The sequence below is a fragment of the Watersipora subatra genome, chromosome 3 (assembly GCF_963576615.1).
Source record: "Watersipora subatra chromosome 3, tzWatSuba1.1, whole genome shotgun sequence".
Lineage (NCBI taxonomy): Eukaryota > Metazoa > Bryozoa > Gymnolaemata > Cheilostomatida > Watersiporidae > Watersipora > Watersipora subatra.
In genome coordinates, this window is record NC_088710.1 from 11,126,057 (window position 1) to 11,198,145 (window position 72,089).

At 36.2% G+C, this 72,089-nt stretch overlaps 3 protein-coding genes and 1 non-coding gene across 6 annotated transcripts; 1 reads left to right on the forward strand and 3 right to left on the reverse strand.

Annotated features, from left to right (window-relative positions):
* Positions 1-306: 306 nt before the first annotated feature.
* Positions 307-36,954, reverse strand: LOC137390018 (synaptophysin-like). Of its 3 annotated transcripts, none has more exons than XM_068076242.1 (7): positions 36,936-36,954; positions 19,628-19,689; positions 12,430-12,492; positions 10,457-10,575; positions 8,417-8,630; positions 2,829-3,032; positions 307-839 (listed from the first exon to the last, which is right to left on the reverse strand). In XM_068076242.1, the coding sequence occupies exons 2-7, from the start codon at positions 19,643-19,645 to the stop codon at positions 666-668; spliced, it is 792 nt and encodes a 263-aa protein (XP_067932343.1). In that variant the 5' UTR covers positions 19,646-19,689; positions 36,936-36,954; the 3' UTR covers positions 307-665. The 3 variants fall into 3 exon arrangements, with proteins under 3 accessions (XP_067932343.1, XP_067932344.1, XP_067932342.1); XM_068076243.1 differs by lacking the exon at positions 36,936-36,954 and adding an exon at positions 19,736-19,754; XM_068076241.1 differs by lacking the exon at positions 36,936-36,954 and having other exon boundaries at positions 19,628-19,769.
* On the forward strand, positions 20,125-20,208 carry Trnal-cag (transfer RNA leucine (anticodon CAG)). The gene has a single exon. It is a non-coding gene; the product is annotated as a tRNA-Leu (tRNA).
* Positions 30,607-33,717, reverse strand: LOC137390335 (uncharacterized). Its single transcript, XM_068076668.1, has one exon. The coding sequence runs from the start codon at positions 33,715-33,717 to the stop codon at positions 30,607-30,609; it is 3,111 nt and encodes a 1,036-aa protein (XP_067932769.1).
* LOC137390336 (uncharacterized) lies at positions 33,727-35,553 on the reverse strand. Its single transcript, XM_068076669.1, has one exon. It carries the CDS (start codon positions 35,551-35,553, stop codon positions 33,727-33,729), a length of 1,827 nt encoding a protein of 608 aa, XP_067932770.1.
* Positions 36,955-72,089: the final 35,135 nt, after the last annotated feature.

The window sequence follows — 72,089 nt, forward strand, 5'->3', positions numbered from 1 at the left end:
GTCGTTTTCTGCTATAAGTAGCAACATATTAACCAATTTTTTCAAATGTTTGTGAAATTATTAAGATTATTTAAATTGTTGGATATCATTTGTGAAATCATAACAAATGAAATCTATAACTTGTACACTTAACAAAAAGTCAGATTTAACTGCAGAATTTGTGAAAGCGTCTTTACCTTGTACTTGTTTGCTAGCTAATTATTGTAACCTAAACAATATGGTCCTTGCCGAGCCCACAAATGCCTCATCTATAGCAAGTTCACTTCATGATGAAAGATAATAGCGATGAGACAATAAAAGTCCAAATTATGCCAAATGCTCACCCAAGGCAAGGATGTTCTATTAATGTCAAAGCGGATGAACACAATGTGAGAGTACCATATGAGCAAAAATTGACAATTACAAAAATCTATTGGCTAATGACATACTAATTTCGCAGAACCTAGAATTACAGCGTATATACTTGAATACAAAAGCTGAAAATAGTGCCAAACAGAAGTTAACTAGCTGATCCAGGAATAGGCACATACATCACGAATTTCCCATTTAGTCTATATGATTCCAATATCAATGAGAAAGAGATTAACTAGATGGCTTAGTCCGAGGTTATCAAGAGGACACTAGGTTTGTTGCCATGGTAACCACGCGATGATCATTTTGCGAGGCTAGTATATGTTACTGTCAGTATTGTCAGGCGCTTGATAGGATCCATCGCCTCCCGTTGCGGCTGGCTGGTCAAATGTTTGAGTATCTTGCTGAGGTTCTTTGTGCCAGTGAGTCTCTTTATAAAGAAACCAGAGACCTGCTCCCCAGACCAGCATGTTTAAGTAACCGAATAGCTGAAACGATTATGAACAGGCAAATAGTTAGTGACAAGCTTCGAGGTAGCTGGGTAGGAGGACAAACTACTTTTATGTAATAGACATGTTTGGAAAAAGTCATGATCTTTTGTGAACAAATATTGACAAAAGTCAGGTTTTTTGATCTGAATCGATTTTTTTGATTTTTATTATTTTGATAAACTTGATATTTTTTGCTCAATGTTGCTCATGTAAATAGTATGTGTATCGCATTGCACATCAGAATGCTAGCGAACAAAATTTTCAGTATTAAAAATTAGTGACTTATATGCTTTAGTATGACAAATTCTTCTATTTCTTGCATTCAACAGCCATATAACAACATAATTTACACAATATATATAGGTTAGGGAAGTACAGCTACTAGCAGTTTTAATATCTCTAACACACTTGCTAGTTCATGACAGAGGAGTGTTTACATACTGTATTTGTTACGCACACATCAAAACAAGATTGCGTGTCAAGAAACATTGATCTTTGCAACATTATGAAAAATGGAAAAGATCATAAATATGATTTTTCTTAGAAAAAAAATTATGATTTTCTGAAAAAATAATCATGATTTAAATAATGGTTTTTTCATATCAACTATGGTAAGAGGAGATTAACGAAAGATTAAGAAAGATTTACAGCTTAGGCCTATAAATATCTTACTGATGAGTAACCATAGCAACAAAACAATTCTAGATGTTACAAAACCCCCTTCTAGTGAAGAAATCTAACGAAGTTAGTTGGTCAAGTGACATGGAATGAGTTGTAGAAGTGAACACCAACAGGAAGTTTTGAAAGTTCTACAAGAACAACGCATATAATAGCCGGTGATCTTAATCATCAGGAAACAAGTAGCTAATCACGTGATATAGCTAATAATATGATCATACAAGTAAGGAATAACAGCGAGCTATCCAAAACAAGATCTTTAATATCTGTTAACTGATAATATATAGTGCAGCTCCGCAACAAAACATTCCTCCAACACAAAGAAAGTCTACGTTATATGAACAGTAAAGTACACATAAGTTGCCTAATCCATTTCAAGATCACTCAACTCTATGGCCATTCAAATAGAAAACTAGACCTAACTTTTTTAATTCAAAGACTGTACAGTAACTGTGGTATTATTGGTTTGCATCAACAACTTTTCTCCTTTCTCATATCATGTTTAATTGTTGAAGGGTCTATGATTACGATAATCTAATGTTATGTTAAGGTCACCACACACCTTTAATGTCAATCGATTTTTTTCCAAACAACAAGGTCTATGGTAGGAAGAAAAAACTAGAAACCTTGTATAAGTCGAAAATAAAGCACAACAAAAAACATATTTATCATTGTAAGTCTGTACAGCGGTCAGTTTTTCCAAAGCCAGGGTTAGAGGTTAGGATAAAATATTGCTTTCAATGAAACTCGTGAGTCATGTTATTCAGATAGGTAGACCAACACTAACACTAGAACCAATTGACCACCTTTAAGAATGCTTGAATAAGTATGCAGCTACTTATTCTCCTTGCTTTATCATCACTCCTGATGATCTCTCATAACACACTAGACTGGTACTAGTATATATAACAGAGATTCCTCTACACACAAATTTCTTTCCAAAGCAAAGAAAAGGCAAAAAAGAAAGCGATATTTTTAAAGCTAACTATGGTACTCTAGCTAATCAAATTGAACTTGACAACTTGCTGCTTTTCATTATATAGAATTTCTCACGAAATTCGAAGCAAGAACTATACATAAATTCTTTACACTAGAAGCGGAATTCACGCTATAGGAGGTTTATGTTATAGAGACGTCAAAGTATACTATTATACTTATTATTAATATTTTAACTGTATTCTACTGTATTTGACAGTTGGAAGAAATAATTCAGTCGAGTTACCTCAACAAGAGAAGGCAACTACTAACTAGATACCTTAACATAAACCAGTGCTAAGTACTAAACACAAGGAGAAACATCAAACTTACCACAGACACAATCAGAGTGGCGTTATTGCCAGAGCTACCAGGACTGCATGACAGGCCTTTAGCACCGCAGTATTTATCCCCAACAAACTCTGTCTTGATAATGTTTGATGGCGACAGGTAGGCCGACATTACAGACAAATTTGAAGCCCATGCGGTGCTGGCAATGAACCAGAAAAGTGTCCAAATCGCAGAGAATATAAAGTCCTGCAATAGACATTCATATTGCGCTGTAACATCAAGAAGAGAGCTGGCTCACATAGCTGCTACAGAATATAAGCATGCTCGGACAACTTCTAATCAATTTTTTTGAATATTTCTACAGGTGATGTCAACTAAAAGAAGTACAATAAGCTTTTCTTAGATTTATTTAGTCTTTAAATACAATTTAACAAATTTATTTCATAACTTGACATTAATAGCTTTATTTGTAAATAAATGTTTTGCATACTGCCCAATACTGTACTGCAATGAATATATATGGCTGTATATTATAATAAATGAAATAAAAATTTAGACTGACTTTTAAAACATTGTTTGTATATCGAACAATGCATTTAAGAAAATAAATAGTTGGTAATTGATTTTATACACACATTACAGCCTTGTTATTTTTCATATTTGAGTGTTTTCTATATGGGGGAATTTTGTTGGTGGCATATAACAAAGCAAACTGCAAGCTATAGTATGCCATGATTGATGCACGCCATTCCACTTTTTATGAATCAATTCTTTGTTTCGGGTACAATCACATTCAAGAATAAACAGAAGCAAAAATATTTTGATATAGAGTTGTCTTTTCTTTTTTGACAACTCCAAATTCACATCCGTACAGTTTAATGTATTGTACCGATTGTTAGTAGGTGCCTCCATATTAATATTTCCTTTTACACAGTTTCCTTCACGATTCTGGTTATTGTCACACTTAAACTTCTTAGGGAATGCTTAAATCTTTAGCATTTTTCTACTAAAGCGCAAGCGAGTGATTTCTCAGTATGATCCATAGAGGTGAATCTTATAAGCAGATGCAATGCAATAAATACTAGGATTATTATGGCCATCAAGCCCCTCCCTTCTCAATAATAATTATGATATTCACGATTCTAACCTCTATTCTTTAAAACAAATTTGCAAACTGGTTTTGCTGATAGTATATTCCTAAACTTGCAGATGATGTTTTTAAATATCTATCAGAGAAATATAAAAGTCTCTTACACAGAGGTAGAATTGTAACAGAAGCACTCAATTTTAAAGATGTAGTTGCGTCAAAAATGAAATTAGGACCCATAAAAGGCTAAAACATCAGCTACAATTTGATGCCATTTTTGTCTTTGTAGACCAACCCTGTCCAGAGATATATGCGTTTGAATGAGGCCCTCTTTTAAAAAGCTCACGTTCCAGCGGGTGGCTATTTCGTGACGTCACAAGCTTGTTATCTGAAACGAAACCACAAGCGATAAATATGAGGTCGATTCGTTAGCCAATCATGCGTGCGAAATTTTTATATAGGCCGTAATAAATGTTATCACTCGTAAAACGCGTTGTCTGTGATCTCGAAGATTCTCCTAATTAGATCTCATTACTCGTTACTGATTCAACGCGTTTCAACAATTACTAAGTTATACATAGTTTTAAAATGGCTTCAAGTTCGAGCGACCGCTACTCAGAGTTATCTGAGCAACTTTTAGTAAAAGATTAGAGTAGACAGCCTATGGCCAAAGCTGACAGGCGTCAGCAGCGTTTTGCTGCAGAAGAAGACAGAATGGAGGTAAATTAACTTAAAGTCTTCTATACTTTAGTAAATGTAATATTTTTTATAGTCATAAATACATATACTAATTAATAAAATGATAATTCTTTGCTATCTCCAATCATCGTTTCATAGCTTATCTGCCGTTTTACCTAGCTGTAATATTTTTTTCGAATTTTCTTTGGTAAATTAGAGTCATGATTACAAATTATTTTCACTCGTAGGAAGTGGGTAAAATCGATTGATCATTGCAAATCTTTAATTTCCAGAACCAAAGCTTCGAATCGTTGGCTTGGCGTACTTGTGCCTTTATTAAATGTTTATTCGTTTTTAAAATTACACTCGCAATCTATTTAACTCCCAATTTGGAAGCTGTCAATAGATACGCTTTAGAATGACATATATTTATTGCATTTTTTTTACTGATTACAGAATGTTTATGTCGTCCCACCAGCCGAAGAAGCTTTGTCAGTGTGGAAACTGCCATAAAGTGGAAAGAGAGACTTGAATGCGTGCTGCATAAGCCATGATGTTTTGTTTGAGTTTGTTGCAGTAGATGAATTAGTCTTATTGTATCAGCTAATACTATCTGAGTGGCCACGACTTGATGAATATTTTTAATAAAAGTTTTATGCCGAGATGAAAATATTTTTGCTTGTAAAAATTATATAATAAAATAATATTGTTGAAGATAATGCAAAATATGATTTGCAGAATATTGTAGTGTATCGGATATGGTATATGGGTGTCCGCAGAACTGGAGAATGTGAGTTCAAATCCAGTTTGCAGCAGACTTCTCATTCTTAAAACTCTATCCCTGTCTATATTCTTTTCAAAGAGGTGGCTTGCTTATTTCACTTATCTAGTATTCGGTAAGAATACTACTAGCAAGAAACGAGTACGTAGGCAATAGGTAATAGGCGACATAATGTGGGCGGGGCTTATGGGAGGCTGTATATCGTTTGTATGGGTAGATGCAGAACTGTGCTGATACAAAGACCGCGTTCTACAAAAGTGACTTGACAGAATTACCGTAGACCGGTAGAATTGGTAGTCGGTACCCAAATGTTTACACAACATTTGGAGAAAGTGAGTAGAACAAATTTTCAATTTTCGTTATTTGAGGCCTTTTAAACATTCATAATAATGCATCTGTAGCAGGATTTAAAATTTTATTCTAGCCAACATGAGCAAATACAAAATAAGATATATGCCAATAGAGCCGCGTAAGACTAGACTTTTATCGCAAATAGCCGATGTGAATACGAGAGATAGAGACAGGTTGCCAAACGCGTGACATCATTTTTGGCGAGGCTGGGCACGTTTTTGTGGCCTGAGCGTTTTTACGGCGATCAGATTTTTTCGGTTTTAATCTTCAAATATCTTGGCAATGCGATCGCGTAACACAACAAACAACATATCAACTGATAGAGAAAAAAATGCTTTCTTTTAAGATCAACTTAAATTTTGACGCAACTACATCTTTAATACGACGTTTATTGTTTTAAATCCTAAAATCTATGTAACTTGGCTCAAACAAAAAAAACAGGTTGATGTAACTACTTTAGGCAGAAAATGACATTCGATCAATATTAAGTACTGTAGTGCGCAACTAAAAACGATGGAAAGTTTCATTGCATCCAATCAATATATGAAAACGGTCTGATGCTTAATTCTTTTATGATTTTATCTTGTCTCATCGGTTCCAAAGTGCAAAGTTCAAAACCCTTAAACATTTCATTGAGCAAACTTGTTCCTATAATAAATCCAAAGATATATTCTAAAAATGCACAAGCCTTCAACCACATTCACTTCTGTTTTTAAAAATCTCGATATGTTTGCCTGCACTAGATGATTTTAAGCATATATTGGCTTTTTCTAAATCACCAGCAACAAAAACTGCATACACACGCAACCAGTAGCAGTAACATCGCATCAAAATGAATCTTTTGCAGCCATCTAGCTACGTTGAAACCATTTGTCTAAACAAACCAATCAACAACAGATATTAGCTGTTTTCATAGATTACCCTCAAATGAACATTTAATAGCGTTCTCTACTTGCAAGTATTCCATAAGGATAAATAGATGCAGAGTAGTAGTTTGTACTTGTGGCCGATCTGTGAGCAGATGAGTTTCATATTTAAGCAAGCTGGTACAAGGCGATGAACAGCTGTACTCTAGTACAATATAAGCACTACATAGTCTAATCGTTGATGGGAACCTCGAATCACCACCCTTCTTTATAAAAAGCCCAAGGTCTAAGGAGAGTTCGTGCACATTAACACTAGCTTATCAGTACTGAAGACAATAATAATGTCTAATACTAACAATATATGAAGTGGCTGATAGTGATCAAACGAGTGAAGAGAACTACAAAGCCACAATGTAGTAGTGGCAACTAGAACAAAGATCATGTATATACAGTCATTACAAGAACAAAGATTAGAGATATACAGTGCCATAGTAGAGAAATTATGAGACCCTTTTTAAGAGACATTTGCTTGTAGTGATGATTTACTACTTTAATTTTTTTGGCTCGAAACCACCACAAACTATCAGATGCAGAATTTTTTAAAGGTCCAAACACACTAGGCGATTTTATCGCGAGTGTAATGAGGGCAGAGATATCGCTGGCGTGCGCATAGACACACTTGAGCGATTCACTAGCAAACGATATAATGGGCGCGCTCACAAACTGCCAATACGATTTCTTTCTTTCTTACTGTCAATACGATTAGTTTCTTCGGAGTCGTTAATAAATTTAGGTAAGTCAGTATGGCGCCGTCTAGGCAACAACAGAAACAACTTCCGCATTTGTTATCAAACCTATCTCACTTTCACGGATTGTACACTGCCTACACTACAATAAGACATAAGAAAAAATGATTATTGTATTTTTAACTGTAATATTTTTACGATTTTTATACATATTTTATTTTGTAGTGGTTTTGTATATTTAATATTTACCGTTCTCAAAATAACCAACCTAGGCAACAATTGACTCCAAATGTTGGTTTTCAACTCGGATTTTTTGTAATTATTCTTTGTTATGGTGTACAGGACTGAGAGTGCTATTATTAAATTTATGAGCAATTCAGTGTTCGTTCTGAAGATGTTTCAATCGTAACAAAATAGCAAATTGTCGCTGCTGTACGTTGTGGAACATCGATAAGAAATAATTACCCACCATAAAATTGCCTTTTGGTAAAAACCAACCAATCGAAATGCATCTTGCTAGCGATAAAGTTGTGTAGAGAAAGTCTAGCGTTATCACTCTGCATGAACGCGCTGAGTGAATTCTAGCGCAAATTAGCGCCACACAGCACAATATCACTCTAAATATCGCCTCGTGTGTTTTCACCTTTACGGTGGATATGGAGTGGATTTCCAATAAACAGCCATTGGCAATTAATTTTCGTTCAATGAAAATGTGTATGCAACTGAACTAGACAAAAATCAAAAGAAGGCCTAGTTATCCGCCTATTTCATTCTCAACTAATGAATTTTGTGAAACTTTTGCAACATAATTGGAACAACTCCTGTAACAATTGGTGGCCCTGGAAAGGTCATTGGAGGTAAGTGGTTGGATTAGCATTAATGAAGATATAAGATGATGACACTAATTCCACCACCTCTGCTATAAATCAGACGGAAAGGCATTGCTTTATACTTTACTAAAACATGGAGAATTTTCTGCATGTAGTGAAGGGCAATATGCGGTAAGTAAATGCATTAACATAGCTCCTAGTAGAACTCTCCTGTCAAGAAGAACCAAGGCATGGATTATTAGATGGTCTCATAATTCATGACAGCACTGCGTGACAAATTGATTTACTCACGGCCATGGCTCCTTTGGATCCATTCATAAAAACTTGCCGGAAGAAGACATAGCCAATGCAGTAGGCTATGCAGAGCAGGAAGCTCATCACACCAATAAAACAGAAGAACTGGGCTGACGATGCATAGCTGACGAGATCTTTGAATGGATACATTGTTGTTGTTGATTGGTTCTTGAAAGGGCAAAATGGCGCATCCACCGGGTAATTTTTCATGCTGTTAAGAACAAAACATACACAATAATAACACTGCGATAGTTCAACAAACAGGAATCAGACGTTCAGACAAATAAAATGAAAACAACAGCGAAAAACAACAGTGAAGACAGCTAACAAGCAACAAATATTCTGTGCTGTGAACAAGTGTGTTGAACAATTATAAACAGTTAAATTGTACTAATCATAAAGTAGAACTGCCAGCCTAATTACTATTTTGTATGACGTGTAGACTTTGCCGTTGTCAAACCTCTTAGAAAACCCATGAAATGCATTTTTATTTTATTTTTTAAATTAAATTATTTTAAATGAAATTATTTTAAATTAAAACAATATAAATTTCTAAATTAATTTTAATTAAAAAATAAAAGTATTTAATCTTACTATTTAAATTTTTATTAGAATCAGTAATCGTCAACAAAATGATATTTTTCATTATTTTTCGAAATAAAAATGAGAAAACATAAACCAGGAATTAGTAGGTGAGATGAACAGATGCGTTTTAACAGTTGCGGATTTAATAGTAATTTAGAGTCAGGATAGTGAATTGATAGTGATTCAACTACCATAACTTCTGTGTATTGCGGATTAGCAATGACAAGTTTCGTTTGGATACCTATAGCAATACGGCCAGTCTTGTGGCTAAAGCATGATTGCAGAGCGAGAAGTCTATTGATACGGTAGTCGCTAGCAACAAGCTGGTTGATATCAGCAATAAAAATACACTCCTCTAAGAATAGCTTAAGAGTGTTTTTTAATTATTGAATAAAATTTGACCATCTCTCCTTCATCTACAGAGAATCACCAATCAGGGTTTACTGTATTAAATTTTGCTGCCTATTAAACAATTCAAATAGCAATAGATTAATTTTAGTATAAACAACGGCATGTACAATACTCAATTTCTTTAGCCATGTGCCAACAAAACATTTGAGGTAATAATAACACAATCATAACTATTGTTGTAGTATGACTCATACCAAGTTGTACAATCCCTTGAATCAAAAGAAATGAGGTGGTAATCATGCACTGCTCATAGCATTAGGCTACATAAATATAAGAACAATAATCTGTGCATGGCAATGACCTGCGCTGTTGCTTGCTTACAAGAATCACTATGCTTTCATGACGCGCATGACTCGCATCATGCGGGTTTGGAGTTGCGTTACCGTGCAGATTAAGTGTTTCTATGGCCATTCGCATGATGTGGACTGACTCCGGCGTCTTGTTGAAAAAAGGTAAGGAATTGTATGCTATAAGTTAATAATTAGCGATGCTTGTGTTAGCGACGCCAACACATGAAACTCAATGGAGAGGGGACGTCAGAAGTATTGAAAATGTTTAAAATTGAATAGCTGGTGTGGTATTTTAATGCGCACCATTCGCAAGTGCCGTTTCCATTATTCACAAGTATGATGGATTCGATAAAGTTTTGCGAATCGCAAAACTTGCTTAGCTTGCAGATTTATGCCGTTTCCATGATGCGGTTAACTTGCAGATTGGCTCAAATTTGCGCATCATGCGCATCATTGAAACATAGTGTATGATGAACAATTACAAATTTCGAAGAAATCACTGTTGATGAAGTTGTCTACCCCGCATTAACCATTAATCATTTATAAGATGATAAGAATTAATCTATAGCATGAATCAGCTTATAAACACTACTTAAAATTATGCTTCACAACATTATTGAATATTGATTATTGGCTAACATAGCTTTTGAAATTTAGAGATTCAAGTTTTAAATTATGGTTAGACTGATGATGAGCCAAGGTTCACCTACAAATAACCTTGAAATGGTAATTTTCATCATGAGGTACTTACTTGAAGGGATAACTGTAGGTTACAGGGACCGTTTTCGTACTTTTCGTATCCAGACACGTGACATTAACGATGACGGTGACAGACGAGCAAACGGTGGCAAAGGCCAAAATCGACAGCAACTGTATAAATATAACAGATCAAGGTTTGTAAACAAAATCAGACAGTTGAAGTGCAGAATTGTTGCTAAGGATTATTTCTGGCATCATTTGTCTTATCATTGAATAATTGTCACAATTTTCTAGGCTTAGCCATACATGTCTGGTATATGTAAATATAGAGGGATAGACCCATAAAAGACAGATTTTTGGAAAGTTCAAAACAAGAATTTTATTTAAAAAATGCTTCAAATATTTGATTTGAAAACAAAAAATTTGTAATTTCAAACCCTATCTAGAACATTTTTGTTGTATACAATTATTTTGCCAACATGTTAACAAACAGTTACGCAAAAAATTTAAAAGACCTGTACTAGGTGCATTGCTAGTATTATATGCTATGTGCATTGCTAAAACTATGTGAAGCTACGATCACTACAAAGCTATAACGGTCCTCTACGAGGTTCCTTGTATAAAACTATTACTTTCACCACCATCAGAGTCAGCGCTGCCACTTTCATTATCTGAATATTTAATTCTGAATATGAATCGGCTATAATGTCAACAACAAAAGCTATTCTGTCTCTAATGGAAGGTGCTTGCGGAAGTTATATTAAAACTAAAAAGTTTGATCGTCAAAATAAATGTTGGTTTTTGACTTTTGTTGGTTATGTTGTCATTAATATTCAGTTACTAAGCGACCACAGTAAATATTGCAAAAATGCGTCTACAGCAGTTGATCATAGAATTTGCATAAACCCGCATAGTGCAGTGAGAGGGTTACGCACCCTTGCTTCTGTTTCTGATAACCTTATTGTGTGTGGCTAGCACTTTGTGTAGTTTGTGGACATATACATGTAGCATGGTATACTGTGACTACTGTATAGTTTATGTAAACATGCCTTGTACACGACCAGTGCATGACTGATGACGAGTCATACAGAATAAATACCCTCTCTAAATACCCTCTCACACACTTATGTGGATGGTATTTCTAGATAGATATATGGATATAAAAACATCATCCACATAAATGTGTTCATGCTTCATAGACCAACAAAGAACAATTTGGTAGCTTAACCTGCAGAATGCCTGTCTGTGTGCTTACTGTTAGTTTAGTAACAACTTGCTAACCTAACATTAAAACCAATAGCCAATAATTTGTAGTGAGCTGCGACCGCAGTAGCAATGCTCTCAGCCACTTATCAAGGCGATAAAAAGAAATATTTTCAAACTAGTTATACCTCTGCTGTCAAATACCTATGCTTTGGTTGACCATAAGCTATCGTTATCAAAAAAGTCTTAAAGGTTGACTTGCAACAAAATTCACATTACAGTTATTTGGTATCAAAAGATTCACCATGTCTTACTCTGTTGTATTGTAGGTGCCAAATACGTGGAAATGTGATTACAAGCTCTTAAAAGCTCAAAAACGAGCTCCTTCCAGAGCTCAATAATGAGAATCAATACTTCCAAGTAATCAGAGTGAAAAAGAAGCTCTGCCTGTTACCCTCCCTATCAGATGCACGAATAGAATAAACCCAGTGATAGAAATATGTCACATAAATATCAGCCTAAACTGAATAGTTGTTGAACCAACTCCATTAAAATATATTTTTTTAATTAATTTAAATTTTTCTTTTTATATCCTTTTTACATTTACATACAAAACTGAGTGTTTCTAGAGACTATGGAGTTGTATGTTGGAGATTACTTTGTATATGTGAAACAAATATATACACTAAAGTTATAAATATTTTGCTGGAAAATTTCAATATAGAGGTGACCTCAGTCGAGATTTGATTGTAGCTCATATAAGAAACAGCCAAACAAAATAACGTCGTATGAAATTATAGTGAATAAAGTAGATGAGCTTACGAATTGTATAACTCTGAGGAACCCACGCGGCTCTTTCATCAATGTACTGTCAAAGCTGGCATTCTACAAGCAAAGTAGCAATTCATAGCATACACACTAACATAACAAGTTCAACACAATAATTATATGGTTACTATGGATACGATTACAAGCTAGAATAATTATTAAAGCTAAAATAATAATTAAAGCTAGAAGCATTATAATAAAAATACGCCTATCAAGATGTTTCTATATTAGCTGCATGTTTATTCATTTTACAACACAAATTCATCTTGCTAGCAATATCCTTCAAAATGTGCCAGTATGTATAATGAGAAGAAACTACCTACAGCATTGCGCTTGCCTTTCTAATTGATCTAAGCAGGCCAAACTATTTACTCTACATAACACAAAGCACTATCTTCAGTAACTATCTGATAAGCAATGTTTGATAGTCACCAACAAATAAAAGTATCTAACATGATTATATTGTACAAAGAACTAACAAAGAGATAATTTTAGTGACGCTAACCATCCATAATACCATGTTCATAAACAGGTTTTATGAGATATAAAAAGGGGATTATAAAACTGTTTAATCGTTTGTGAATTCCAATACCGGTGAGCTGAACATTTGTATGATACAGACAACACTGTTGGATTGATTCAACTCAGACACTCTTTGTAATACATCAACTATAGGCTATCCAGTAGTGTGATTTTACGCGACACAGTAAGACTTACATATCAGACGGCATTCTTGCCATTCATCCCTTTGTCCGAAATACTATGTCCAAAATAACAAACACTAAGCAGTCATCCAATATTATTAACTTCTATGGTTACCTAGATAGCCTAGATAGACTTATGCTAAAAACATAGATGTAAGAAGAATGAAATAAAAACAAGAAACGATACATTGGTTTATCAGGCTATTATAGTCATGCAAAATAGCCAGATGAAATTACCTATGAACTGGATTTGTTTTACAATTGCCACGCTGAATTGAACATTGAAACCTTGAAGCCTAACCTTGTATACACAAGAAATGCCACTCATTCTAGACCAGGGATGTCAAACTCAATTGTACAAGGGGCCAAAATTCAAAACACACTTTAGGTCGTGGGCCAAACAGAATATTTATTGAACACACAAAAACTAAATGTTAAATTACTTCTATTAAAGTTTTTTTACTTCATAAAAATATGATATTGAAAATAAAATTCAATTTCCTTTGCTCCTATGTCAATGTATATAAAAAATAAACTTAAATATCCCAAAAGATTTTGCTCTCCTTAAAAATATCTCCTGTCGAAATTATACAAGTTAGAAAAATGAGCATGCTACAAAACCGGGAAATATACATAAAATATGTGCTTTTCAGCAATAAAAGATTAAATCATTCCGTTTTCTTTGCTCTCATGATTCTGATCTGATTATATGCTCTGACCGAAGCAGGATATTTTTGTGGCAACAAGTTCGTTCATTTTTAGTGTAAACTAAAGTTCTGTGTCGTGGAGATTCTCAGGATGGACAACAGTTGCTCATCAGGCTAACGGCTATCTTTGTAATATCTTATAATAGCTAGACTTAATTGACGGGAGAAGTATGCGACAAGGCAGCTGAAGCATTGCATTATGGGATCTGCAGTTTTGTGCAGTATTATGTTATCACCGCTTTATATCGATGGGCCAGGAAAAATGATACTGAAAAATGATTTTGCGGGCCATGTGTGGCTCGTGGGCGTCAGTTTGACACATATGTGACCTAGGCAGTATTAACAATTTTCAATTGACTGTGAAAGGACTTAGACAGCACAATTCCTTTGAATTGAATATCATATTGACGCTCCAAGCTTTTAGACTCAGTGAATAAATAAAAATCTACTAAGGTAAATTGTTTTTTTACATTCCCCCAAAGATGTAATATTTCATAGATAACTGAAGAAACATAATGGTTGATGTACTGAAAGCCTGATAAAATGTGTATATTTTATGAATAGAAAAACAAGTTTTAGTATAAAGCTCTTGTTGCTGAGGAAAATAAACTTTTTAAATTTGTTTTATTTTTGATCCTTCATTACTAAGAATTCCAATTAGTGTGTCAATAGAAACTAGTGTTCTGCCATTGTTCATTTCTAAGTCGGTTACAAATGCCCCGGTATTTCGACAATATCTTAAGAACTAGTAACCCAATCAACTCGAAACCTTGAAATTATACTGAAAACTTATACCGCGCAAAGCGATCAACATTTTGTAAGCAGTGTTCGAAATGGGGGGGGGGGGTACGGCGTACCCCTAAGAAGAATCAGTGGGGGTACTCCCTGGGAGGCGTACCCCCTCATATCTTATTAAATGCGGTAAAATTGGAATGAAGTGAAATATTCAAACAACGATTTTTTCCTTTTCTTCCCGAACTTATATTAGCTCGAGTTTATTACACCGAAAACAGTGCGCGTTTTCGGGACGAGAGAACTACGCTAGTGATCTTTGATTTTTCACTTAGTTTTCCGCTATTATAGCGGATCAACTAGATTATGTTGTTCAAAGTCTGAGAATCGATCAGTTTTTTGTCAACCGACGGGCCCTTGTGTCGGCCGCCATGTGGAATCCTGGAATAGCTTAAGATTAATCATTGCTGGGATTATTCTCTTGTGTTTTGGAAGGTAGTTATGAATAAATTCTTGCTTATTATACTAGTTTCTTCATTGTTTTTTTCATTTCATGATGAAACGGCATGGGCCAATAGATAACTTCTTCAAAGGTGAGTAAGGATTAGTGACTGTCATGAATTTAGAGTCTGTATTTAGGAAAATAGTGAATGGCTGAGCTTATCATATAATAAAATTTATGGTGGCTCGGGGATGGGATTGTATTGTGTCTGGGGTCTGTGTGAACTGTCCATAGGGTTTCTTGACTCACTCACATCACAACCTGGAGTCTCCGTAGTCATAGAACACCCAGGCTGTGCAGCTAAGCCCACTTTTAATTTCTTACTGGACACAACATAGGGTTTTAAGTTATGGAAAACAGCATAATTTTGGGACATTCATGCTAAAAACCATATTAGCCATTGATACCCCTAAACTTGGGTTCATATATTTTCATGAGATGAGCTATGTGATCAATAATAGTCACAACATTGAAAAGTCTATTTCCTACCATTATCGTCACACTGGTAAATCGGGGTTCACTCCCAAGGGATTCACCAGATTATTGGTGCTGATTTGCATTAAACATACATCCCAAGAGTGCTAGAAAAAGCTAATACAGACCTTCAAGCTTTCTTACAAGCCATATATCAAGCCACATAAACCAAGAATAGACTGCTTTCATTACTGTACCATGCCCTTTGCATCTAGGATGACTGCATGAAAAAGGCTAGATGGCCGCAATACAATGGTATTGCTAGATCTTCAGCCAGTTATTGTATTCCAAAGTGAATGTTCATTCCAAAAGTTTTCAAGTACTTATCCTCATTTGGAAATAAGAGCATCAAGATACTGAATAAAATATGGTTCCTCGGAAAACTGTTAAAGATGTGGTTGCATCAAAAAGGTCGATTTAACGAAAATTAGGACCAATAAAAGACTAAAACATCAGCTACGATTTGATGTCATTTTTGTCTTTGTAGACTAACCCTGTCCAGAGATATATGAGTTTGAATGAGGCCATCTTTTTAAAAGCTCAGATTCCAGCGGGTGCTTCATTCGTGACGTAACTAGTGATACATTTGAAAAGAGTCAACGAGTGATAAATATAAGATCGCTTCATTAGCCAATCATCAGCACGAAATTTTTATATAGGTCGTAATAAATGTTATCACTCGTAAAACGCGTTGTCTGTTATCTCAAATTTAGGGATTTTACTCTATTATTAAATCGCATGGACATCGATATTTACTAAATTAATTAACATCGGTACTTTAATGAATTACTCGATCGACACGTTTTATTGAACAACAGATTTGTAAAAATTACTGTAAAGCTACTGCGAAGGTGAGTCCGAGTTTTCTGAGCATCAGGCGGTTAAAGTGCTACAGAGGAAGATAGGAGAATGGAGGTAAATTTATCTTTTACTTAGTGTCTCCAATAGATATACTGTTGTGTTTACATTCAGATTATATTTCCCTGTTTGAGGTTAAAATGTAATATTCTGTGCGCGCGTGCGAGATAGGACGCGGAGTGAGTTCTTGACGGCTTCTTTTTAATCCATAGCATCTAGCAATACAATGGCTTAGATTGATGATTATACTAAAGGTGATAATTTTAGTACTCACAAATACATTTACTAATTAATAGAACTTTTTGCTATCACCAATCATCGTTTTATAATTTTTTATCGTTTCACCTAGCTATATTTGCTTCAATCTTTCTTTGGCAGTTTTAGCTAGTAAATTAGATTCATGATTTGACTTTAGATGTTCACTTCTCACTTGTAGAAAGTGAAGAAAATCGATTGATCAACGCACATCTTTAACTTCCAGAACCAAAGCTTTGAATCGTTGGCTTGGCGTACCTATGCTTTGGTTAAACATTCATAAATTCATTTTTCAAATTACACTCGCAATCTAATCCCAATTTGAAAGCTTTCAGCAAATACACGTTAGAATGATATATCTATGAATGACATATATTGCATTTGTTTTATTGATTACAAGATGTTTATGTGGTCCCACCAGCCGAAGAAGCTTTGTCAGTGTGGAAACTGCCATAAATGGGAAAGAGAGAGAGACTTGAATGTGTGCTGCATAAACCATGATGTTTTGTTTGAGTTTGCTGCAGTAGATGAATTTGCCTTATTGTAAGAGCTGAAACTATGTGAGTGGCCACAACTTGGATGGATACTTTTAATAAAAGCTTTATGATGAGATGAAATTTTTTTGCTTGCAAAATTATATAATAAAATAATATTGTTGAAGATAGTGCAAAACATGATTTGCAGAACATTGAATACATCATAGCCCCGTTGACACCTGTGCTGAAATCTTGTCTGATAGATGGATTTATGAAGTGTATTCAGAGCTGCATAGACAGGCGTTTTTGCATAGCTCGACCATTGGTTTAGTACTTGAATCAACTAATCAAATATGACCAGTGAATTTTTTTCTACAAATTGATACCAATAATGACTCGATAACGTTGACAGCCGACTATACAATTTACATGACTTTTAGAGATGTAGTTTGTTTCCCCACATATTCTTTTCAAAGACGCAGCTTGCTTATTTTACTTAGCAAGAAACTAGCTTTCGGTGTGGGCACTGATATACAGCCCCCTCCTCCAGGATAGGTGACGGGCATCGATAGGAATAGGATAGGGTGTGGGCAGGGCTGTATATCATTAGTTCGGGTAGCAACGAAACTGGGCCGATACAAAGACCTTATTCTACATAGTTTGCTTGACATAATTACCGTAGACCGGGAGAATTGGTAGTCGGTACTAAGATGTTTACACAGCATTTATAAGAAGCTAATATGACAAGTTTTTAATTTCACTTGTTTGAGGCGTTTGAAACATTGGTAATAATGTATCTGTAGCTGAATTAAAATTTTATTCTAGCCAACATGAGCAGATACAAAATAAAATATGCCAATAGAGCCGCGTAGGACTCAACTTTTACCGCAATAGCCGATGTGAATATGAGAGATAGAGACAGGTTGTATCACGTGTTGCATCATTTTGGGCAAGTCTGGGCATGTCTTTGGCCTGAGCATTTTTACAGTGATCAAATTTTTTTGATTTTAATCTTCAAATATCTTGACAATGAGATCGCCTAACACAACAAGCAACATATAAACTGATAGACAAAGAAAAACATTTTCTTTTAAAATCAAATTTGACGCAACCACATCTTTAAGGCGTAAATGTATTAGGTGCAAAATACAATCGGTTCTCAACTCACGAGAAGATGACATTCTGATCATCTACACACTCCCTCGACTTATTTATATGAAAGATGCACCGGTAGCTATCAGCCATCAAAAGACCATTGCGTTTTATCTAAAAACTGCCAAACCTCAACCTTTTTTGCATGAAGTGTTGAGTCACAAACTAACAAACATTACACCCTCCGTATCATATCGATTTTACAAGACATACACATCACTTACATTTGTTAATCGTAATTACAACGTCATAGCCTACACGACTGTGAACACACTTACCCTGAATATTAAATTTGATTTCGGAAAACCTTGCTCATGGGCAGCGACAAACATAAAAGAACACTTCCATATAGCAATCAGTTGGCTAGTAGACAAACTGTTATTAACACTTATACAATGCAACTAGCATGTGTGCACACATTCACATTCTACATGACTGAAATGAGAGTGAGTTGCATACTAAAGATATAATGAGAGATCCTTGACCAAATGAACCACTACTAAATGACCAATTTCATAGAAGTCAAGTCTAAGCAAAAAGACTAGTATAAAATATTTTTTACAGCTGTTTTTACACTTCTTCATTTGAAAGTGATTCTTATGCGTTGATGTGAAGAGCAAATTAACTAAAATCATAAGCTCTCAAAAGCCAAATTAAAAATTAACTATTACGTTAAATAAGTTGAATAGATCTCAAACAATTAACATCTATAACGCTTTGGTCTCAATTTCCAATTTATACAATATATATATATATATATATATATATATATATTGATACATATATATATATATATATATATATATATCTATATATATATATATATACAAACACGTATTACAGATTACATTACATTGTATTATTGCGTCAGCTTTGACCTTGGATTTCTCAAACTTTTTAAAACAATATATTTATACGCTACCTGATCACCTCTATGTTATTGCATTGTCCATAAACGACTGTTCAAATGCAAGTACACTTCACTACTGTATTACAAAGCGTCCCTGAATGCGATAAAAAATCGTCAAATAATGTAAGCTAATACTTTGACCGGAAATCAAATTTGTGACTTGACTTTTTTTAAAGAATTCTACAACTGAAATGTAGGTTTGCTAATACATGAAGTAGTATGCCAAAACTCACGATACAACCGCAAAACTCTGATCAAGTTAAAACAGGACTTATAATTTCACTTACACAAACGAAATGAAGGATTTGCCAGATATAAATGCCTGGAAACGAAAAAAACAGATAGAAAGTCTAAAAATTTCCTTTTCGGCAAACTGAATACCATCTATGATAAATGCCTGCAAATGACGCAGCATTACTCACCCTAATAACATCCATCATGAACCTTTCCTTAATAGTGGTAACACTATAAGTTCTGAATCAATCTACAAAATAATACTATCGACACTGAGGCAAACCAACAAAACCGACCAGTCCCGAGATCTTCCTAGTGCGTGCCGATACAAAACAGCGTTTGGGTAAATCTTGGGTAGGCGTAGTGCGCGGAAAATTATAATGTGACATTTGGTAGCTGCAAGCTGCAATCGAGCCCAAAAAAATTATTCATTTTTATGATTTGATTGCGAGTGATTTTGATGCACAAACATAGCAAATTGGCATTGAGACTATCTTTCATATTGGACACGTAACATAATCATGGCACTCGCTAAGAAAAGTGGGCGGATGAAGTTTCAATGACTACCGTTTAACATACAGTCGTCCACAGACACCCAACAAGCCCGCAGCGAATATGAAAAAGGCGTATGCTTGGTAAGATTGTACAGCGAATATATAATGTTTTTGTATCAGTTTAATCAGTCGTCAGGATGGCCGAGCGGTCTAAGGCGCTGCGTTCAGGTCGCAGTCTACTCTTGTAGGCGTGGGTTCGAATCCCACTTCTGACACATATTTTTACAATGGGAATTTATTTAATTTCAATTCAATTTAAGCCCAAATCAAATAATCTAATTGCATGACGTCACGTCCCATTCAATCAAAAGCGTGGCATGATTTACAATTTAACATCAATGCTATAATGATACCTAAAATGACCACTGATAAGCAGAGTTAAACGTTAGAACTGAATTAAAGCATCGATTCTTTGAAATATTTTAGCTGTATAAAACTCATTAAATGTACTTACATTTATAATTATTGTTACAATGTTGTTTGTTTTTCCTCCTGTAACCATAATTTTTTATCCCCTCTTATTTAGATTCTATATTTACACACTAGCTAAATACAAATTGTTGCCAGCATAAGTGATACAATTAAGCATAACATATAGGGTATAGATACATTCATCATATAGACAGATTATATATAGTACTTTATTGGTAATAATTTCATTTCAAAAATAGAAATGTTTTTCAAATTAAGCCATACCACAATAGTGAAACAACAAAAAACAAAAAAAGCAACAGTTAGCCATTGAATTCGAATAAATAGTCTGTCAAATAGTGTTTACAATGTCTTTCTCTGCTAAGAGAACGGATATTAAGTGAAAGATCGGTGAAGCAGCTAGCAATGATATTTTCAGCTGTTTGGTATCGAATTGATCATTAAATTTATATAAAGAGATTAAGATGAAGAAATTAGTTAAGTTCAAAACTTACATGAACAGTAATGAGTGCTTTACCTAGTTATTTGCAGACGTGTTGTAGAATTATTTGTTTTTAGCGGTATATAGCCTGTGATCAGCCTCTAAAGAAAACTGCTGGTCTTCTTTACAGGCTGATCACAGTGCTCTACCATAGGATATAGCAAAATTAATTTTGCAAAACTTATGTTAACGATTTTTAAATGCCTTTGCAATTTTTGTTAGAGCTCTTCTGATTCGCATTGACAGACTACTATTAAAGTATATGCTAGCTACAGTCAGTATTGATATCACAAACAAATAGCGACATGTATCTCATATGAACTCCTGGGAGCAATTCGTAGTCCAGATTTTTGAATATTTTTTTATATATTGAAACCCAACAAAATACATAAAACACTTTAAACTATCAGGAAAAGCTAATGCACAGGTTTACAGGTCTCTACCTCATTTTAACTTACATGATATGAGCAGATGAATACAACCTTTAATAATGATTTTGAAAACATTATAGCTAGCTGCTATATAGCTACATCGTAGCTCTTTTAGCATTGCTCTATCTAATATTTGTTCCGTTGAAGAGAAAAACATTTTAAACTCATTTATTTGATATCAAAATTTGCATTTTGAATCTTTTATTTGTATATCAAACCATTTATTTGATTCCATTGACTTACTGCTGGTCTGTTTAACGGTTTTCTAAGGCACAAATTGAAAAAAACATTTCTGTTAGAAATTATTGCTAATAAAGTAAAAACTATGTTGCCATGACATACTGTATGCTATATTCTTATGTAAAGTCTGAGACTTGTAGTCTGCTCTATGACTAGTAATGTGTATGAGCTAAAAGTCTGTAAGGACCAACATTATGTTATATAAAATTATATAAAAGGACGTAAGCGAGTACTTTTCTCTCGCTGAACTGTTCTTCAGGTTATTACAAATCTCAGTGATATATTGCTAATCTATCATTTTGTTCCTAAATAAGACTTGCAAGCTCGGCGAACAAAAACCGGGCGTTTAAAAAGAGTTTGACAAAAAATTTAAATTAGGTGCAGTAGGTAAAATAACGTTATTTGGTTTTTATAATTATGTTATATTATATAATTTATATACTTTATAATTTTAGTTTATATAATTATATTCGGCTAATATAACTTGCAAAACTAGTTGAAAGTTGATTGAGAGATGCTCGCCAGTGTTTATGTAAGTTGGGTTATATGTAGTAGGAGTTACAAAAATTGGCTTTGTATGAAATGACAGGGTTTGGTAGTAGTTATCTTATCTTACTAAACTATTTTCAAATTGTGACAACTCTTGATGCAAAACTTCTAATCTGTGTTTTGAATGTAGGAGAGGCTTGCAAGTGAAAATAAATCTTTTGAAATTTTTTAGAAAACATTGGCTTATTAAAAACAAAGCAATGGTATTTATTTATCGGTTGAGCAGACTTGCTGTCTATTATATGTATGATATGATTATATATATTACTAGCTGTGTTTCCCGGTGTTGCCCGGGTATTAAAAATCAGCTTATAAATAATGAGAAGTAATGAGAGTTGCCTTATTCTTGCTATTAGCCTGTCACAATGCCAATGAAAATTTTTAGTAAGCTAACTAATGACAATCACTTGCGCAATCACCCTGCTTAGTGCACAAAGCCGTTGGATATTTGCTCTCATATAATGACTTATATCTAGCTACAACTCAATATCTTTGACCTAATGGTGCGGCGTCAGACTGGTGAACCGTAGGATCCGAGATCAAGTAAGAGTTTCCTCGGTACGGATTCTTTATTCCAAGATTTTACTAGCTATAGCTGGCGGGACACACACACACACACATATCCACATACTTTGAAAATTATATAGATACGAGCTGTGCCTCTTGGCGATGCCCGGGTATTAAAGATCAGCTTATAAACAAAGAGAAGGGATGAGAGTCGCCTTCCATTTGTTATTAGCCTGGAACATTGCCAATGGAAAATGGTATTAAAAATCAGCTTATAAACAATGAGAAGTGGTGAGAGTTGTCTACCACTTGCTCACTTGCTGATTACCACTAATAGCCTGGCTCATTACCAAAGTAAAATTCCAGTAAGCTAGTTAAACGCTAGGCTTCTAATGCCGGTAAGCCATGATGTTGCGTTAGCATTGTCCAGCTAAGCTATTCTAATAATAGCTATAGCTGGCCGGACACACATGCATACACACATACTTTGAGAAAGATATATAGGTATAGTAGCTGTGCTACCCGGCGTTGCTCGGGTAATAAAAAAGTTTTTGGACAGAAAATTGATTTGTATTTAACATATAACAACATTTGCAATTATAACTTTCAAACTACAGATCCTGAAAAAAGTGTTTTGTCTTATAAACAATGAGAAGTAGTGAGAGTTGCTCGCTATTAGCCAGTTTAATAATGTGACCGAACAGCTTGTCGTGACGTTACACTATGACCCGCAGTTAGGTATTTGCTCTCATATAATGACTTACATTGGCAAGCAAGCAATTTGATTTCTGTAGTCTAGGGGTTAAGGCGTCAGACTGGTGAACAGCGAGGTCTGAGATTGAATCTTCTTTGATACAGAATATTTATTCCAAGATTTTGAGATCTATAGTCACCAATCAATCCTACAAACCTACATACAACAAACTTTGAAAAATAGATATATAGATTATTATGAAATGTAATTATAAAATTGTATTACCACACAATGAAATATTCTTATTAATTAATTGTTACTATTATTATTACTAATTGATTATTAATTATTATTAATAAGTTGTTGCCTTATTATATTATATGTAGGCCTATTATCTCATAATCAACTAATCTTATTTTAGAAGTTATTCTATCAGATTATTTGATATTTTGCTGAGATACTGTATGTAAATAAACTTATTTATATTCCATTGACAGATCAAATCTGTTCATCTTATCCAACTGGTAGCAATTATGATTAGTGCATAAATTCATAATAATGCACAATGTGTTATGGAACGCAGCTCAACTTTTCAACTGAAAAAACCCGGTAAATCGCTCAGATATGCTCTGCAACATTTGGCAGCTGCTGCCTTAAAAGCTGGGTTCACCCATTGGCTGTTTTAAAAAGATTGAAGAACAACATTCGATGGTAACCCAAACTGTGGGTTTTATCATTTCTGATTTATCTGAAATGAAAACTTTGCATCAAGAAAACTATAAATAAAAAGCAATAAATATATGAAATCTTTTGCATAGCTGTCATTATGTGTTCATATTTAGAATTATTGTGTAAATCACTGCGCGTATTCATGTATTTGTATTTCTACAAGTTTATTTTGTGCACTATATATGCAGCTATATATGCTACCTTCAATTGCACGTGAGTGAACACTTATACTATATTTTTTACTTTATAATATAATTATAATAGTTACAAGGTTTTATTAGCTGCAGTAAAAACCTTCCTCATCATAGCACTAAAAATGTATACAATAAAAGTGTAACACAGCTACTTGTACACGGATATCTGTTTTTGAAAGCGCATTAAATACCTATGGGAGAAGATTCCTAAAACTAATGTTAATAGAAACTGGATTGTGATGGTATTGCTACATACTCTGCAATGGTAGATAAGGTAATTGATAATTGATGATTAATCTTCATTTTGAACCTATCACACTATCAGCCACGGTTGTCCGTTAAGCAGGCTAGGTAATTCTTAGCTGGCGAGAAACTCATTGAAAGACAAGGTATAAAGTTGGGAAAAATGTATTAAATGTCAAAAATAGCATCCTTGCCAATAAGGAATTTTTTAAATAGTGTGAATAACTGATTTTACACAGTTTCTTATCAAGAGAATTATTTTGAAGAGGTTGGGAGAAAATAACTTCTAACTACCGGTACAACCATTGTTTATTGTTAGGCAACCCTTTATTTTTAATGCTTTCAATTGGACGGTTTATCCTCCAAGTGCAACCTCTGACATGACAACTCATTCTATTTTCATATCTACAACTTCTCAGATCCCAAATTAATTTCTCACAATAAGACTGATTGAAGACTAAAGGATTTTTTTCATTCTTCTGAAATGCTTGTACGAATGAGTCGGATTGCTGGTTACTAAACTGGCACCACTAGCTCTAAGTTGAAGATGAATCTGGGCTTTCTGTGGAAAAAAGTAAATTATCCAGCAAGAGTCTGAGTAGACTTCTCAGAAGGTGGGCTGTTGTCACGCACGAAGGAAGGATAGATAAACTTATCCTCCGGCTAGCCCCTGCAGCAGACCAAAGACATCAGTATGTCTGCACCTGTACCTGCCTACTGGATTCCATTTTTGTACCACCAAGAAAGAGCCTCTACTAACCCAAAAGCTAGTATTCCTTACTACATTTTGCAAGCAGTTTTATGGAAATGGCTCAAATCAATCGTAATCATACTGGCTTGAACGTTGCCTAGCCTAAAAAGTTCAAACTGTTGTGCTGCTGCAGCGGTTTCGAGTGAAGAACCCGTTAGGAAGCTAACACAGCTTCCTAACTGTGTTAGCTATGTTAGCTAACACAGTTAGGAAGCTGTGTTAGCTAACATAGCTAACACAGCTTCCTAACTGATGAAGAACCAGTTAGGAAGCTGTGTTAGCTATGTTAGCTAACACAGTTAGGAAGCTGTGTTAGCTAACATAGCTAACACAGCTTCCTAACTGGTTCTTCATCAGTTAGGAAGCTGTGTTAGAAAAGAGTGACAGCCCACCTTGAAATTGGCACAATGAAATGTAAAAACACTTCAAGATGTGAGAGTCACTGACAAGATGATAAACTTGCTACGAGGAATGCATGGCGAAATCCAGGCTCAAATATTCCAGGTAAACCATGCTTAGCTTTCTGTCTGAAAGCCTCTTAGAAGCATGATTTTTGTTTTTGTCTGTTCTTCCAAGAAGTGTCTTGGAATCAACCACATTTTTTAATATAATTTGGTGCTATGCTTGGTGGCTGGTAGCAAAAGAACTTCGGAGATACTATATTTATATCAGAGCATACTGCAGGACCTGACTAGTGCTCTTCGGGAGTTTGTTAGACAGTGGTTATGCATTCTAAGCAAGTGGCAGAGAAAAGCATGAACATAGAAAGGCTGCTGCTGAGGCCATTAGAAATTATATAGTCAATGAAATGGAACCAGCCTCAATGGCAGTGAGTGACAGGAACATGACTCTGCGCCTGTCACTAAAAAGGGTGCATGTGCCCCAACTATGACAAGTTCTCATGAAACCAAGGAAGAATATCAATTGAAATTTGAGATGAAAACCATACCTAACACAGATAAATTGCTCACTGCAGGTGACCTTAGTTTACTTGTTAGATGTGATCACCAAAATTGGCAAAGAGTAGTAGGTTATCATAGTTTAAGAAAATGTAACTCGAACTGTGAACTTCTATTTGCTTTTTACTCGGAGCATTATCTCATTATTGCCAAAATGTCTTTTAACACAAAGATCATAATAAGATGACATGAATGCATCTAAGGTCAAAGTATTAGCACTTACTAGACTATGTGATTACGAAATGAGTGAAGCTTCGAAATGTTTTGCACACCTTTGTTTACAGAGGTGCAGGCTTCTGTACAGACCGCAACATTATCTGTTCTATGATAATACTCAAAACACAAAAGAAACATGGAAAGACTCATCCAAAACCACTAAAGAAATTAAATGCTAAAAAGCTAAAAACTGCACAAAGCTACCAAACACGTCAAGTGTTGAAAAGCTAGAAGAGCTAGCAAGACAAGAAAACAAATGAAAAGTTAGACGAGGAAAAAGCAATAGGAGAGATTACTGAATGATTGGTGACTACAAAAAGTCTGGCATTCAACACAATATATAAGGCACTGGAGAGAGTATCAAGAAGACACCAAGGTTGGTTCAGAGAAGTATATGTAAAGCTAAACCAGCTGTCTGAAGAGCGAAATCTTTCACAATGTCGGTATCTGTCATGTTGCACCAGGGAAAAAGGGAGAAATTTCAAAAGTTGTGAACAAACTCAAGCAGCACAACTGAGAACTGAAGTCACAAAATCAAGAAAGACCTACGCTCTGCTGCTGATCACAATGATATGAAAAAATTCTACTATGGTCTCAGAGAAGTATATTCATGGTCTACAGAAAAGGGGAACAATCAAGCTAAAAACACTTGATGGAAGAGCATTTCTGCAGGATATGAATCAAACTCTAGATTGGTTTGCTGAGTTTTTTAACCAGCTATTAAGTGTTCCAGAAATGACAGAACATAGTGTTTTAGATTTTCGCATGCAAAAACCAGTCTAGATGAGCAGTCTCGATGTACCAACTGACAAAGTAAGTCAGTCGTAAGTCAGTGGTAAGTCAAAGTAAGCCAGACTCAATGGCTCAGGCCAATTCTATTCAAATCACTGCAGTCATCCTTTCTTTCCTTCAATGATATGAAGGAATTCTACCATGGTCTCAGAAGTATATTCATGGTCTACAGAAAAAGGGAACAATCCAGCTAAAAACACTTGATGGAAGAGCATTTCTGCAAGATATGAATCAAACTCTAGACCGGTTTGCTGAACTTTTTAACCAGCTATTAAATGTTCCAGAAATGACAAAACAGATTGTTTTAGATTGTCTCATGCAAAGACCAGTCTACATGTAGACGAGCAGTCTCGATATCTTTTTGTCACCAAAAAAGGTTCCCTTAAAGTTCTCAGTGTGCCTATTCATAGACAAATAGGTTTTGTCCTCGTGGCTGAAAGCGTTTAGAGTTCCTCCTGTTAATAAAGCTGAATGTAAAATTGAAGACACTACGGTAAGCATACGTTATTTTGTCTTCATTAGTGACGAATAAATCTCCTGTCTTTAATTTTTCTATGTGGTTATACTAAAATATCTCACAGTGCTCTTGCTTTGGTAGAACCTAACACATATCTAAATGCTGATGTAATCGATCCAGTGGGTGCTGCTGTTAGGTGTCACATATAGGGTTGGCTTTGGAGGCATATCTGTAGAGTTGGTAGGTTGGCAAATTTGACTCTTCCTTTTGGCATCAGCTTTTTTGAGTTATTTGAGGTCCATTTTGCGTAACTTGTTTTACTTAAGTGTAGTCAACAAATTTTAGGGTTTGGAAGTGTTCTCAAAGTATGAAAGAGGATTGGTGGTTGTTGTTGCACATCTTGCAACCAAAACCATTTACATTGTAATAACCTTGCTCCTTGCGCTGTACTATTGTAATTTGGCTTGTAGTACAGTTTAAACTCACCACGCTAATAAAATCTGAAATTTTCCAATGGTTCTTATGGTTCTCAAATCTGTTAATAATAAGTTGACATCTTGATAATAAATTTATGAAGAATAAATAAGTAAAAACATCATAAACTGCTTCTTATTTCAGCATGGTGTTATTCTGATTTCTAGAACTAATCACGCTGCTCTAGTCTACTTTAGTATAGTGAATAGTAAATAAATGGATGAAATGTAAGTAGAGTTGTGCTGACGTGCTGCCAAGTTCCAGAGTTGCAGGAGAAAAGCTTTTGCCCAATTGCGCTTACTAAACAACTAATAGGGTTGTATCTATTGAGTAATCAGATAGAGCTGACTGCAACAAAAAAAGCTCGAAATCATGTCTAGAAACAAACTTGAGTAAATGAGTTGCCATCAAAATGAAGATAGATATTAAATTTGTCTATAAATTGCTAATCATTGAGTCAAAGTCTAGGAGCTCTGACTAAAATATTCAAGTTCCCAAAATAAGTGTACATGAAAAAGGGTCGGTCAAAGATTCACACTATTAGCAAACTTGCTTGACCTGTACACCGGGTTGGTGATGGCCTCAGAAACAAAGGTGCTAGAAAAGGAAAAGGTTATTGAAAGATTATTACACAACCAAAGAAAATTTTATACCGATCAAAGTTTGTTTTGAAAAGAATTTGATTATAGATAATAGGCCAATGTCCAAGCTACCTGTCCGCCAACTACCTGTCCGCCAACTACCAGTCAGCCAAGTTTTTCTGCCTACTGAAAATAAGGTTAAGTTTAAATGTAAAAAATTCAGGTAGAGAAGTCGTGTGGACCATGTTTTAAAACCTTCAGCGCCAACTACGGTAAGAAACACATTCCAAAATCATTTGCACATTTCCTCAGAAAAACTGACGCTACCATTGAGTATACACTGACAAAGACACCAAATGATTAGAGCTGCAGAATGGTCTAATCAGAGTCATGTTTAAAAAGTTTACTAAATGCTCTTGGGTTCAGGTTTGCTCTACATTTTACAGTCGGAAACAACATTTACAGTACCATAAAATGTATAGCTAGCCAAAACCTTTTGACTACTGTTACACTGTTTGAAGCATTGACGTTTTAAAACAAACTTGTGGTCAATTTTAAAAATAGTCGAGTCTATATTCGCATGTCAAAAGATGTGAAGTAATTGTTGGAACTAAAATTTATAAGTTTATTTAGCTTGGCAATTGCAGTTAGTTCAAATTATATCAACAAAATTATTCAAAAAAGAAAAAATGGTTTTGTGGTGCAATAGTAAGTTATATAAAAATCGAACTAGTTATTTCTGTGAAGTGAACAAAAGTAGTGAAACTTGATGTGAGAAATCGTTGTTTCAGTTAAGCTCTATTATTAAAGCCAAACAAATTTTCGATCGAAGAAATTTTTTTCTGATAAAAATAAAGTTATTTCTATAATGAACAAATCATTCAGGCTATCAGCTATTGTAGCTATGTTCCGGATAGATATGAGAGGGGTTTGTGACTGATGCAAATTTTATTGGCCAAAGTTTACAACGTAAAAACTACAATAGAATTATGCATATTATAAAAAGCATCAATAGACAAGATTTTGCATTCAGTCAAAATTTACAACAGTTTTATGATATATAAAAGTTTTACATCACTCTTTAAGCAGTTGTTAAAAGATAGCATTGGTAAAAGTAGCATATAATGATGTATAAATTCAGTATTGGCACAGCAACAAACAGATGTAAATCATTGAAATGTTAAACTACAGCCATTCTGCTTAAACTATAAAATTGCAGTTGAGAAATATATAGTGGCTATATAAAATGAGAATTTGCATACCTTGTACTCTGTGTCACGAAACTAGCTAATACTACAATCTGCTTGAGAGATACAGTCGAAAGTGTCACTCGTACCTTTGAGCGCACCTCTTCACTGTTCGTGCTGTACTGCGGTCTTGAAACGATATCTCGCCTTTATACAGTCTCAATCTTGTAAACACGTAAACAACTACTGCTAAGTATAAAATTAGAGCTTATAAATCACTAAAATAACTTTTGCAATTGGTAAGCAATAAGGTTTCGCCGATTCATTTGTTGCTTTTACTATAGGTGACAGCGTTGTCACTACATTTTCATCATTGAAAGTTAGTGCATTGTGCAATGATGACCAGTTCAGGCAGCCTACCAATTAATTATCCACCAGGTCAAATAAACAGCAAACAGGAAAATAGACAGCCAACCCAAATACATGAATCATGGCAGCACCATGTAACCCTTCAAAACACAAGTGTGTTGATCACGCTAGGGCTGCCGTTACACTCCCCATTTAATTCGGCCATATTTTATTGGGACGAATTCAACAACTTGCAGCTTAATAAGATAGCATGTGATTAATATATATAAAGGCGGGGCGAGCGAGTATCAGCTAATACTAAACTATTACTAAGTTAAATTGGTGCATTTACGAATTGACAGGCTTGCAAAGAAAAACTAATTTGTGTATAGGTCTCTCTATGATAGAATGTGGTGAAACACGTTTTCCTTTGCTGTTCATGTTACTATCTGCCATTAGTAGTTTGACTTTTCTAATTAACCTATCTTTGCTTCGTATTGTTGCTATAACCCTGGCTAGCGACCAGTGGTTTCTGTGTTTAGTTTCATCTTTTAAGATGACTATGTCATCAATTTCAATGTTTGGGCTAGCTTCTGTCCATTTCTGTCTGGCTTGAAGTGTTTGCAAGTATTCTTTGCGCCAGCGTGACCAAAATGTGTTGGCCAAGCTTTGGACTACCCTCCAACGCTTTCTGGAGTAAGCATCAGTTTGGTCAAACTTGCCGGGTGGTGGCAGGACAACTTTTGATTTCATTGTGAGTAACTGAATAGGAGATAGCGCAGTTGTGAATTTATCTTCGCTATTCTGCGCAGTCAAAGGTCTGCAGTTGACAATAGCCATAGTTTCATAAAGGAATGTTCGAAGTGTGCTAGTGTCTAGTCTATTGGAGCTATTCATGAGGATAGAATTTAGAATACTTCTAATTGTGCGAATGTGGTGTTCCCAAACTCCTCCCATGTGGCTTGAATGAGGTGTATTCGTAACAAAGTCAAAATTGTTCTCTTGGGCGTACATTGATAGTTTGGAATTGCTGCTCTCTGCTAGAGCCTTACGCAGTTCGTTTGCAGCACCTATGAAGTTGGTTCCCCTGTCAGTGTGAATTTGACGAATTGGACCTCTGATTGTGATAAAACATCTAAGAGCGTTAATAAATGCATCTGCACTCATGTCATCTATGACTTCGATATGAATAGCTCTAGATGCCATACAGGTAAAGATAACCCCATAACGCTTGAATTCCTTTCGATTTTCTTTGACTACAAATGGGCCAAAACAGTCACACCCTACGCAAGTAAAAGGCGGGTTGCATGTTACTCGTTCACTTGGCAAGTCTGCCATCTTTTGCGTCTCAGTTGGACGTCTTTGTTTTCTGCATGACACACACTTGTGAATATAAGAGGCTACCATAGAGTTCAATCCTATTACCCAGAATCCTGCTGACCTGATCTCACACATTGTCATGCCTGTTCCTTGGTGTTTCACCTTCTCATGACATTCCGCTATTACTAGTTTTGTGACATGTGAACTTTTGGGCAGTATGACTGGGTGTGTTTTTGCGAAAGGCAATCTGGCTGATTTCAGTCGACCACCGACTCTCATAACTCCTGAGGCATCAATAAAAGGGTCAAGTTTGGCCAGAGTGCTAGACTTGTTCAGAGTTCCTTGCTTTACTTGCTCATACTCTGTGAGTCTATCTTGTTGGGCCCACATCATAATAGTCATTTTTGCCTTTTCATATGATTGTACGCCAAAGTCAGGATTCGCTGGTGCCTTTTTCAATCTTGCCCAGTTTTGTAGCTTGCACACTGCTCTCACTGCCAATGAGAGTTTTGAGTATACTTTGAGTCTTTCAGCCATTGTCAGGCCCTTTGACTTAAGTATGCTATGGCATTTAGCTTTGAATTCTGGGTCAACGAGTTTAAGAAGAACATCTTCTTTGGCCGGAGGTGTAGGCTCAAAGCAGCTGTTCCAGAGTATTTCTGGCCTGGTAAACCAGCATGAGTCTACCAGCTTTGCGACGGTAGCTCCTCGTGAGGCTATATCCACAGGATTACTGTTTGTACTGATATGGTGCCATTGGTCAACTGTTGTTATGTTGCATATCTGTTGAACTCTGTTAGCAACATACACATGGAACCTACGTGCCCCATTGTGAATATACCCTAGTACTACCTTAGAGTCAGTCCAGAAGACCTCTTTAGTAACGTTTGCAAGTTTTAGTTCTGCCTTCAGATTGTGTGCTATTTTTGCAGAGAGTACAGCAGCTTGTAGCTCGGCTCTTGGAACTGTTACTTGCTTCAATAGGGCAACTCTATATTTGCCGCAGAGTAGAGCACAGTGTACTCGTTTGTCTGAGTTGACATTACGTATATAAGAGCATTGACCATAGCCTGATGCACTTGCATCTGAGAAATGATGCAGTTCTGTGGCTATAACTTGGTCGAAGTCTGGTGGTTTCAAACACCTGTCAACTTTCACCCTGTTTAGCGCTAACAGATCATGTGTCCATGACTGCCATTTTGCTTGTAGGTGTTCTGGTAATGGGTCATCCCAATCCAAATTGTCTCTGCACATCTGCTGCAGGACTTGTTTTCCCATCAAAATGAATGGTGAAATGAAACCTAGTGGATCAAACACTGAGGCTATGGTGGATAGAATTCCACGCCGAGTAGTTGCTTGGCTTTTGAGCATGACTCTAAATTGAAACTGATCGTTTTCCACACACCACTCTATGCCTAAAGCGCGCTCTATTGGAAGTGTGCTATTTGCAGCTTGCAAATCAAGATCTTGAATTTTCTCAGCTTTTTCTGAACTTGGTATGGTTCTAAGAACCTCCTTGTCATTGCTCAGAAACTTGTGCAGTCTGATATTGCCCTTAGAGCATATGTCAATAGCTCTATTCATTACAGCTACTGCTTGTTCTTGTGAGTCTAAGCTAATGAGTCCATCATCCACATAAAAATCATGCAGCTTAAAATCTTTGGCTTGTACACTGTATGGATCATTTGGATTGTGTTTGTCAGTAGCTAATTGTCGCAGGCCAAATGTTGCACATCCTGGAGAGGAAGTGGCTCCAAAAAGGTGAACAGCCAACCTATACACCGCTACCTCTGACATGCTATCATCTTTGAACCAGAGGAATCTGAGATAGTCTCGATCAGATTCATGGACTTTGAACATGTGAAACATCCATTGTATGTCGCACATGACAGCTATTCGGCCTTTTCTAAACCTATGCAGTACACCTATGAGGCTGTTCAAAACGTCTGGGCCTTGTAACAAGTGGTCATTAAGAGACTCATTGTGGAACTTCGCACTACAGTCAAACACGACCCTAATCTTGTCAGGTTTTTTGGGATGGTACACTCCAAAATGAGGAATGTACCAAACCATGCCTGGTTTTGCCTTGCTGTCTGTGAGCACCAATTCGGCGTCTCTAGACTCTGTGATAGAATTCATGAATGAAATTTAGTCATTTTGATATTGTGGGTTGTTTGCTAGCTTTTTTTGTAGAAGCTCAAAAAGCTTTTTAGCCATGCATAGGTTGTTTGGCATCTCTGGCCGAACTTTGAATGGCACAGGCATTGAGTAAAAGCCCTCTTTAGTTTGCTCTGTGTTTTCAGTAAGTGTGCTGACAAACTGCTGATCTTCCTTTGACATGGAAGTTTGTTTAGCAATAGAGTTCTCAGAGAAATCTTGTTGCAGCAAATCTATGATTTCCTTGCATGAAGGATCTTTATTTACTTTGTATGCAAAGCTAACAGACATGGGTTCATGTTCAACATGGCCTGGATTTTGAAATGTTGTTACGAGATGACTAACACGACTTGATCTATCCAAACCTTTTCTAGTTTTGCCTACTATGCTCCATCCTAATGGTGTTTGCACAGCATATGGATCAGAAACATTGTCACCTGTTATAGATTTCAGAGGTATAAGTGCTCTAGATGTGTCATAGCCTATGAGCATGCGTACCTCTACATTGTCTAACTTGGGAAGTTCGCACGCTATCATTTTCAAATGGGCCCAAAATTTTGCTACCTCTGCTGTGGGTATGTGATCTCTATCTAGGGGTATAGAGTCTCTTGTGTATGCACATGGAACTTTTATTTTGTCAGTAGTTTTGTAACCACGAATGGTTAGGTCATTGTGCATCATACAGGGCGTGTCTTTGTTCTTAGATGTCATTGTTGTTAGTTTCAATGTGGTTTGTTGATCTAGTGTATCTAACTGGGCTACTGCTTGATTGGTTACAAATGTGGTATCCGACATTGTGTCTAGCAGGGCATATATCAGTACTTCATGATCAGGCTGATTGCTACTAGATAACCACACTGGGACTGTCATTGAGTTGAGTCCTGTTGCGGCTTTTAACCTATTGCATTTTGCTTTTGATCTTGTTTGACTACTTTCCTTGTTTTCTGTTGGTGCATTGTTACCTTCTTTAATTGTGTCAGCAGTTTTGGAAGTAGGTGCATATTTTGCAACAGTCGGTGAGACAGAATTTGAAACATGTTTAGGTTGCGTTGCATTATGAGTTGTGTTTATGTTCTGTGTGGTTTGCACTTCTGTTCTACTGCTTGTTTTCTCAATAGGTGCGACTAATTGAGTTGCCCTTTGTTTGTCAAAGTGAAGTGCTGTAGGATGTGGCCCACTGAATCTTGTGCACTTAGCCTTGTGTCTACATTGAGATGACCTGCGGCTTGGTTTTAAGCAAGCCCAGCACAGCTTGTTTTCTTGAACAAAGCACTTCTTTTCATCCTGTATTTTATTTGCGAGCTTTTTACACTCTTTAACTCTGTGGTTAGGAATGTTGCAAAATGTACATCGCTGATCATCATTATTGCTACTTGACAAGCGTGCCATTGATTTTGGTTTTTCTGGTCTTTTGGCTTGTTTAAAGTCATCTGCACTTGCAGGACAGCTCATGAGCGTGGGGTCATTTACAATGTCTGATTCGTCACCAAGAGATTTTACAAATTCTTCAAACTTTGGAAATTTACCATTGACTTTTTTGTGTTTCACTACTTGCCGCTTCCACCTGTTTGCTAACCAGTCTGGAAGTTTGCTCATCAGCATGATGTTTAGCTGGGAGTCATTTAAGACTGCTAGTTCTTCTATTTGTTGCATGGCTGTTTGGCACTGACCTAGAAAGTCTGCAAACTTTTGAATGCCTGTGTGATCATTGGCTCTGAGTTTTGGCCATTGTTGCAGTTTAGAGCGAAATGCTTCTGCTACAGCAAAATCAGATCCAAAACGATCTTTTAGCTTTTGCTTAGCTGTTAGATAAGCCATGTCCAATTTTAACAAAAAGGCACCACTGATCACTTCTTTAGCTAGACCTGCTACGTACTTTTTAAGATAATGAATTTTGTCAGCATCTGGAATGCCTGAGCTTTCAACTAGTGTCCTAAATGAAATTTTCTAGTCTACATATTCTAGCGGATTGCCTGTAAATATAGGTGGGTCAGGCACTGGTAGCCTGCTACTGTGCATAGCTTTAGCAATTGATTCAGCAAGTATGTGCATGTCTGATACACCAAATTTTTCTGATCTAGTATCTACTGTTGATTGTGAGTTGCTTGCAAGTTTTTGCTCCATTTTTGGTGCATTATGGTCATATCTAATGGCTGAGTGAGAAGAGGCAAGAGTATTACTAACAATAGAAATGTGTTCAAGAGCATGGGTAATCTCTTCTCTCTCATCTAAGTCATGTTCTTCGAGAAGTTGTCTTCTCTGATTTATTAGTTCCTTTTTAGTCACAAGCTCATTTTCTTTCATGCGCAACTTTTGAGCGCGTAGTTTACTTTCTAGCTCTTTGAGCATGCATTCGTCTTCATATTGACGACGAAGTGCTTTTATTTCTGTGTCTACTTCAGCAGCCTGTATTCTGGCAGCTGCCAGTTTAACTGAACTTTTAGAACGCATGCTGATAGAAGGTGCTTTAGTATGCAAAACTGCTTGACTCTGAGACATTTTTTGGTCACTACTTTCATGCTCACTTTCAACTTTGCTAGATTCTACATAATTTTCCATGAGTTTCACTTGCTCATCAAGTTGGGTTAGGCCTGAGTATTTTGGGTCAAAGCCTCTCAAGATTTCTAAATCAGCTTTTGTATCTAGGTAAATGTTGGTCAACAATTCCTGCTTCTCTAAGTCTAAGGTGATCAGCTGATCACCAGTGAGTTTATTGAACTTTCTAATATTGCGCTGAATGTTCTGTTTTCTAATTGCAATAGCATTCTTGATTGCCTTATCACTTTGTTTACGGTTTGTCTTGCCCATTGTGATATCTATTACTTATTTGATGGCATCTAGATATGGAGTGTTAGGTAGCACTGTGTAATAACACTATTGTGAGTTTGAAAAGGTTCCAAAGGAAATACCACAAAACAACAAGAGGTCGCCAAAGTACCAACCTATGTGCTGCTAAGCGAGCCAGTGAACAATCAAAATATAGGAGCTTGACTGGTTCTCATAAAAACCGCAATTAACTGCCCAATTTTAATTACTTAGTTCATGACCTTATTGCCATTTACTTACTACAAATTTGCAAAATTCCAATGGCTTACCAATTATAATTACAAAAGTGAAAGTCGCTAAATAACCTAGTCCTATTAGATTGCCACAAAAAGGAGCGAGATTTTTCACGGTTTGTTCGCTTTGTTGTGACTCACCAAACCTTCTTGCTTGATCTTGAGAATAATCTGGATCCTTAGATGTGTAAATAGTTTCACTTCTACTTCTTTGTTTGTATCCTTCTTTAGGATATCTCTCCACTTGGCTTGAATCCCTCTTTAGGAGACAAGTTTTTACTGTAGCTATGTTCCGGATAGATATGAGAGGGATTTGTGACTGATGCAAACTTTATTGGCCAAAGTTTACAACGTAAAAACTACAATAGAATTATGCATATTATAAAAAGCATCAATAGACAAGATTTTGCATTCAGTCAAAATTTACACCAGTTTTATGATATATAAAAGTTTTACATCACTCTTTAAGCAGTTGTTAAAAGATAGCATTGGTAAAAGTAGCATATAATGATGTATAAATTCAGTATTGGCACAGCAACAAACAGATGTAAATCATTGAAATGTTAAACTACAGCCATTCTGCTTAAACTATAAAATTGCAGTTGAGAAATATATAGTGGCTATATAAAATGAGAATTTGCATACCTTGTACTCTGTGTCACGAAACTAGCTAATACTACAATCTGCTTGAGAGATACAGTCGAAAGTGTCACTCGTACCTTTGAGCGCACCTCTTCACTGTTCGTGCTGTACTGCGGTCTTGAAACGATATCTCGCTTTTATACAGTCTCAATCTTGTAAACACGTAAACAACTACTGCTAAGTATAAAATTAGAGCTTATAAATCACTAAAATAACTTTTGCAATTGGTAAGCAATAAGGTTTCGCCGATTCATTTGTTGCTTTTACTATAGGTGACAGCGTTGTCACTACATTTTCATCATTGAAAGTTAGTGCATTGTGCAATGATGACCAGTTCAGGCAGCCTACCAATTAATTATCCACCAGGTCAAATAAACAGCAAACAGGAAAATAGACAGCCAACCCAAATACATGAATCATGGCAGCACCATGTAACTCTTCAAAACACAAGTGTGTTGATCACGCTAGGGCTGCCGTTACAGCTATAGCTATTGCAAATCAATCAAAAGGGAAACAAATTGTATGGGAGAAAAATGAGGTCATTGTCGGTGAATGCTGTACAAGCATAGGTGCATATAAGCAAGCTGAACAACTTCAAGAAATATCAAATTTGACTAGCTTCTAGCGGTTTTAAGGAAAATATTATAACTAGACATTTAATTTTTTTGTAAGACTAAAATTGCTTTGGAAACTGATAGCTCAGGCTGTAAAGTACTGATATCAGCCACATCAGACAGATGTCACCGCAGAATTTGTTTATGCTGGTCTAGAAGGAACAGTAGGATTGTGTCATTGATCTTGCAAGGTCAAATAACTTAATTTGTAAGATGAATCACAGTTCTCATGGAATCACTAAAATGTTGTAATTGAGACTTTACGTGAAAAGTTAAGTCAGAAAACTCTTTTTGAAGTTTAGTTTGTCTTTTTTATCTATCAAAGATGTTCAGGATATGACTCTATTTACTGCAAATATGGAGTCATATCCCAAAAAATGAAGCTGGTTCACAGCTAAGTCTGAAAACCTCACTACAAAATATTCACTTGACTTGAGAAGCTGCTAATCTGGTGATCTGCAGAAATTCAGGATTGCCTAAAAAGACAACCAGACTGTTAAGTCTCAGTGGCAACTTTAATGAATCACAAAAGCATTTATCAATCATATTAATATCAAGCTCCCCTAAATTTGTAACTCTGCTGTACAAAGTAGTGTTACTGTGTGGGACTATTGTCCGATAAACATAATGGTAGCTGACAGATTTTTAAACATAGCATCTTTCCCTAATTTTATCAGACATGAAAAAACCATAGAGGCTTAGTGTCTTTTCTGTACTTTGACAGGATGATACTTGTTCAAGAAAATGCATTAACACTACAGAAAGTAATAAACAAAGAGTGTTGATAATAAGAACACAACTCTCCCTTGCATGTACAATTATGTGGCTAGCCTATTTAATTTATTGACCCTTTCACAGACCATTGCTTTTCTCTGATTGGCTATCAGGTAATGTTATGCTTTACTAACTGATATATCTCAGTTTAGTAATGTGTCATTTGCTAGCTACTTCCTACAAGGTTTGTTGGTCTTTGTAGAATCAGTATAAGCAATGATTTTAACTGAATTTCTATGTTATCTTTATGTTATTTTTATCTTTCCATGAACTAATTTTAACTGAAAAGTATTATAATAAAAGGTTTAAATAATAAAGAGTTGTTTTACCTTTGTTCTCAATAACGCTATAAGAATTTTGATATTCGTAGATCTTAGTCAAACAAATATGCTTGGCTTCTAGGGTGCGCAACAAGTCAAAATTATTGAGTTTCAAGGACGACAACAGCAATGTCAATAGTGAACTGTTTAATAAAATGCAAATTTTTAACTATTTTCAGGCATGATTTGAAATCTGTGAACAAAGATGTTTGGAGACCTGAAATTATCAAATTGAGAAATTTACACAGCATCGGTTAGAACAATACTGTATTTATAAAACAAAACTTTTATACTGTTTGTCAGGTTGAACAATCGTGTAATTCCCTTTCCTCAAAGTTGGAATCAAAATTCCGCGGCCGGTGCACGCATTTCTGCATTTATGCAAAAATGCAACTCCTTAAACCTATTCTGCCGAATTACTGAACGAGGTGCTGCATTTGGTGAAAAGTATTATCATGGCTTCTATTACCACAATTCGTGCTATGATGTTTCTAATTCTGTTAGAGATATCATTCCAGGACGAACTCCCACTCCATCATGTTATGAGGTATGTGAATAAAATTCAAATTAGCGCAAACTGCAATATTACTTGACATATAAGCTTGAATGAAGGCAGAGAAATATGTTATTTTACTGTGCAGACTAATTTAAAATTTATATATATTATATTGTAAGTTTTACAGTCAAAACTTGTGCTTCTATGTGGCTAATTTTTCACTGTGAAAGAGCAAGTTTTTGATAATCTTATAAAACAAGAGATTGATTGTGATAGGCTACATTATGATATTCTTATACAAAGCTGTAGAAATTATTAATTTCCGCCCTGGATAAACTTAGAAAAACAGCTAGTTTGAGTAGCCTACGGTGATCTGCTGGGACCACACCGAGCCAACATGGCAAAGGAAATGTTCTGCAGCATGCTGAGCAACCTTTGCTTGCAAGAGTATCAGCTGGTCGTACCTACCACACTGTGTGGGCTGGTACCGACCCTCTCCAGATTAAGGCTGGAGACTGTTAGCAGCTACCTTTCCAAAATTAATAAGGGGAGCTAACTGAACAGGTAGCGGTGATACAGAAACAATCTGTTAGCCTGCTTGCACTCTTAATGCAACAACTAAAAAAGCAGGTCCAGCAGTTGTAGAATGAGCAACGCTGCTCTAAAGTGATGGTCAGGCTAAAGCCCTTCTGCAATAGAGCTGCGATAGCCAAAGGCAAGTCCGATAGAACCTCCCAGGTAAAAAACAACTGAAAAAACAGCCAGTGAAACAACCATGGGCTACAACAAATGCGCTAACTACTGGTTACACAAAGGGCCTTACCACTAATAACTATGACAACAGATGCGGGGGTCAACTGATAGGACTAACAGAACCTAGTTGCACTAAAGCCCAGAGAAACTTAAAAAAGGAGTGGAGTATTATGGAAGGTATCTTCATAGATACTTACAACTAGTATGTGACTCTAGAAAGGTATGGTTACTTCCGCTGAACTACTTCAGGCATGGCAGTCAAAAGTAGACAAAACCCAAAAGAAACAAGGAAAGCTCGTCTAGCAGCCAACTAAAAGCCTTTCTTAAAAGCGACAGGGTCATCTTCAGCCGCATCTGGTCTATCGACCAGACGGGCAAACCAGATGTTTGCCTTAAAAGCAGCAAGCTCAAGAGTGCCTGGACCGAAACCGATCTTTTGAGAATAAAGATTAAACAGACCCAATTAAGGCACAAGCCCTACATCGGCCCAGTAAACTAGCAATTTTCTTGCATAAAAGCTAGAGGGACAATATATCTAATTTCCGACCAACACAGGGTGCGTCACAAACATACTGAGTAAACACGTGTTTGACAGGCTTCCCGAAGTTGCGCAGGGTCAAATAGAGGAGAGCAATAGCCATGGTCTCTAATCTAACGGGCCAGGCTGCAGTTATATGGGGTGACGGGGTCGAAACAGTTGTGGGATGTAAACGCTGAGAAAGTCTTTGCGGTGAGCCACATCAGATGTCATTCTTGAGATGTCAATCTTAGTGGCTCACTGGTGCATGATAAAATTTCAGCAGTTTGTGGTTTCCGTAGATGAATGGCTGCTGATGTGCATAGATAGACATGGGTGTCTGTTGTTGAGCAAAATGTAGGTGGTGAGAGACATGGTGGTGCCAGACGAAACCAAGATAGCCATTCCATGCCAAGTCACCACTAAAAACTACTGCTTATTAGGGCTAATAAAAAGTTGTTCGGGCACCCAGTAGCTTCTAACTTGAACTGGCCCTTTGCCCAAAAAAGCATAGTTAAACGGTGGTTAAATATCACCAAGCAGTCCCTGACACTCCAAGCTGGCACCAAAGTTGGTGCTTAACTTTACTATTCAGTTATTATAAAAGTATTAAGCATTTTGGTAAGTCTAGCAACTTGTTCAGATGTATTTTTAACTACTGAATAAAGGAACAACAAGTACTAAAGCAAGCGTTAAACAAAATGTCAATATATAAGGCAGTTATCGGCAAGGTCATTCGACAGCTAATTATCACAAGTACATACTTTGACACTCCTTAATTAGCTGGCACTTTAAACAGTCAATTTTTCTTTAAGAATGACGCACCAGTATGCAGCTTGAAGTTTAGGAAACATGTCGGCAACCGTCATATTGGTAGGGCAGTAGTGCAGGGTAATAATACCATTCATGAAAGTTTGGCAACAGTGGTGATACGTGATGTCATTATGCTTTATTTTAGCTGAAGTACAGAATTTTGAGCAACTGCTATTGTACTCTGATAGTTTTCCATAATTGCATTCGGACTGTGGTGGAACACAAGATTTCCATCCTCTCTTGTACAGTTTCTAACCAGAGTTATCTTCCCTTTCTTTCTTTTGTTAGCCACGCCCCTAAGGGAGGCTGGTCTTATCATCTAATTTGCATAATTTCATGTACATAAGGCAGGGTCTCGGCCCTTTGTATTCATTCAATACATGCAGTGCATTTGAATCATACTCGTTCTGCTACATTAAGCGATACCAGAACCACCCCGGCATATAGCTATCTCCAAAGACTTGGTCTATGGACTGTGTTGTGGGAATAGACTCATAAAAACACTGTCGACCTCTGTCGACCTCGTCGACCTCCGGTCGACCTTGTCGACCTAGTATAAAACCTCTTTGGTGCAATCCCTTGTGTGAAGTGGTTAATGTTGACCGGTGGAGTAAGCCGACCTAGTCGCCTCTGCGTGTTGGTCACGGGAAACCAGCACACAGCCCCTGTGAAGGGTGAATGTTGACCGGTAGAGTAAACCGACCTAGTCGCCTCTACGTGTTAGTCGCAGGAACCAACACACTGGTGGCAGCAGTGGGATTAGACTGCTGTATAAAGGACTTCTAAGACGACCCTTGTAACCATGCCAAGCAGCCGACGGACTGCTACCAGACATCTGGCTGAGGCAGAGCTACAACAGGTCGACCAGATTGGTCAGATGACAGAGGCTATTACCAGAGCCTTACAAATACCTAGGAGGGAGGCTAGCTTCAAGCCACCGACATTCGACGGGAGTGAAGATGTGGAACTATTCATCTCACAGTTCGAAGAGGTTGCAGAAGCTAATAAGTGGAATGAGAAGGCCATTCTCCTCCACCTGCGTGAGACATTGAAAGAGGGGGCCAGAGGTTGCAGTCGAGGAAATTCACCCGCCTCCATCTTCTCGGCCTTACGCACAAAGTACGGACTCTCCCCGAGAGAGGCCAAGAGTAGGCTCCACCTCAAGAGGGAGCCAAAGACTAGCCTCAAAGAGCACGCAACAGAAATGGAGCGTCTAGTGAAGATAGCATACGCTGACCTTCCGGACTCCTACCAAGCTAACATGGCCATGGATGCGTTTTCTCTGACTCTAGGAAACACGTACCTCCAACGCCATCTTTTGGCAGTAAGAGCCCAGAGCTTAGAGGAAGCAGTGCAGGCAGGAAATGAGTTCCTGCAAATTCAGCCCACTCTTCCTCGGCCTGGTGCTCGACCCCTAGTAATGACCGTGGAGAATGAGGAGACCACCCCTGCTACAGTCGCCCCCATCCACTCGGATCCCCCATCAGCCACCCTGAATGACGTCCTACTGGCTATAAAAGAGCTAACAGATGGACTAAAAGAAGGAAACCGATTGGGGCGGCGAGGAGCCGAGGGAAAGGAACCTAACTGTTGGGGCTGCGGCCAGACAGGGCACGTACAGCGCCGGTGCCCTCAAGCTATCTAAAGACAACCACCTCAAGCCACGAGGTCGAGAAACGATTCCCATCCACAGCAGTAGAGGGAAGTGCTGACTGTGGATCTACTATACCAATGCAAGACCAGTGGCAACGGCCACGACGGACTAGGCGACACAGGCTCTCCCCCTGGTCGCCACCGGTCCCCTTGCATAACCTGTATCAGCCCTTACCTGAGTGTGCAGGTCTCCCACCCTCAGAAACCAAGGAAGAAACATACGTCTGGCCAAAGCCGTCTCGGCCTTCCAAAAGAGGCCCCCAGAGAATGAGCGAAGCCGGACAAACTCATGGAGATGAATTGTGGAAGCCACATAATAGCAGCTATTTCTTGCCAGGTCGCATCGGAGGGCAGCCCGTCCAGTTTCTCGTGGACACCGGATGCACGTCTAATCTGTTGGGACGGCATGTTTTTGAGCGCTTACCCAAGGATGTCAAGAGCCGATTAGAGGTTCGAGAAGACTATGGGCGGATGGCAGATGGTACACGGCTGCAATTTCACGGACTCATCACTCTCCCAGTCAGAGTCGGGAGTGTCCAAGTCACTGTATCTCTAGTGGTGTGTGCCCTGAAGGAGGATGCCATCCTGGGCATGCCATTCTTGGTCGACCACCACTGTGAGATGAATTTTCAGCAACCCACGTTGGTGTTAAATGGGCAGAAATTGATTTGCACTGACATAGAGGGTTGACCCCTGACAAGTGGAGTTCAGACAATGCGAGCCACAACGCTTCCCCCTCGAGCCGAGGTCCTAGTTGCTGGGCGTCTCACGTCCTCATCCTATCAGCCAGTAGGGCTAATCAAAGGAGTAAGAAGCAGTTATATGGTGGCCGCCAGCCTACATCAACCCGGTAAAGAGGGAAGAGTGGCCATCCGCTGTATGAATCCTACCGACCATCCAGTCTGCGTGACGGCAGGGACGATTGTGGGACAATGCACTGGAGTAGGGCCGGACGAAATAGGGGTTCCCTAGACAGCAAAGGAGGATGTCGAGACTCCTAAGGAACATCCCCCTTCACCTTCAAGCGTGCCCCCCCACATGCAAGACTTGCTCCAACAAGCGGCGCCGCATTGCTCCGTCCCCTACCGAGCACAGAAGGATGGAAGACCTTTTGGTTCGTTATGCGGATGTGTTCAGCCAAGGAAGCAAAGACGTGGGGCGTACCACTCTGGTACAACATGAAATCCCCCTTCTCCCAGAGGCACAGCCCATCCGTCAACCCCCATATCGAGTAGGACATGAGAAAGAAGCCGAAATCGAGCGACAGGTTTCGGCTCTTGAGAAACAAGGCATGATTGAGCCCGCTCACGGGGCCTGGAGCTCTCCGGTGGTCTTGGTGAGGAAGAAGGACGGGGCGTGGCGACTATGTGTGGACTATAGAAAGCTCAATAGTGTCACTCGCCAGGACGCCTACCCCCTTCCCCGGATCGACGAGAGTTTAGATGCCTTGTCCGGCAGCAAGTTTTTCAGTACCCTGGATATGATGAGCGGGTATTGGCAGGTACCTCTCTCTGCTGAGGCCCAGGAACGGTCAGCATTTACCACATGCAGTGGATTATGGAGATGGAAGGTGCTCCCCTTTGGGCTGACCTCCGCTCCGGCTTCCTTCCAGCGGCTAATGGAACGCGTCCTCCAAGGGCTACACTGGAAAACTTTGCTGCTATACCTAGACGACATCATCGTTATGTCGGCAGACTTCTCTAGTCATGTAGCTAGGCTGGCAGAGGTGTTGGAACGATTGAGGCAAGCAGGATTAAAATTGAAGCCCTCTAAATGCAGTCTGTTCCAGACCCAAGTCAAGTACCTGGGCCACATAGTCAGCGACACTGGAGTGGCTACCGACCCTGAGAAGATTCAGGCCATCAGTAAATGGGCAGCACCACAGGATGTGACTCAATTAAGATCGTACTTGGGTACTACTGGGTACTACCACCAATACGTACCTGACTACGCCTCGATCGCCAAACCTCTCACCCTGTTGACAAGCGAGGGGGCCCCCTGGAAGTGGGGAGAAGATGAACAGGAAGCTTTCCTTAAGCTCAAGTGGTCACTGACGCACGCTCCGGTACTGGCATATCCTGATCCCTCTTTACCCTACGTACTCGATACTGATGCTAGTAATGTAGGGACCAGAGCTGTGTTATCCCAGGTCCAGCAAGGCAAGGAGCGACCTATAGCCTACTATAGCAAGACCCTCTTCCCCGCCGAACGCAACTACTGCGTGACTAGAAGAGAGCTGCTGGCAGTCGTGCTAGCTGTCCGACATTTCCGGCCATACCTATATGGCAGAGAGTTTACCATCCGGACAGATCATGCCTCCTTGGTTTGGCTGCACCGGAGAAAGGAACCCTCTTGCCAGGTGGCCCGATGGCTGGAGAGCCTAGCCGAGCACAAGTATCGAATCATCCATCGAAAAGGCGTTAAGCACGGTAACGCCGATGGGTTGAGTCGACAACAGTGCATCGACTGCCGGCAGTGTGCTGCCATTGAGAAGCGGGATCGGGGGCCAACTAGGTCACAAGTGTGTGACTCTCTAGTACCCCCAGGGACCAATTGGGAAACTACCGTACCAGTGGACCCAGTTCCAGTACAGCCACCAAGAGGTACAGGAGGACCCAGTCCTAGCGCCCACCAGTTGGACGAAGACGAATGGCCTCGACTACCCAGCAGCAGACATACATCAGGGCCCAGCCTCTCGACTCCCACACCAGCCAGCCTAATTCCAGTACGGCTGCCATGCGGTGCGGGGTCACCCAGAGTGTTGGACTACCCCCTCAGAAAGTCTCAAAACCCTCGGTTATGGGCCATCAAGGTGGCAGGTGAGCCAGGACTCGTTGTGGAGACTGACCAAGTTACAGTACGATCAGACGCTAGGGCCACGAGTTTAGATTTCTCACCGTCAGATGCCCCAAAGGTCCCAGAATTGTTGACAGTAGTACAAACCTCACTAGATGAAGTACGAGCATTGCAACAGAGACCCGCTACCGACCTAGGGATAATTTACCAGGCCGTCAGGAACCGGAAAAGAGTCGAAGAGGCAGTATTGCAAGTAGGAAGCTCCGAGTTGCAGCGGTTGGCCCGGATGTTCCATCAGCTCCAGAATGACGAATCAGGTGTATTGACCCTTCACCTCATTCAGAATGGGCGAGAAAGGGTGGTGGTGGTGTGCCCCCAAACTCTGCGACAGGAGATCCTGTGGAAGGCCCACGAACAAACTCACTGCGGTGTGGAAAGGACCCTGAAGCGCGTCCAGTTGGATTGGTACTGGCCGGGCATGACTGGAGATATCAGGAGGGCAGTTCTCTCCTGTGAAGTTTGCCAGCGGGCTAAGACAGGAAAGGCCCGGACCTCCGGAAATCGACAACGGTTGTACGCTGGGAGGCCATGGCAACGTCTAGCAGTAGATTTAGTGGGACCCCTACCTCAGACACCTCGAGGAAATAGCTGGGTGTTGGTACTCACTGACCATTTCACTCGGTGGTCGGATGCCTTGGCTATCCCTGACGCTACAGCTCCAACGGTGGCCCAAGTCTTGGATGAAAGAGTATTCAGTTACTTCGGTCTGCCCGAAATTATCCACACTGACCAGGGGAGCCAATTCGAGTCCTCTTTGCTTCAAGAGCTATGTGACTTGTGGGGAGTCGACAAATCTAGGACCACTCCGTATCACCCCGAAGAAAATGATGTGGTTGAAAGAAACAACCGAGTATTGGGTGACTCCCTACGAGCACTTTTACTGGGCAGAGGACAAGAGGACTGGGATCAACTATTGCCACAGATCATGCGGAGGCTGCGAGGGCTACCGCACTCCGCCACTAAGGAAACACCCAATTATTTGATGTTGGGTCGAGAGCTTCGTCTTCCTGACCAATTGCTGCATGGAAATAGGTTGGAGTCATTTACTAGCACACACGAGTATGTCCAGACTGTTCACGACCGGTTGATACAAGCTCACACTCTCTTCCGAGATAGACAGAAGGAAATTGTATCAACCGATGTGAGGGAGCCTCCACTGTTCAATGAGGGTGACCTCGTATGGTTGCTAAGCAAGCGGAGAAGAAAAGGCGAAAATCCGAAATTAGCGGCCAAGTATGTGGGACCCTATCGCGTACTAAGAAGTCACGAAAATCATACGTACGAAGTAGAAAGATATGGACAGCGATCCACTCAGGCCGAAGGAAGATTAAGGCTCTGTCGCCCTAGCCCTGTGCAACAAGGTCGAGCCCCAACTGAAGTCGAACCTGCCAGACGTCCCAACATGAGAGGTTATCCCCGGAGACGAGTATCACAGAAAAACGGTAATCCAGATGCTGTTATTTCCGAATCACTTCTGCCTAGTCGATTAATAGATTTACCAATACCGCAATCGCCAGGAAGATTGGAACCACCTCGGCTCCACAACGAAGATTTTTTGGTCTCTCCAAGTGAACACAACTCTGACTCGAGGGCTGACCTCAACACTAGCTGCGAATTGGCGACCGAAGAAACAAAAGCTACGGGGAATGAAGGAGTCCAGGCTAGTACCACTGAGACCGGAAATAACACGCGGCCCCAACGAATAAGAAAGCCCCCTGCGTATCTAGCAGATTACGACACAAGTACTGTCCAATCAGGAGAAGCCAGAAGGGGTCAAGGCCGAAGGGCGGCCATTTTGGAAAATAAAGAAAGCTCTCTCACTGTTTGTTACCAGCTCGACACGCACGCACACGCACACTTACACCCTCCAGCCTCAGACGAACGGCCTGCCGCCTGGAAGAGTTGGCTAACCAGATGTCGACTAAGTGAAAGATTACGATACAGATTCCGTTAAAAACATTGACTATTCCTAGAAACCATTATTTACACATCTTTTATCTTGTAGTATATTCTAGCGCGTTTGTGTTTTTTTAATTTTTTTTTTGTTTTTTTATTATAGCCGATTGCCGTCTATAGGGGCGGCGTGTGTGGTGGAACACAAGATTTCCATCCTCTCTTGTACAGTTTCTAACCAGAGTTATGTTCCCTTTCTTTCTTTTGTTAGCCACGCCCCTAAGGGAGGCTGGTCTTATCATCTAATTTGCATAATTTCATGTACATAAGGCAGGGTCTCGGCCCTTTGTATTCATTCAATACATGCAGTGCATTTGAATCATACTCGTTCTGCTACATTAAGCGATACCAGAACCACCCCAGCATATAGCTATCTCCAAAGACTTGGTCTATGGACTGTGCTGTGGGAATAGACTCATAAAAACACTGTTGACCTCTGTCGACCTCGTCGACCTCCGGTCGACCTTGTCGACCTAGTATAAAACCTCTTTGGTGCAATCCCTTGTGTGAAGTGGTTAATGTTGACCGGTGGAGTAAGCCGACCTAGTCGCCTCTGCGTGTTGGTCACGGGAAACCAGCACACAGCCCCTGTGAAGGGTGAATGTTGACCGGTAGAGTAAACCGACCTAGTCGCCTCTACGTGTTGGTCGCAGGAACCAACACAGGACTTTCCCATTTTCCTTTGAGGTCATGCAGCAACTTCTTCATTCGCAACACTTCCTGAGTAATAGTACTCAAGGCAATGTCAAGACAGTCCGTGTTGTACTTTTTCAACTTACAGCAACGACTCTGATAAGTTATATATATTATGGTGTTAATATTCTGTCAGAGGTATCACCTGATTAATCTGCGTTTGAGTAAGCAACCATATCAGGCGCATTTTCCATTGGTTTCTTGCCATAGTTTCTTATACTTTTTAGATATCAAAATATTCTTTTCAATATTAGCCTGTGCCGCTTACTTAACTTTGATAAAATCTGGCAGCCAACTAAACTTACCACTTCAGAAATATCTGGTATGATTCTAACAAAACAAGAGATTTCCACAGATGACTGAATTAACTTTTGATCCACAGCTTGTTCAGAGTCAGTTCATCTCATGAGTCTAATAGTTTTTTTTGCCATATTTTGGCAAAAATAGACTGTTGAACCCAGAAACAGCTATTGAGCTCTTGTATGACTGTCATGTCAAAGATATAATGCTGCTTTTTATATCTCTGAATGTAAAGAACTTGGCAATTTTCTATTGTACTTGTTATACTCTAGCTTCTGTTTTGGCAGCAATCACTATATCGTTCAAATATACAGCGGTATATACCATCTCTCCGTTTGAAACTTGAAATATGCAGACCGTTTGAAACTTGAAATATGCAGAAACCACTTCCTGTGTGTTTTATCCCCACTGTATGGAGTTGCTTGTTCAACTCAGCATTCCAGCACTTTGATGACAGTTTCAACCCATAAATGTTTGTTTGTAGTTTAAAAAAAAAGATTTTCCTTTCATTTTTGACAAAACATAGAAAATCCCATATATATACTTCTTCACTTAGCTTACCATTATAAAATCCTGTGGTCACATTTGGTCACTCCATTTGGTAAAACTGTAAGCTACGTTTTGTGGAAAGACCAAAAACCATTTGAGTGACCTTATTCTTACCACAGAAAAGAATGTCTCATCAAAATCCTCTCCAAACATTTAGCTAAACCATTGTAACATGAGCTTTGCTTTGTATACTTCCATTAGAGTCAGCTTTCATTTTAATCACCCATTCACTGCTGACTGTCTTTCTGCTAACAGGCAGTTCAGTTAACTCCCATGATGTTATCCAATAGCTAGCTCATGTTTGCCTTTCTGATTTCTAGAAGTCGTTTTAGGTTCATCTGCATTGCTTCTACAACTGCAGATGGTTTTCTCTGTAATTTATGAACAACTTACCAAATACTAGAAAACCATAGAATTCCGGTGAATTTTCTGTCGAGCAGATCTTTGTTACTGCTGACATCCTTGATCATTCTAGGAGCTAAAAGTGTCAGGATGGCATTTGGCCTTGTACAGAATGTACAAGGCCAAATGCCATCGCATTTGAGATCTCATAGCATTGCTCTATCTCTTTGAGATCTGCATGTAGATCTCAAAAGATAGAGGTTACAAAAGCTTCTGCCCAGAATTCAGCAGGAATGTTATCATCAGCAGAAATCTTGTCATTTTTTGTCAGAGTTTTTTGTTAATTCCTTCATTTCCGCCATTTTGATCAGGTGTTTTAGGAACATTAAACTCATTCCCAATTTTTTGTCCTTTAGCTAGTTCTCAAGATCCTTGAACCTATACTCTTCACCAGCCTTTCCACTTTCAGCCCAGAGGATTTCGCAGCCAAAGTTTTTCATTCTATAAATTTCCTGAAAACATCGCTTATGCCCATGATTGAGTATGTCCACATGAAATGAGTTTTATCATCAATGAGCTTATAATGTACTCATTTTGACCTTTTAACTTTGCCTCAAAATCACACATACGTCACTGTGTACTAGTCCTAGTCTAAAGACCCTGTAGATACATAGCGGCTGTTTTAAAAAAGTAAGCGGTGCTGCTTCCACATTAAGCATACCTCACAAATCTTAGTTTCTTTTGCAATCAAACTCAAAATCGATAATCAAGGCATTTTCAGCAAGTTTCGTAGTCTTACAAAATACAGATGACTGTAATGTTTATACCACGTATCTTCTTGTGAGCCATTTTTGCTTTCAACAGTATTGACCGCACCATGCATTAAGCACTGCAGCAAAAATAAACTACCAGCTCTTCTTGCAGTAAAAATTTGCTGATTATGTTTGTCGACGATCTCACCTCTATAGCCTTTGAACTATGTGATTAGTCCAGCTTTGGATGCTTTCGTTACATTTGTGAGGTTATAGGACAGCTCAGAAATGCACAATGTATTGAGCAGGTAGTCCCTTTCAATTCAAAATCTTGGGTATATAACTGCATAGTCATACTAACAACTCTATTTTTACCCTCAAGAGCTTGACCACCTCTAAGGGCAACCATTGCAGACATATCCAAGGTTATCAGGTCTGGAGATGCTGCTTGCTAGTGACTTTATATGACAGGTGCTCTTGAATCAATTATCTGCGTTGCACTTTTCTCACCTTGGCTGAATCCAACCTTTGCTTAGCAACAAATACTGCGCTTTCATTCTCTGAGCTGCCCAGCCAAGCTAATTTAGCTTGTTTAGCTCTACGTATGATATTTTCATTTATTTGTGTTTTCATATTTCTTCGGGTTTGGAGAAAAAGTCATGACTGCACCCGTAACAAAACACTCGTAAAATTGTAATTTTTCTTTACTTTCAGCCTTGCATTTAATCTATCTTATTGCTCATCTCGCCTGCAATTTCCTTTAGTTTTAATTCATTGTGAAGCAATCGCTCAATCACCACTTTCATCTTTAGAATTTTAGCATTCTCTTCCAATGCTATGAATCAAACATTGTATGAATCCGGCACGCTAACCAGTAAATTCACTACCATTTCCTTCTATTTTATTGCTGCATAAATTACTACTAGTTGGTGGAATATTTCTGTCAAAGATTTTATTTGTTTAGACATTCTATCTCCGTCTTTGAAGCTCATAGCGTTCAGACATTTTTGAAGGTCAAATTTATTAGCCCATGTCTTTTGTTGGAATTACTCTTGCAATCTTTTCAAACAGCAATAGGGTGAGCTGGATCACCAATCAGATATAGAAGCGAAGGATCGGCAGGAAGTACATGTACAATGATTGCAAATACTTCTTCTTATTTGACTACAAACTTTGAGAACCTCCATGCCTCAGAAGATTAATCAGAAGTATTATCCTTGCCATCCACGCTTGCCCATGTCTTTTTTTTAATAAGCACCTTTCTGCACTATATCTTCCATACTTCATAGTTTGCTCCATTGAGTAGTGCAATCAAATTTATGTAGTACATAGTATCTGAGCCTATAACCTGTTGAACTTTAGTATTTAGTTGAAAAAAGTCTGGATCTATATTAAAGTACAAGACCACAAGATGTATGAGGAACCACCATGATTATCCTACCTGAGCCGAAAGGCCTGTAGCAAGAAAGCAAAGGAGGCAATGGCGCCAACCCGCCTGAAAGATGTGTTCTAGGGGTCTCAGAAAAACTGCAAGGAGCCTGGACAGGCCAAGCAACTGGCTGACCTTTTGACATGGTATCAAGTCACCTTTAGCATAAGCAAAAACGCTGGGAGTTGAACCTTTAAAGAAGAACACTCTATATTTTACTAAAAAAAGGAACTCGACCCATAGGCCAGTGCGGTATCTGCAGCTATGAGCCAAGTAACCGGAAGGACCAAAACCAAGTGCTTCAGCACTTTGCTGTTTTTGTGTGTTCTTTTGCATGGCAGCAAATGTTAAGGAACTGAAGGATAAAGCACCAAAAAGACACCAGGATGGCCGGTATGGAAACCTGGTGAATCAAATAGACCAGCCCAAACAAAAAAAGTTTTCACACTGCAGTGTCTGAATCCTCAGCTTGAAGATGAAGCTGCGTAACCACCTCCTTGACAACAAAATGCCAACTCATCCAAATGCAATGATAGCAGTACGCTTGAGAGGACAACAAAAGCTTGCAGAAAAGGTATTCACTTCTATCCAGAGCAGTAGGCTAGCCCCAGAGGAGTCGAGCATCCTCATTCTGCCCACCGACCTCTTTTGCTAGATTCTGGAGGGCAGGCTTGCTAGCCAGACTCTCAAAAACAGGCAGCAGAGAAGAGCCAACTAACTTCTGACTGATAGCCACTTCTGAGCACAAGCAGCCAAAGCCAAAAACTCGGAGTTAAGCGCCAGTGACAGAAAAAGTGACATCTATGGCATGGGGCACAGCATCACTGCCTCTGGGTTCATCTAGTGAGCAAGAGGTAGCAGAGTGAGATAGAGACAGCTCAGCAGCGCTGGGCTGAGATAGAATTGGCCAACCCAGCCAAGAGAAGAACTGGCTGAGCACTGGCTGTTGGCAGAAAGATCAGTCGAGTTCTAAGGAAGAACAGCCATGCTATTGCTACAAAAGGGAGTTTTCAATCAAGACCAAAAAAGCAAAGCATGGAAAAGATTAATGCAGACATGCAGCTGTGTGTAAATGTTGAATACTCTGAGCTGTATTAGGATATTGAAACAAATATATGTATTATTACTCAAACAAGCGACTGGTTTTAAAGGGTCCCCGGTGTTCTTTTGCATAAAAATTTTATCATGACATTTCGTTTTTCAGTCGAAATTTGCATAGACCAGTAAATCAGTTAACTATAATGAACCAGTTTAGTAAAAAGCTACTAGTGATGCAAGCTCCAAACTGGGGCTTAGTAAGGTTTATTTTTTCGACAAAGCTTAGACACGAATTAAAATGTTAGTATTGATGATACACCGAAGCATTTCCGCTGGCAGCCATTTTAATACGTTTCCTTAACGCCATGCTGCACTCTCATACAGTAGAAGATTTTAACGCAAAGTCAAATCAAATCTCTCACATTAAATTTTGAGCAATTTTTATAGAGTTACATAAAGTACCATATGTGTCTCATTTTGCTGATTTGATTGCGCCAAGAAAATTAATTTTGTGTGCGAAACTTGGAAATTTTATAAACAGTTAATAAAAATATGCCATTCTTGTAATTCATCTGTTTATAACTTACACATTAACTCATGTTATGCTTTCGTGAATAAGGATTTTGAACAAATAAGTTTTGGTCGATAATCTAGTTCAAAAGTGAGTAATGTTACGTAATGTGATTAAATAGTGTTGCGGGTGTTTTTAGGTAATATTTTTTAAAAAGTTAAAAACATTTTCTATAAATTTTTATGACTTGAAAAAATTGATAGAACCTAGTATTTCGCCCATTTTAGACAAAAGATTATGCAAGTCAAAACTTAACTTATCTGCTACTGTTAATGCAATATTGCTTTTTGCTGTCAGTTAAACTTTAACCTTCAACCTTTGACATTACTCGAGCACTATTGAGCAAAACTCTGCAAAGAAAGACTGTATATACACATAATAAGTTACAGAACAGCAACATTTTGAAAAACTTGGTCTTGTACAAGTACAACTTTAAATGTTTATTTTGCTTTTGCAGATTTTCTTCAGAATAGAAAACCTTTTTGACACTTTTTTACCAAATGCACTGTGCACTTATTATAATACTGCTTTGATCAGATACCCACTTAATCAAGAGAAGGCATGCCTACGATCACAAGGTGGGAATCTACATCCTATCAGTTCTGTAAAATACATGATTTTTTTTATTCATTTTCAAGTTTTATTGGCTTGGAATGTTCGCTATAACTAAACTGTAACAACTGTACTGACTATTATCTTTGTTACATAAATTGCAGGTTCATTCTATTACATAAAGGTGAATAAGTCTAAAAACAAAAACTGTTTACTGAAACTATAATTATTAGCCAAATAACGTGGAAATGCTTGAACATACATGATAACTTGTTAATTAGAGATGTTTAAAGTTCTTTACTAAAACTGTTTAAGTACACAAAGTGTTTACTATTTGAATGTTCGCTATAACTAACTTGTAACAATAGGAATTTATTTTCAAGTTTAAACTAAATTTTTTATGTAACAAAGATAATAGTGAGTTATCAATATAACTGACTAATCAAATATAAATTTGATATTATTATTAGTTATCAATTACAGTATTAGGATTGCATATAATAATTCAGGTTCATTAAAATACAAAATATGGAAAATTTCAAAACCAGCCAGGTCTATTAGATATTGTAGTGACGTGTAACCAGGTCTATTAGATATTGTAGTGATGTGTAGCCAGGTCTATTAGATATTGTAGTGATGTGTAGCCAAGTCTATTAGATATTGTAGTGATGTGTAGCCAGGTCTATTAGATATTGTAGTGACGTGTAGCCAGGTCTATTAGATGTTGTAGTGACGTGTAGCCAGGTCTATTAGATATTGTAGTGAAGTGTAGCCAGGTCTATTAGATATTGTAGTGACGTGTAACCAGGTCTATTAGATATTGTAATGATGTGTAGCCAGGTCTATTAGATATTGTAGTGATGTGTAGCCAGGTCTATTAGATATTGTAGTGATGTGTAGCCAAGTCTATTAGATATTTTAGTGACGTGTAACCAGGTCTATTAGATAAAAGAAACTTGGAGACTTGTAAACATTTTATTCAAATCTCATGTTTATATAGCTGATCTACTAGAAAAGTATTTGATAAAACAATAAGATGCTTAAGGAACAAACTTATTTTTTTATGCTACACTTGATAAAATCAAGTAACTTTTTGATAAACTCCTCATATCTTCTAGAATGAGTGTTACCCAGTATATTCTATGAACATTTAAGTATTTGTAAGAAAAAACTGCTTTTAATCAAATTAAATGAATATAATTTTGTCCAATATTTACAGTTACACATATTTCAGTGCCAGCCCCACCATCTGGACTCTCCCTGGCCAAAATTAATGGTTCATACATTTTGGAAGTCGAAGATGCCGGTTTGGGCACCAACTATGAAACATTTGAGATAACGCTGTCTGCAGTGGAGGTGTCTAATATCACCATTTCAAGGACATGTGGTACGTGCAATAGTCTGTGGCGCATACAGATGTTAAAATAATGTATGTTGTATAACACATAGAGCTAATGATGAAAAGTTTTAAGCATTGCACTACAGTATGTTTACTATTATATAATCCATATGCTATTGTTAGCATACATATTGTAAAATCATTTGCCGGTCTTTACTTTGGCACGATCTAGACTATTACATGTACATAAAAAAAAGAGAATGAGTATGGTTTCATTCACTTTTATTAAAGAAGGAAAATCCATTAGCCGAGGAGCGTACGACTATTGCTCTAACCAACTGACCGAGCGCGCTTCCTTTATACACAATAAATTCACTGCTCTGAATAATGAAACCGAATAAGGAAAACTGTATAACAATAAATATGAATGGATTCGCTAATGCGCTGGCATGGCTATAATAAATTACAACAGCGATACAACAAAAGCAAAACATAATAGCGATAAGTATAATGAACAAGTTATTAACAATATAATAAAGCAAGTGCAAATACAACATGCAAGATATAGACATATAGAAATATTTACGTACAAGAATTGAAAAGTCATGGTCCACCACAATATATGTGTTATGGAGAGTCATATATCATGGCAGTAATTTACATGTATAATGTAACATGTTAAGCTAAGCATCACAGGTATAAATCATGGCAGTCTGGCTACCCTCAGTTATAAAGTTAGTAAAGAGTATATGTGATTATATATGGCTTGTCTACCAATTGGAATAAAATGTTTTAACGTAACATATAGATGCACACATTCCAGGCATTCATTTAATTTTTGTTTGACAGAATTTGCAATGAAATTGTGTTGTTTTATAAAAAAATTTGTATACAACTTTTCCTAATAATTTCTTTCCCTTTGTAAAATTTGTGTAGAAATATAATTTTATTTTTTTTACCAAAATTAAAAAAAATCTTTTATAATAAAATTAGGACTGACCTTAAAACCGCTTGAAGTTGGTTTAATTGAGACAGTTTAATCAATTTAGTAATTCTCACTTACATTATTCTGATAAAGACAGTGTCCTAGAGCAGTGTTATTGTTTTTATTTGGACTGATAGACTAGCCATACAATAATTGTTCTAAGTAATAAACAAAGCATGAGAGATAAATAGTCTAACATGAGAGTGACCACACAATATTTGGATTAACAAGTCTAACTCAGTAATAAGTTACCTGTTAGATTTGGAAACATTAAACACATGTACAATCTGCATAAATTGCTGCTTTTTATCTGTTAAAACATTTTTTTGTTTAGAATAAAAGATTTTTATTGAATATTTTATTTTAAAACAAAGTTTTATTGAAGATTTATTAAAAATTTGTTTGAATGAAAGTTTTATTTATTAAACAAAAAATTTATATCATTGTTAGTAAAATAATCTATTATTTACCTTAAAACACCAATTAGATCTTATGCTATTACAATGATGTTGTGTTACAATATAGTTGATTAATCTACAGCTGATGATTAGTGGTTATTCTATAGCCAGATCAACATGAGAAACTCACTTATCAGCTCATCACTAAAATAAAGAAAAATTTACATTAGCTGTACATTTTCTGTTAGAAATGTTGGTAAATCTAATGGTAGTACTCGGAAATTTGTGAATTTTAATTACTGTTATTTCTTAATATTATTATTACTTAGTATTATAATTATTATTTGTGATTACATATGCAAGACTAAACTGCAAGACAGCCCTAAATAATATTAGAAACTGGATTTTTTGAACTCCTTGTATGTCTATGCATAAGTGTTTTACTATACCTCATACACTTTCACCTTCTCATCCGTCTTTTCCAATACGATTGATATTAGCACTTAATTAATTTGTGGAATTACAGAGTTTGGAAATGTGGCCCACGGAAAGCCAACAAGAATGTACGGAACTCATAACGAAACAGCAGCCTTTGCCGTTAATGGAGGAGTAAGAAACTTTTGTGACTTTGCAAGGTCAACAGTTTCTCGGGATTGGTGGACAGTTAATTTACAAAAACTTTACAACATTCGAACAATTAAGTTTTACATTTCAAACAATACAAGTAAGTAGAAATAAAGGTTGTGCTTAGATACTATGGCTTCTAGAGAGACTATTACATAGGTTCACTCTGAGTGCAGAAACATTCAAAAAATCGTTGATTAAGTCTGTTTGTGTTCAAGTGGAGTTATTTTGCTTGCTAGTTATAAGCTCCAAGCTTGAAAGGCACATTAAATAACAGGAAGTTTTAATTTACTGTTTTCTATTGACGAGAAGAGAAAATAAATAAAATTCAAAAATTAATTTTTGTTAGAAAACATTTATATTGAAATTTAAAATTTAAAAACTTAAATTTTAATAAAACTTTAATTTTAAAATTAATTTAAAATTAAAGTTTTGATTAACAGATTTCTAATAATAAGAAATAGCAAAAAATAAAACTTAAAAACTAATTTTTGCTACAAAACCTTTAAGGTGCTTTTAAAAATAAAATGCCCTTTATAATTTCACTAATTTTGGAAACTCGGGTTAGTTTCAAGTGGCCTTTTTAAAATACTGCCCTGATGACTAACCCGGAAGTAAACTAGCCAATCATTAGGCAGTTTGAACAAAGATCATTAGTGAGTGAAAAACCTTTTTTTAATTTCATTTTTATTCATGTAAAACATCTAATAAAATGGGACCAAAAAGTAAAAGTGACCAAAACTAAACTGAGAGCAAAGTGAGTGCAGTTGAAACTGTCAACAAACAACAAACTGGCATGGACTAGCAACCAATAAGAATGATGAATGTGTTTGCGGCTGTAGTATAAACTTAAAAAGTACACTTGTACTTATCATGTGCAGAGAAAACTGGTAGTCAGAAAAATTGGCTAAACTAACAACAACTAAAAAGCAACAAAAAGTTGTACACTTACAATTGTCTTTGGTCAGTTTGTATCTGCTTAAGGTAACAGCTCATATCTGTTTACTGTACCAACTCATATCTGTTTACTGTAATAACTCATATCTGTTTACTGTAATAACTCATATATGTTTACTGTAATAATTCGTATCTGTTTACTGTAATAACTCATATCGGTTTACTGTAATAGCTCATATCTGTTTACTGTAATAATTCGTATCTGTTTACTGTAATAACTCATATCTGTTTACTGTAATAACTCATATATGTTTACTGTAATAATTCGTATCTGTTTACTGTAATAACTCATATCGGTTTACTGTAATAGCTCATATCTGTTTACTGTAATACATGTAACTCATATCTGTCTACTGTAATAATTCGTATCTGTTTACTGTAATAACTCATATCGGTTTACTGTAATAACTCATATCGGTTTACTGTAATAACTCATATCTGTTCACTGTAATAACTCATATCTGCCTACTGTAATAACTCATATCGGTTTACTGTAATAATTCATATCTGTTTACTGTAATAAGTCATACCTGTTTACTGTAATAATTCATGTCTGTTTACTGTAATAACTCATATCTGTTTACTGTAATAACTCATACCTGTTTACTGTAATGATTCATATCTGTTTACTGTAATAAGTCATACCTGTTTACTGTAATAACTCATATCTGTTTACTGTAATAACTCATATCTGTTTACTGTAATAACTCATATCTGTTTACTGTAATAACTCATATCTGTTTACTGTACTAACTCATATCTGTTTACTGTAATAACTCATATCTGTTTACTGTAATAACTCATATCTGTTTACTGTAATAACTCATATCTGTTTACTGTAATAACTCATATCTGTTTACTGTAATAACTCATATCTGTTTACTGTAATAACTCATATCTGTTTACTGTAATAACTCATATCTGTTTACTGTACTAACTCATATCTGTTTACTGTAATAACTCATATCTGTTTACTGTAATAACTCATATCTGTTTACTGTAATAACTCATATCTGTTTACTGTAATAACTCATATCTGTTTACTGTAATAATTCGTATCTGTTTACTGTAATAGCTCATATCTGTTTACTGTAATAACTCATATCTGTTTACTGTAATAACTCATATCTGTTTACTGTAATAACTCATATCTGTTTACTGTAATAATTCGTATCTGTTTACTGTACTAACTCATATCTGTTTACTGTAATAACTCATATCTGTTTACTGTAATAACTCATATCTGTTTACTGTAATAACTCATATCTGTTTACTGTAATAACTCATATCTGTTTACTGTACTAACTCATATCTGTTTACTGTAATTTATTACATCTATTTGCTACAAAACTCAATATTCTTTACTGAACCCCTTCAGGTTCGCCCAGCATAAAAACTCAATTTTTTTACTTCAAATTCTTACATTCGTGTTTTTTAACCACTCATTTATTTCTGCTGCTTCATATTTAGCTAAACTTGGTGCTCGTTGAAGTTTACGCCTCAGTTTAAATTTTAAACTTTTCTTTTAAAATTATGGTCATTGCTATATACACGTAAAATACTAGGTGAATACCCGATGTTGTATGGGAATTACCTAATAAATGGTAATGGAATATTTACCTAATAAATTTGAGTAACTTACCTGGAAAGCTAGACCTTTACTAAAACCTTTACGACAGCAATATTTTTGTTTTGGGCCAGATTAAAAAGCGTTACGCGTAATGGTCAACAGTACTAGTTACCAACCCAAAGCAAGCGCTTTAGGCGAGAGTATCTTAACATATGTAATTACTATTTGCTTAATGAATTCATTGTATTTTGTGTAGTTTAATAGTTAAGATCGCAGCCTATAGATCTGGAGGTCCCGAGATCATGTCCAGTTCTGTGTGAATTTTTCATTGCATGATTTTAATTGCTTCAACTGGACACAGGGTTTAAAAAAAGACAAACACTGAGATTTATATACATACATGTACATATGTAATAAACATTATTATACACTATATTATTCAATACGATATGTTACATAATACTATATTTTCTAATATATATAAAATATATTTTATAATATGTTTCCCAATTTTGTGATAACCACTCTTCTCGAACCCTGCAAAGAGTTATTTCATCATCTGCCTCACTTTATACTTCTTGTCAGTTGCACTAAAATCAGTATATTGTATCATTTGTTAAATCTTTTTTTATTACTAATTGGTCATTTATTCCTACTGCAGCAACTTAAATATTTCTACTGTAACAGTCTATAGGTTACAGCCTTGTTATTTCATATTTTTTTGTTTTACACTCATAATAACACCTTTTTGCAGGACCTCAACATCAATGGACCAACGGAAAACTGCTAAAAAGCGAAGTTGGGTCCCCACATCAAGTTCCATCATCATCAAATCAAGGATGGAGTAAAGTGCGAAGGTTGACTCTACCAGCTGTATCAGTTACAATAGAAGCTTTCAATCCTTTGCTGATAGCACAACACCTTGGCGTTTCCGGGAGAATAATAATCTTTGAAGAAGTAATGGTGTTCAGTAAGTTAACATTATTTTTTTCCATTAATACTCTGGGTGCTGATAAAAAATTTGAGTTAAAAGCGTAAAACAGAAGAAATGTGAAATGAAATATTAATGATGTGACCTAAACGCAAAGGCTGTTGCAGCAATAATACTTAAGCAGCTCAATTAGGAATAAATAAGTGATATAATAAATAGCCTTGGAAAATGATAGATGGTAGGCAAACCTCATCACTTCTCATTGCTTATAAGCTGATTTTTAATATCCAGGCAAGCCGGGAAGCACAGCTAGTTGATGTACAACATTCAGCATCAAGTGAAATACCTTTATTGATGTGTTAACAACAACATGTTAACACAATATGTTAACAACAACAAAGGCCTTCATGTTTTTGCTAAAATCTAAAGGAGACTCAGTTCAAGCCTTCAACCAAATAACAGACATAGAATTCCTGGATGAGTAAAGTGCACAATCAGCTAAAAAAACATGACACAAACCTATAAGCATTATTAGATTGTGACTATTAAAACATTTTGCTTTTTCTGAAGCTTTAAACACAACACAATCAGTTTTAGCATACTGATTTAATCAAGCAAAATTTATTAGATTTAGCTCTTAAAAATAAAAATATTTGAAAACAAAACATTGAAAAGCTTAGTACACCAGTTGATAGCAAGTACAAAGCAAGTACTACACATTATCTTGAAACAAATGACACATATGTATAAAAAAAGCCATAAAGCAAGAACATGACTCATTCATCAAGTCAATAGTTAAAACAAATACTAATAGCCTGAGAACTAAAAATTTATTTTTAAAGAAATTTATTTTAAACAAAACTTCTGATTATAACTACTCAGTAAAAATAAATAGTAAGTAATAATCAAAATGTATTGACACAATCATCTAAAAGGTCTGAGTATGTCTAATACTTGAAATCAGAATAAAACATATATTGATTGATAGGAGAACTATCATTATAATCCGTGAGAGTCTTACAAGTTTTTGTAAACATTTAATTATTCAGGCCAGTCATATCACCAGAACTCATTTCTTTTCTTCTTAAGTTCTACCTATTACTATTGGCTTATAAATACAGAGAAATATACTTGAATGAATATTGTCTTTAGGAAAACAAACATTTGTTGTAAGCATAGTAGCAAATGGTGATGCAAAAAAGTGATGCAAAATAACCATGAAGCTCGTTAAGTATTTTAAATTTATTAGCTATTTTAGTAGCTTACAGCAATCAAATTCATGAACCACAAGTGCATGCAATGCTTTTTCAGCTTTTCCTCTTTAGGTTAGTTTGATAATTTTTTGATATTTCTGGAACTGAACATCAAACTGTAAAAACACAAAACTGGATTCACAATTAAGGCTGCGTTTTAATTAAGACAATCATTTTATATTTAAAATGATTGTCTTAATTTTATTATTTAATGATTATCAAATTTTATTTAAGATATATATACTAAAAGTACAAATCTATATATATATTTCTCAAAGTCCATCTGTTAGAAATTTGTCTGTTGGAAATCCGGCTATAGCTATTATTAGAACAGCTGAGCTAGACAACAATACAGACTCAAAGTCATGGCTTACAGTCATTGGAAGCTTAACCTTATTAACTAGCTTAGTGAAGTTTTCCATTGGCAATATGCCAGGCTACTAGCTTGAAAGGTACAGTTGTTTGACAAAGTTTTAAAACCTTTACAGTTGTTTTTATTTTTTTCCTAGTTTATTTCAACTACACGACACACTTCTCTCATGATATGTACTTTGAAAGTTATAATGGCAAATGTTGTTATACGTTAAAGACAAATCAATTTTCTGTCCAAAAACTCTTCTATTACACGGGCAACGCCGAGTGGCACAGCTAGTCATTTTATATTTAAAATGATTGCTCAAACTATTTTCACATTTAACTACTTCTCACCATCATTTTTTTGGTTATATAAATGGAAAGATTAGTAGCACGTATTTCATTTAAACTTGTTGTGTCTATTTTTGCATGAAGCTTAACCTCATAATCACTTCAAAACTTTCCAAACCTGAAGGGTAAATAATTGGTTTAAAGGTTCCTGTTTCAAAATACCGAAAACAACAAATATCTGTAGACTAGAATATACTCGTATAAACTACTAAAAAGCAATAGCCAGGATAATTTTCAGAAAAAAACTAGAAATCTTCTGATTTGATCAATTTTTTTTACAGAAGCTTTTGTAATTTTAATATGTCATTAGGCTTTGAGATACCCTCAATGTTTACATTTTAAAGCAATCTTTACAATCTCAAAGAGAAAATATAGTATATAGAGAATGGCTTCTTAAACATTGGGTTCAACTTTCACTACAGCACTTTAAGGCAGTTCGTGGTAATCTGGGTTAACAACAGCAATTGCTGTAAACTGTTCTCTCTTCTTCAAAAGCAGTTATTCAACTTGAGAATAAATTTCCAGAAATTAGTGCAAAATTACAGAGATTACGTGTATGTCACAATTTCCATTTCCATAACATTTCCATAATTCATTTCCATATTATTTCCATTTCCATAACATTTCCATAATTCGTTTCCATATTATTTCCATTTCCATAACATTTCCATTATTCATTTCCATATTATTTCCATTTCCATAACATTTCCATAATCCATTTTCATTTTATTTCTATTTCCATAATATTTCCATAATCCCTTTCCATATTATTTCCATTTCCATAACATTTCCATAGTTCATTTCCATATTATTTCCATTTCCATAACATTTCCATAATCCATTTCCATATTATTTCCATTTCTATAACATTTCCATAATTCATTTCCATATTATTTCCATTTCCATAACATTTCCATATTTCTAAAATAAGATTTCCATATCCATTTCCATAAAATTATGGAAATATTTATGTTTATGGAAATGGATATGGAAAAGTAAACATTTCCATAATTTGTTTAACGATCCCTGCGCAAAAACTCAGCAAGATTAACAAGGTCATGGTGATGCTATACCAGACGTAAACAGTAGCCAACTAAATTACAAATGAGTTCTTGTATACAGTACAGCAGCTCATAACAAAAATTGCAAGTTAGCAAGAATGAATATCTTTAACCGAAAAGCCAAATATAAACTTCAAGGCGTCTCATGTTTTTTGATAAAACTATCAGCCCACAAAGCATCAAAAGCTAGTTGCTTAATGCACTATTAAACTCTCAGAATGATTACTTAAATTTTTGTAGCATATTGGAATATGAATCCTACATGTCAATTTTTCTTTGCAGCAGACCACAAACTAATTGAGCGTAATGGAAAACTTATTGCTCAGTGCCCAGTGCTGGGTACAGTATTGATACCTGGACTAACTTATGAAGTGAAAGCCAGGGCAAAATCAACAACTGTCAGTAGCTTACAGAGTGCATTAAGTGCTGCATCATTTGTAGGCACCGGTAAGTTTAATACCTTTTATATTACATGTAAGAGTTTTGTTATGTTGTTGTGTAACTACAGTACATTGTTTTAAAATGTCATAATGTATTAAATGTAGTTTCACAGTTAGTATGGTTATTTTCTCTTAGATCCCGGTGATCCCACAATAACAAATATTACATTAAGTCCTTATTCAAGTGGAGACTTGATGTTTCAAGTAAGTTTATTCCTAAGATACGAGACTAACTCATTTCACAACACAGTACACCTGAGTTGCTACTCTGTACCTCAGAATCTCTCTTGCGCTACAAATGATTTCCGGATTCAAGTACCACGTGCCAATGTTCGTTCCACTGGTAAGCTTGCTGCACTACTGTTGAACGGCTATACATTGTTAATCAAGTAACACCAAAAGAAGTGGCACAGTGATAAAGAGCATACGACAGAATCATCTTTTTTCTTCTACCTTGAAAAATCTTTGAAATATTATAAACGTGATATATTCCTTCTTTAATTCTGTGTAAAATTATGTAATTTAGTCTAGTCTTTCATATTTGTGAGTAATAATAGTAATAATAGTAATAATAGTAATAATAGTAATAATCATTAAACTAGAATAAACATAAAGATACAGAGTCTTGTTGTCGATTTATTCTAGAAAGCTACACAGCAGTCTATGATATTCAAGGATCTGAAGGCAATAATTACACAATAGCAGTAAGAATCAGCACTAGTGATGCTGCTTCACCTGGTGATGACACTAAAAGGCGCTACTCCGGATTTACATCACAAAGTATATTCATACCCCGTAAGTTCTAATAAAAGACATCTTTGTATATGTGAATAATTTTTTAACCTGTGGGTATCACAGATCAGCAACTACAAATTAAAAACCTACTTATTTGAAATGTGAAATTTTTGCGCATCATCAAGGCACTATGGCTAATTTGTTCAGCTCATCAGTTTAAACTAATTTATTTTATTTTTAATTTGTTACCTTCTAAATAAAAATATTTGTATTTCAATATTATCACAATTTGCTGAATTAAAAATAAATCGAAATCTGTAGCAACTGCAAAACAGTTTTTGCTTTGTGCTCAAGCAAGCAAAAACTGAAAACAACAGTAAAAGATGTGGTTATGCCCAAGTTCAAGTTATCTGTCCGCAGCATAGTTTCATATGGTGAACAGTACATGCTAAAATGATAGGTATAGTTGCATGATTTTGTTTTAAAAATATTACTTTTGGTTCTGCATGTAATATGTGTGGTTAATTTATGTCACTTGCTCATGAATATGTCTTTGTAGCATTTGATAGATTATCATTTTGTAACTTATACATTTGCTGATTTATAGTATATTATTTGATAGCATCATAGGCTAATCTGATCTTGCAATTGATGGATGCTTGTAGCTCCTCTTCTATTGCACATAAAAAACCAATTATGGTTGCAAACTGTAGCAAACATCAAAATTCTCAATGAGCTTTTAAGCAACATTGTTAAATATACATATAAAATAAAAACAGGTCTTCAAATTTAAAATGAAATTAAAATTGAAAGCTTCAACAATTTGCAAAGCAGTACACAGGCTGTAATATCATAACAGGTTAATTACAAGCAATAGATATCTACTGGCAAAGATATTTCTAAGTTGTCTAATGTGTATTTTAGAGATCTTTGAAAAGTTGGAGCTTTTGTAGAAGTTTTGCATCCAAAAGGTTTAATATCGCTCTACCAGAAAGAGAGGGCAAAATATAGGCAACATTTGCTTTGCTCATAATAGGGCAAAATCTAACTTTCCAAAATTCTGACGGTATTTTCAAAATACAACGCCAGCCTGTATTTGAACTCCGCTTCTAATTGAGTGCCACTCTAGAGAAAAAGTTGAAAAATAGAGCACCATGGTGCTCAATTAGAAGTTTTACGGCAACTTCTGATTAGTGTTAATCTTACAACTGCTAGCCCGACTATTCCGTTGACCATTAGTATCATGCTCTCTGCTATGACTCACACACCTGTATACCTAGCTATGCAGTGTTAAGATATATGACTTTTCTTGCCGCAAAGAAAACGTTTAATAGTGAGACAAGTTTTCATTTGATGACCGTTATCTTGTAATTGGAGCGAATTCTTTCTCGGCTATGTCTCCTACCTTTTGCTCTACATCTAAAGGCATTTATTTTTTCTTTATTATCTCTTCATCTTTTTTCACAGTCCCTTCCTTACCTTTTACTTGTTACTCCGTACGTAAAAACATTTCTCTCATTAATATTATCTCTTCATCTTCTTTCACAGTCCCTTCTTTACCTTTTACTTGATACTCCGTACCTAAAAACATTTCTCTCAATAATATTATCTCTTCACCTTCTTTCACTGTCTCTTCCTTACCTTTTACTTGCTACTCCGTACCTAAAAACATTTCTCTCATTAATATTATCTCTTCACCTTCTTTCACAGTCCCTTCCTTGCCTTTTACTTGTTACTCCGTACCTAAAAACATTTCTCTCATTAATATTATCTCTTCATCTTCTTTCACAGTCCCTTCCTTACCTTTTACTTGCTACTCCGTACCTAAAAACATTTCTCTCATTAATATTATCTCTTCACCTTCTTTCACAGTCCCTTCCTTGCCTTTTACTTGTTACTCCGTACCTAAAAACATTTCTCTCATTAATATTATCTCTTCATCTTCTTTCACAGTCCCTTCTTTACCTTTTACTTGATACTCCGTACCTAAAAACATTTCTCTCAATAATATTATCTCTTCACCTTCTTTCACTGTCTCTTCCTTACCTTTTACTTGATACTCCGTACCTAAAAACATTTCTCTCACTAATATTATCTCGTCACCTTCTTTCGCTGTCATCTTCCTTACCTTTTACTTGCTACTCCGTACCTAAAAACATTTCTCTCATTAATGTTACCTCTATAAATTACTTATACTTATGTTGCACTATATGTTGAAAAATACTGACTTCATAATTATACATTCTATCCCACTTGTAGGGTACTGTGCAAGACTATCTTTTTTTCACCCAAGCTATCTCCGTCTTAATTTAGCTTTTCGCTTCATTTTCAGTAATTTCTGCTCTCATCAATTGCTCTAAGTGATTTGCCATCTTATTTACCCTCAATCCATCATTCAACATAAACCATGTTAAATTAACTTTCTTTATTACCTTATTACTCACTTCTTTTTCTCTTAAACTATTAATTAAAGTAGATCTTATTTTATCACATTCATTTGTAACTTTAGTATATCTACTCAGACTTTTAAAAATGCTTCATAATTTCATCCACTGGGTGTCTAGCTGTAAATATTTTTTTTCATTTACAGCTAACCTAGTGTAGCATAATCCTCTAGTAAAACCTCTATAGCACTTTTATAAATATAATGCTTCTTATCTAAATGCAAATCAAAACTTTTCTACCACTTAACAATGACTATCATCAATATCAAACTCTGCACCTCTTGACACTTCTGTACTATTATACCCAACAGCTCTCAGTAGAGGCAGCAACTTAGCTCTAACCTTTATAATAAGTCGTATATTAACACATACACTTTTATAGCAGTCTCTCTTAAGCTCACTACTGATGCACAACTTGATCTCTTCTACTAACCCTTTCTTACAAACCGATGCCATGCTGCCTAAAAACAAGGTCTGAATAGCCAAACCCTATCATACTTAACTGCACCTGCCATTTCTCGTAACAACCCGCACTATTCTACATTTCCTCCTTTTTTTTTACTTCATTCTCCTTTACTTCTCTACAAATAATACAAAAATCTGAAACTTAACCTGAATATTTCACCTCACCTACTACTTTCTAACACTTACACCTTACATCACCTCTTGTGCATGTCTCTGCTTCATCTCAAGTCACTTCTTTAGAACGGTCATAAAAAGTTGCCAAAAATTTTAGATGAGTTCTTCAGTGTTGATAATCACTAATCAAAAGTTTCAATAAAGCTTCAATGCAAAATATTTTTACTAAAAACTTCAATAATTAATGGAAGTTATTTTTCTGCACTGGCACTGCACTAAAGCAATGAGGGAATAAGCAGTTGAGCCTGAGATACCAATAATAATATAATATAATAGCTATAAACTGAGCATTTCTAAATTTGAATCTCCTATTTTTCACAGGTTGTTAGTTTAAATACCAAGTTGCACATTTTAGTAAATTTTATTAGAAAGTATCAGTATTTTGCTATGACTTGCAACTGTTTCTGATGTTTGAGGTTATCTGACTGCCAGGAAAATTAAAGACTGAAATTAAAAAAAGGTTGTTGTGGTTGAAATGCTCAGAAAAAAATGCGTGCAAAATGGTGTCCACTAGTTGCTATCGTTGGTATAGTTGATATCGCTTATTGCATTCAAATTGCAACATTACACAGTTTTTTTCTGTTGATCTCGTTGAAACTATTATAGACATCATAATCACACTTTTGGTTGATCTGAGCATTTTAACTGCAACTAAGTTTAGTCAATTATAAATAATAAAACTCGAAACACTCTAACAATCAGATCACCTCGTACAAAAGATATTGCAAATGATAGAAATATTTTGATACTTTCTGATAAAATCTACTAATATTTTGATTAGGTTCATTTTTAAAGTTTTTAAGTTTGGTAAAAAGATAGACAAATTAAAAGTAGGATATTGGTTTTGCTATTCAGCCTCTTTATTGATCTATTTCTGCAATGAAAGCATCATTTTATTTTACCCAATTTTCACTACTTCACTATATGCAGTTTATGAATTGTATTATTTTATAACAAAGACACATCCTTAAAGATATTAAATTATCCTTGTTTTGTATAAACAATCACGCTAGTAACCTATTTCAATGACAAACATACTTATTATTGTACTTGTATATAGATTTCCATGTCATCATACACAGTGATTATCTATAGCCCTGTTTCTACTATGTGAACATAATTTTTGTTTCATACATTTCTCAAGTCTGTCAATAAACACCTATTTTAATCTAATGATATTTCAAGACTAACTCTTTTGGTGTTGAAATGCAATAAAAGATTTAAGCAGTTGTAAAAGGTTTATGCTCTTCTTTAGTAAAAATACTGACAAGAGAGCTGTTTTTAAAGTTTAGTTTGTGATTCTCAAACAAATACCAAAAATATTGTGGTTCTTTCTGTAGCTTACTAAAAGATATTTTTGAAACTACAAGTTTATATCTAAAGGTGTTATAAAAGTCCTGCTGCAAAAGCTTTTGTTAGAAATCTTGTAAAAAATTTACTTCGATGTTGTACAAAATACAAAACGTTTAACTATAATGCTGAAATTTATAGTGATATTAACTTTAATTAAATTAATTGAACAATTTGAAATTTTAATGATTGACAACCATATGTATTGAAACATGCAAAATGATTCTGTCAAGTGTTGAATTGAATGTGTAAAATAGTGAAACTATTCAATGTGTGAACGTGTGAAACCTCTAGCTGTAGGGTAATGCTAAAGTTTTAAATAATAAAACTCATTCTAAAATTCATATTCAAATTTTTAACCAAGTTATGTCTTATCATTTCTTTGCAAATAAACATATCTACAACAGTCAAAGATTAGATAAAGTATTTAAAGTTATAAAAATTTTAGATGAATTAAATTAAAAAACTTTTATAATATATTTCTGAGCAATCTGTTCTTTTGTAGCTATTAGGCTTTGAGTTCTAGCAAAAACCCTGAGTTGTCCTGACAATTAATTTTTGCTTTTACTGTTAATATTTTACTGTTTAAGGTAAGCCTTCTACAACACCAACCCCAACACCGACCCCTGTCATAATAACATTTACATCAGGTACGTGTTATGAACGGTAAGAATTGAAATTATCTGTGCAAGTGGTTTAGTAATCAGATATTGTATCTTTACTGACTAATATTTTAATAATTTATTAGGTATAATCAAGTGCATGAATGTCACCAGGTTTCACTCAATTTCAATTGAGAGTCATAAACCTTCTTTGTACAAAACTATTCTGACCAGAAGAGTGAGATGGTCAAGTGCTACAGTGTTGCTTTTAAAGTGTGTTATTTTTTTAACTGTTTTTTAACTTACTTTTTAAATTTGTTGAACTATATAGTGCAGCAATTTAAAAGTAAGTACGGAGCATTATTACATTATAAGCTATCTTGAGATATTCAGTCTAAAGTACATGATAGTAGAACTAAATTAAAACGACACAGTTTAGAGTTGTTAATCTGTTAAAATAGAGAATATATTAAAACTAAGAGATAAGACCAAAGGTAAGTTAATGATTTTGGTAAAATGTCTTTAGTGTTAAACTTACCATAGCAACAGCACTAAAAGCTATAAAAATGATCCAGAAACTAATTTGATTCTACGATCTGCTCTACACGCTTTGTGAAAAAGTGACAAAGTTGTTAATATACTTGTCTGTCTTATTAGTTACTTTTAGCCTCAATACAATGTGACTATACAAATGAACCAAGTTACACTTTACTTCAAATATATAATTGTATATCAAAAGCTTTATTTAGAAAGTTTAATTTTCAAGTTTCAATCATTAAATCAAATATCAGCTAGCTAAGCTTCCAGGGTTGAAGTTTTTGCAGGATTAATCTTTAATGTTATATCGGTCTGATTTGTGTCCATATTTGGAGAGTAGATCAGCAAGTTTACAATATTTTCACATTTAGCTCAAATAATTCAAAATAAAGTGTAATCACACCCTAAAAGTGTTGCCTGCTTTTTAGAGCAAAAATATTATCATAATAATATTAATAATAATATGTCATAATACGTTAATAACCATAAACTTCTTCAAAGTCATTAACCTTTAGCTTGATTTTTAAGAAAAATTTTGATTTTAGTTTTATGGTTGAAGATTTTTGAGATATATAGTTTTGTAAGTTAGATAAACGCTAAATAAAACCATACAATAGTTGATAAATCAGCTTTAAAAAACAATTAATTAGCTTTAAAAAAATAATAATTATGTTACATTCTTATCAATGCTTTGTTACGTTTCTGTTTGTTTTCTGTATTACAATTTAGATTAATCCGTTGTTACAGCATTTTGAGTAATGTCTTTGTCAATTGTAAAAGTTCACATAATTATAATATATAATTTAGGTTATTCTAATGTGTACCTACAATGTATACCACTCACATAGAACATGATATTTGGGTAAAACAGAAAGGTTATGTAAATGTTTTAATTCATTTATAAATTAGCCTATATTTGTATTAAGATTTTGTTTACTGCTACATGAAATACCGTATTTTGTTATAGATTTTGATAAAACATTTTAGATTCTTCAGTGGAGACAATAACGAGCTGGGATAGTTCTACTCATGGTAAATTATGCTGCTAAAAATCTTACATAAGGGAACTAAATGGTTCATCACTTGTTATAATTAGATTAGTACAATC

Bases quoted from the DNA above. Each gene is read 5' to 3' on its own strand.
- LOC137390018 (XM_068076242.1), bottom strand. The intron at 8,631-10,456 runs GTAAGTACCTCA...TGTTCTTAACAG, and splicing joins ACCTACAGTTATCCCTTCAA to CATGAAAAATTACCCGGTGG. The intron at 3,033-8,416 runs GTGAGTAAATCA...TGTCTATTGCAG, and splicing joins GATCCAAAGGAGCCATGGCC to GACTTTATATTCTCTGCGAT.
- LOC137390335 (XM_068076668.1), bottom strand. From the start codon at position 33,717: ATGAATTCTATCACAGAGTCTAGAGACGCCGAATTGGTGCTCACAGAC.
- LOC137390336 (XM_068076669.1), bottom strand. From the start codon at position 35,553: ATGGCTTATCTAACAGCTAAGCAAAAGCTAAAAGATCGTTTTGGATCT.